The sequence below is a fragment of the Trichomycterus rosablanca genome, chromosome 6 (assembly GCF_030014385.1).
Source record: "Trichomycterus rosablanca isolate fTriRos1 chromosome 6, fTriRos1.hap1, whole genome shotgun sequence".
NCBI classification, from domain to species: domain Eukaryota; kingdom Metazoa; phylum Chordata; class Actinopteri; order Siluriformes; family Trichomycteridae; genus Trichomycterus; species Trichomycterus rosablanca.
In genome coordinates this window covers 47702601-47774689 of record NC_085993.1, presented here as the reverse complement: position 1 = coordinate 47774689, position 72089 = coordinate 47702601, and the positions used below count along the sequence as shown (strand labels likewise).

Sequence of the window (72089 nt, the reverse complement as noted above, 5' to 3'; positions counted from 1 at the left end):
TGTGGATTCGAACCCTGGCTTCCAGCAGTGGTGGGCTAGTGCAATTTACTAGCACAAATCAAGAATATGTGCTTTGTTATTTAACTTAAATTGACAAAAATACTGACCAAATTTATTATTATTATTATTTTGTAAATGCACATTTTAATGCCTGCAACTCAAAAAAACTGGGACAGGGGTAAAAGAGTATGAAAAAAAGTGTATACGTTATTTAAGGTATACTGATTTGAATCGTTCCACAATAAGCAGGTGAACTGGTAAGAGGTGAAGGTATCGTGATTTGGTATGAAAGTAGGATTCTCAAAAAGTTCAGTAGTTACAAGCAAAGATTGGTTGTGGTTAAGCTCTTTTGTGCCAAACGTCAGGGGTAAAAATGTCAACACAAATAAAAGGTACCATATCTACCAATCTACCTCCATCTACCTACACGTAATTATCAAAAGATTCAGGGAATCCAGAGAATTTTGTATAGCTCAAGGCTGGAAACCAATAATAAATGTGTTTGACTGTTTGACATTCAAGTCCTCAGATGACATTGCATAATTAACTGTCCAGCTACTGTAATCATTATAGCCACTTGGGGTTGGAAGTACTTTGAAAAACAATTGTCGCAGCATCAAGAAATGCAACCTGAAACTTTATTGCGCTCGTAAAAAGCCTATATGCAAAAGTGCCAAGTGAATGTTCTTAAAAGACAATAGAAACGTGTGCTGTGGTCAGATGTGTGAAGGAACCATTCATGCAAGACATGTACTGGCATCAAGGCAACGTCTTTCCATGGAAAATCCTTGGTAGTTTCTGAAAGACAATGGCAAACCTCATTAATGCTACGGCAGCATGGTTGCACAGAGTGTGTGTGCTTGACTAGCCGCCTGCAATCCAGATGTGTCTCCTACTGCACCATGCAAAGGAGAATCAGACAATGACGACCACAGACTGTTAAGCAACTGAACAACTCTCAACAAACAAGAATTGGCCACATTTCTCCAGCAATAGTGCAAGAATTAGTATCTTTATTTCCCTAATGAATAAAAAGAGTAATTAATAGGATGAGTGTTAACAGTGGTAATTGTTTTGTGTGTGTTGCAGGCATCAAATTTGAATGATTATATAATGTTTGTTCTAACATACACTAATGCTGTGGTCTGATGAGTCCAACTTTTAAATTGTTATAAACAATAATAAACGTAAAAAATAATAAATGTCATGTTTTCTTGGCCAAAGAGCAACAGGACCTCGCTGATTGCTATCAAAGTTTAAAATCCAGCATGGTCCAGTGTTCCTTAGATTGAAAAGATGGCCAGCGATGGAAGACTTATCTTCAGCCAACAGCCTTAGTGTGGGAAACATTAATCTCCTACCCTGTAGACCTCACTAATCTCCCATCTTTGGCTAGAATTTAAGAAAGCAGAGAATAATACAAAGGACTCGGTCGTCAGTGAAATGTTCTAAATCAAAAACTGATTGCTTTTGTGATACTTTTAAAAAACAGTATGTTCTATTTGACTCCAGTTTCATTGTTACGTCTGAAACAAGTGGTCCATTTTTTTGGAAAGCATTCTTCTTGATGCTGGACAGCCTTCTTTACACAGTACACGCAGCATTAGAGAGAAGTTAGCCACATGTGGCTTTACCCTCGATTTAACCTGTCCAACCTGAAGACATTCTGTACATGCCTTTTATAGAAATTAAGCATGCACTCACAGCACTTGTTTTGCAAACAGCATACGTTTTCAATTACGCCGCCTGTAACCGGTAGGTCAGACATTCCTTCTCATCAGATGTTACCCAGATTTCTCCTGAGAGCAGCTTATCTCAGATGGAGTGTAATTGGGTTCTTTGTTTACGTTGGGTTTTCAGGTCTGGTTGTCAGGTTATTTGAGTGCAAATATGACGCTCAGGTTCAATTATTTTTTTAGGATTTTAACGTCATGTTTTACACATTTTGGTTACATTCATGACAGGAACGGTAGTTACTGGTTACACAAGAATCATCAGTTCAGGTTTTTAATATCAAACACACTCATGGACAATTTAGTATCTCCAGTTCACCTCACTGCATGTCTTTGGACTGCAGGAGGAAACCAGAGCTCCTGGAAACTCACACAGACACGAGGAGAACATGCAAACTCTGCACAGAAAGTGCTACCCACCGTGCCACCAGCGGTAATACAATTTGGATAAATTGTCAATTCATTGCAGGGCAACACACACTCACAGCTAGGGGCAATTTGAAGCAGCCAATCCATTTTTTGCATGTTTTGCAGACACTTGAGGTCTGGGGAGGCAGGAGTACCAGAAGAAAGTCCATGTGATTGAAAGTGTGGGTTAAAACTGAACAGGGTTAAGGGCCTTGCTCAAGGGCCCAACAGTGACTGCACAGCAGAGCCTGGATTTGAACCGACAATCATTCGACTGATAGCCCAGATCTCTACCTGCTAGGCTCCCACTGACACAGACTGTCCCACACTGTCCCATAATTAGGGTTTAAAGGATCCAGCTTGGTACGTAATAGTTGGTCTGCCACTGATGAATTATTTATCTTGCAATAAAGTTTTTAATCAACTGAATTGGGTAATATTTACAGGTTTAAGATAAAAGGAAGGCAGACACCACTCCAGCTTTTATTTGTCCTGTTGTAGTACTGTACAACCAAAATCTGTTATATACAAACAAGCAGCAATTTAACCCTTGTGTGGTGTTCATAGTTTTGTTACTCAGCCAATGTTTGCGGTTCTGGTGGACCCACCACATTATTGTGTTTTTAAATCAATACAGCCATAACTTATTTAACATACAGAATTTCAGAGGTTTACTTTAAGATGTTTACAAGCAATAAAGACAGCATATTTGGTTAACATGTACTATTAACCTATGTTGGATCATGTTTATAAATAACAGTGCCATCTGTTTGTTGTAATAAAATATAAAAAAGGAAAAATCACTATCAAAATATGGCTGAAAAAACATGTTTACTTTGAACAAATCAAAATGAAACAACCTTAAGAAATGTAAAACATTTGTCAGTGTAAGAAACACCAGCCTGAACAGATACAGTATCTATATCAGTCTACACATCAGTCCCATTAAACACAGTCTATTCATATAGCCAACACATGAGGGTCAGCTTTACTGTGTGTGTGTGTGTGTGTGTGTGTGACATACATTCATTTGATGCATTTTGTCTCTCTGAATGTCTGTCTCTGCCTGTCTGTCTGTTTTTATCTATCTGTCTGTCTCTGCCTGTTTGTTTCTCTCTCTGTCTGTCTGTCTTTCTCTCTTTCTGTATCTCTGTCTGTTTCTGTCTGTCTGTCTTTCTGTCTGTCTCTCTGTCTGTCTGGCACTCTGTCTGTCTCTCTTTCATTCACACAGAGACACACACACACTCACAGCAGGACATGTTGTAGTAGGACAGAGTAAAGGGACACACTTTTATACCTGCGGGTCCAGTGGACCCAAACACCACATGTGTAATATAAATGTGTAAGGGGGTGTACAGTGTAAACTCATTAAAAACGTGTTATTTTATATGTTCTTCACACAAAATGAGCCAAAGGCAAAGAGTCTGAGGTTAAGTTAATAATAAATAGCATCATTTTTCTTTTGGTAAACATTGAAAACGGGTCCCACAGACCCAAACACCACACAAGGGTTAAGCAACATAAGGTGTAAACACAGGGTCCAAACATTGAGTTCCAGTGAAATTTTTTGAACTTTCCAACTTTCTGTTTCAGGAACAGAAGCTATGAAGCAGTAAAGCACTTAGCTAAGGCATTGTTTTTAGAAGGACTGGTGTCCGAACCATCTCACATGCACCATGCCTTGGTGAACACTGCATACCGTATCGTATCGAGGTGATAGAAAGATGATGCCATAGCTGAAGAGAAAAGGCAATTAAGGCCACAAATGTGACCATGTTCTCACCAGTCCACGGGAGACTCGGGCTCCAAAGCTCCGAGGACTGGGGTCACTGGATAACACAGTTTTCCTCATTCGCAGGGGACCAGTGATGCGTCTTTTCCCACGCTTAGAGAGCAAGGCACAGTAGAGTCTGTCCCTTGGACCTTGACTCAATGAATCTACTGATCCCCCTGTCCTCTTGTTTGTACATGAGCCCCAAAGGGAGCTGTGCAGGTCGGTACAGCAATACGACACATCATATACACAGTGTCATTGCAAATATGCAACACGGGGGACACTAGATGTCTCAGAGCGTAGTCTAATAAATACGTGTGACAATATTTAAGGTCAGCCAGACTTTATCGAGGGAGTGTTGCTTTCTCTCAGACAGTTTGTACTTATCGGAGTGTATTCTGCTCACAGGAAGTCATCTGAGGTGAAGTTAACCAACAACCCCTGTTTGACTCTTAAGAATGCACTGTACATATTCATGTATATTTTAGTCTTTGTGGCTTTTGGTTTTGAAAATAAAAATTCTGAACGAGTTTAAAGGTTCTCATCATTTATTTCTGGTTGAATTTATACTGCAGAGCACTGAAAGTCTTAACCTTATAAACTTTGCAGACATATCATAAATCTGCAATAAATCATATAGCTGCATTACATAATAAGTCAAGTCCTCATGTTTGTCTCCCAGTTGGTGCTGAACAGTAAATTGGGTCCTGGGGGCCTTAGTTTCTTAGAACATTACCTCCGGCTGCCGTCTGGGAGAAGTTCTGAAGGTTTTCCTTCTGTCTGTCCCAAAGTGTGTTTGCTTTGGGTACTTCACAAAATATGGAGAAGGTGGATTGGCTGTTTTACATTGCCCCTAAGTATAAATGAGTGAATGTCTGTTTTAAGTATTTTACTTAGGTGTATACAGTGCTGTGAAAAAGTATTTGCCCCCCAGTTAACACAGCATCTCAATGGGATTCAATATTTTTCTTTTGAGCCATTCAGTGGTTGACTTGCTTGTGTGGTTCAGATCATTGTACTGCTGCAGAACCCAACTGCACTTGAGCTTTAGGTCACAAACTAATAGACATACATTCTCTTTTAAGATTTTCTGATAAGAGAGCAGAGTTCATGCTTTTATTAATTATGACAAGACATCCAGATCGTGCAGAAGCAAAACAGCCCCAGACTGTCACACTACCACCACTGGCTTTGACTTATATGTTTTTATGATAGAATGTCATGTAAGCTTTACGTCAAATGCAACAGGACCAATGTCTTTCATTCAACTTTTAACTTATCAGTCCATTCAATATTAACCCTTAGGTCTTGAGGTCATCTAGATGTTTTTTTTTTGGCAAATATGAGATGATCCTTTGTGTTCTTTTTGGTCAGCAGTGGTTTGAACCTTGCAGCTCTGCCATGGATGTCATTTTTGCCTAGTGTCTCATTAGGGAATCATGCAAATTACCTTAACTGAGGCAGTTAAGGCCTGGCCACTGAGAGGATTCACCACTTCTCCAAGTTTTTTTTTTTTTTTTTCTATTTGTGAATAATGGCTCTCACTGTGGTTTGATTCACATTACCAGACAGGTTCTATTTACGTGCTGTTTAGATTCAATACATCTGGCAGTAACCATGCCTTGATGTGGCTAGTAAAATTAAATCCAACTGTTAGTTAAACTGGTTACCTGGTTGATTTAGTAGCTAAGGGGGCAATAATGTTTCACATAGGGCAATATATTGCTGAGCAGCATTTTTCCTTTAATAAATATCTTTGTATACAGTGTCTTACACACAACACTTCATCTTACAGCTGCTGCATTCAGCACTCTTGTACAACTGTGAAATATTGTGTTGTGTGTTACTTTTGGTTGAGAATGCACTATTTCGATGAACTAAAAATTATTTGAAATAATTTTTTATTTATTTACTTTAAATATACAATTTCAATATACTAAATACACCAAAATTTTATCTCTCTTGGGGTTTTGATTGTACACTTTCAAATAGGAAAAACAGGGAGCTATCTGGAGCCGAATCCCAGCGACCCTTGATTTATGTCTGTTACTTTGCTGTCCTCTTGTGTCAGATATTGTAATCACAAGAGCAGTTAAAAAGATTAAAGATGAACGATTCACCATAAACACGAGAGAATAGAACAGAATCAGTCTACTGGGTGGGGCATTTTGAGCATATCTGAATATTGTGGGACAGTGTAGCCTAGCGGTTAAGGTACTGGACTAGTAATCAGAATGTCGCTGGTTCAAGTCCAACCACTGCCAGGTTGCTGCTGTTGGGCCCTTGAGCAAGGCCCTTAACCCTCAATTGCTTAGACTGTATACTGCAACTGTAATGTAAGTCACTTTGAATAAAAAGCATCTGCTAAATGGTGTCAATGTAAATCTGCAAGTGAATTAATCTTCTCCTGATGAGATCACATGTTTGAGGATTGGATTTTTGTGCCAACGCTGCACTATACGAAATCCATAAAACCTTTAGTTCAGTAATGAACATTCTCTTTAGACACCATTATATTGTCTTTAATGAGCAAAGCCTGTTCAATCCTTTACAAAGCTCTTAACCAAAATAAAAAATAAAGAGCTTTTTAAAGAACTTTTTATTGGGTCTCACCTGCCAGTCTGAACAATCTGATTCAGTTGAATTCTTTAATTCATTGTGTCTTACCAGAAGTTTGTTTATTGTTTATTATTTATTAGAGTTTTAACGGCATGTTTTACACTTTGGTTACATTCATGACAGGAACGGTAGTTACTCATTACACAAGATTCATCAGTTCACACAAGGTTATATCAAACACAGTCGTGGAGAATCTAGTGTCTCCAATTCACCTCACTTTCATGTCTTTGGACTGAGTAAACCGGAGCACCCGAATGAAACCCATGCTGATACAGGGAGAACATGCAAACTCCACACAGAAAGGACCTGTACGGCCCCACCTGGAAATCAAACCAATGCAAAACAATGGTTGATGTTGCCTAATTAGTACACATGGTTTTCGTATACAGACATCCCAGTTACATGCTTAAAAGTTAACAGAAGATTTAAAATGAAATAAAAAAATTAAATAAAAAGCCTCTGCAATTTTCACTCATGTTCAAGCTTCCTGCCTAAATAAAACTGGTGTCCAAAAAACTAAATAAATAATTAAATAAATACAAATAGTTATTTAGAGAGTAATGTGTCAGGGCAGGGAGCACCAGTACTTCATACATTCAGTACACCTAATACTTACTTTAAAAACAATTATATAAATAAATAAAAAACTACATGAACACAAAATCTAAATCCTGTCTGAACAATATTACCAACAGGTCTGGGCTTGACCAAGATAGATAAATTAAAATTTTCTGTAGTGCAAATACAATATAATCTAATTTCTTTAATTGTTTCTTTTTTATTTTTCTAGTTGGGTCACAAATCTAGAAGTAGATAATAACTTTTCTATAATATTTTTTTTTTTAAAAAGCAAGTCACTGTTTAACTATCTCTCATTTCCAACATGCACCAAACACTACAAATACATCAGCTTTAACAACCACAAAGAGGAAAACCAAGCCTTTAAATTACTCTAGCAATCCAACCACCATAAACATGCACTAAGTGAAGAGCAAATCTTCACCAAACACCACTCACATTCACTGACTTTATTTATACTTACAGCTGATTAGGTTCAAATTGCTCACAGGAGCTTGTAAAGAATGCTAATTATGGTGAGTGGTTTTTGTAACAGTGCCCTCTGGTGGTAAGACATGTTGGTTCATTTTTGTGCAAAGTCTTACTTTTAAAACTTAAATTAAAAGTGAAACTGTATGGCCAAAAGTATGTGGACACCTGATCATAATCTTGCTGACTAATTTATTACAAAGGTACCACTGCAGTTGCAATAGACTTCCACGGGATTTTTGGATTGTTTGTAAAACTGTTATGGTCATTTATTTAGGGCATTTCAAGATCACACACTGGTGTCAGGTACTTTTAAATAGTGCAACCTAGCTGTAGTTGATTATATGTAATAATCACTAACAAAGAATTAGAAAGTTATAACAGTGCAAAATGGTATTATAAACCTTAATATTCCTAATATTCAGTAATCTAAGTAGGTGTAATCCAGCAGATTTACCAAAAACCCCAATAATTCTAAATAAACTCTATGCTTATGTTGCTAGGCCCCACGATGGATTGGTGTCCTGTCTTGGGTGTGGTTTATCAAATAATAAATCACAGAGAAAGAAAATAATAAAGTAAACAAATTTTTATTCAAAAACAGGCAGATAAACATGAAATTGACTTGAACATAAACGTCCCCTTGTGTGGGTTTTACATTACAACTTAAACCACAGTGGGACTGGACTGGTCAGACTGTGGGTATTTCTTTTCCTTCTTTTAAAAAAAATACAGATAGTAATAAATAAATAAACATAAACAATGTCTAATTGTCCAAGTTAAGTCTGACATGCTGTTTTATTCAAATAATTACAATAATCTGTAAATGCTCCCAGTTCCAAACATGATATAGGAACACATTTATTTTACAGAATTTATATCAAAACAGATTTCTTAAGCCAAGGTTTAAACCATTTTGCATACCTTTTGACGATATATTATGTAGGCCAATCTGTTTAATTTTATATGAAACCCATAGGTCCCAAATATGATTTTGTAGACATTTTTTTAACACTGTCTTATTATCCATTAGTTTGCATCAGCAGTTTGGATTCAGAAATGGCAGGACATGTTTGCAGCCCACATCTCTAATACAAATAAAACAAATTCTACGGCACGATGAATAAATTTTTCTGTCCCTGAACATGAACAGGAAATGATTGATGTCATTTTGTAGATTGTAGGTCATGGTAATAAGGGGGCACCCTGTGCCTGAAGTAAACGGAGAAACTGTAATAAGTCATGATGCAACACCATATTTAGGTCAGTTACAAACTACTAGTTGTCAGTGAGTAATTTTATTGCCAGCTTATGTACTGAACTACAAACCTCATTTCCATAAAAAGTTGAGACGTTTCATGATGTTCAATAAAAAGAAGAATCTGAATATTTATATCTTTATATGGCAGTTGTAGCTTAGTTGAGGTACTGGACCAGTGATAGTTTGGCCATGTCGTGTCTGTACTTTTAAGGGCACTTCCTCAGAAATAAAAGAAGGTATATTAGACTGAAAAGATGACTTTACTGCGATGCTAGTGTTTTAAGCTTTAAGTGTGTATGATAGTGTCATAAAGCTATATAATTTACATTTACATTTTTGGCATTTAGCGTACGCTTTTATCCAAAGCAACTTACAATTATGAATAAACACTTAACAACAGGGTTAAGGGCCTTGCTCAGGGGCCCAACAGTGGCAACCTGGTGGTGGTGGGGCTTAAACCGGCAATCTTCCAAATACTAGCCCAGCATGATTAAGTGACAGCTGGACAACAGGCAAAGTTTGTGTGGTCAGTCATTTTGATTTTAATTAATATAAAAATAGTGCTAATGTAATGATCACCATGTGGGTTGGCAATGTTAAAGTCATTATCAAATCCCATTACACAAAAAGCTAACTATTAGTTTATTTATACGAAGCTATAACCTAAAGAGGTGCAGAGCTGTTAATACATTCAGGTCAAACACCACAACTATGCATGAAACTGTAACAAGCTTAAACTACTTTGCTTCCACAATGAAACCACCAGCGAATACAGGTCCTTCTCAAAAAATTAGCATATTGTGATAAAGTTCATTATTTTCCATAATGTAATGATAAAAATTAAACTTTCATATATTTTAGATTCATTGCACACCAACTGAAATATTTCAGGTCTGTTATTGTTTTAATACTGATGATTTTGGCATACAGCTCATGAAAACCCAAAAAAATCTCAAAAAATTAGCATATTTCATCCGACCAATAAAAGAAAAGTGTTTTTAATACAAAAAAAGTCAACCTTCAAATAATTATGTTCAGTTATGCACTCAATACTTGGTCGGGAATCCTTTTGCAGAAATGACTGCTTCAATGCGGCGTGGCATGGAGGCAATCAGCCTGTGGCACTGCTGAGGTGTTATGGAGGCCCAGGATGCTTCGATAGCGGCCTTAAGCTCATCCAGAGTGTTGGGTCTTGTGTCTCTCAACTTTCTCTTCACAATATCCCACAGATTCTCTATGGGGTTCAGGTCAGGAGAGTTGGCAGGCCAATTGAGCACAGTAATACCATGGTCAGTAAACCATTCACCAGTGGTTTTGGCACTGTGAGCAGGTGCCAGGTCGTGCTGAAAAATGAAATCTTCATCTCCATAAAGCTTTTCAGCAGATGGAAGCATGAAGTGCTCCAAAATCTGCATTGACCCTGCCCTTGATAAAACACAGTGGACCAACACCAGCAGCTGACATGGCACCCCAGACCATCACTGACTGTGGGTACTTGACACTGGACTTCAGGCATTTTGGCATTTCCTTCTCCCCAGTCTTCCTCCAGACTCTGGCACCTTGATTTCCGAAAACAGTACTTTGGACCACTGAGCAACAGTCCAGTGCTGCTTCTCTGTAGCCCAGGTCAGGCGCTTCTGCCGCTGTTTCTGGTTCAAAAGTGGCTTGACCTGGGGAATGCGGCACCTGTAGCCCATTTCCTGCACACGCCTGTGCACGGTGGCTCTGGATGTTTCTACTCCAGACTCAGTCCACTGCTTCCGCAGGTCCCCCAAGGTCTGGAATCGGCCCTTCTCCACAATCTTCCTCAGGGTCCGGTCACCTCTTCTCGTTGTGCAGCGTTTTCTGCCACACTTTTTCCTTCCCACAGACTTCCCACTGAGGTGCCTTGATACAGCACTCTGGGAACAGCCTATTCGTTCAGAAATTTCTTTCTGTGTCTTACCCTCTTGCTTGAGGGTGTCAATGATGGCCTTCTGGACAGCAGTCAGGTCGGCAGTCTTACCCATGATTGCAGTTTTGAGTAATGAACCAGGCTGGGAGTTTTTAAAAGCCTCATGAATCTTTTGCAGGTGTTTAGAGTTAATTCGTTGATTCAGATGATTAGGTTAATAGCTCGTTTAGAGAACCTTTTCATGATATGCTAATTTTTTGAGATAGGAATTTTGGGTTTTCATGAGCTGTATGCCAAAATCATCAGTATTAAAACAATAAAAGACCTGAAATATTTCAGTTGGTGTGCAATGAATCTAAAATATATGAAAGTTTAATTTTTATCATTACATTATGGAAAATAATGAACTTTATCACAATATGCTAATTTTTTGAGAAGGACCTGTATATCTTTAAAAAGAGAACAGGCTCCATACCCATGGTATATAATAAATAGACCACTTATATATAAATAAAATCACATTACATTTGTTACCACTGGGAGGCAGTGTTGATCTGCTGATAACAAAATACATTTTTTTTTTTGCACCCTTTAAACAATAATCGCTGTGACAACTGACCTTTCTGCAGAGTAAAGCCACTATTTTGAGCTTGTTATATAATGAGCTGGAGCTATTCTGTAAATAGGTATTTTTATCATAATTATTTTTAGAATCGTTTAAATTACAAATTAAATTTAAGTGCATTTGAGACACTCTAACACTGGTGAGATAACTCTAAGATGTACAGTACAAGTGTGTCCTTCTCAAAGGTAATTTATTTGCAAACGATTCTAAAAATAATTATGATAAAATTACAAGAACATTTACAGACTGGGCTGATGCACATCAAGGTTAAGGAATATACGTTCAGACTGTGATGGTATGAAATATATACTTCAGCCATTGTACGGCACTCCTGAGACTGAGAGGGTTAAAGGCCTTGCTCAATCCTTCGATTGATAACCCAAAGCTCTACCCAGTAGACTACCACATCCCCCATCAATTTTATATAATTTTGTGTGTGCTAAAGCTGAAGTCTATTTACTAATGCAGCTGGACAATGAAGTAAAATGCATTTTTATAAAGTGACCTTGTTATGATATGAAGCAAAAACGTTATGCCCCCAAATCCAGCAGTGTATCTGTTATAATGCAGTTCTGCAAAGGATTCAGTTTTGAGAATATATGAAAGACTAATATTACTGTAAAACCAATGTGTGTGTGTGTATATATATATATTTTTTTTTTTTCACCGAGGGCCACATCAGCATTATGGTGGCCCTCAAAGGGCCGATTGTAACGTATCCTGCTGTGATTGCAGTCACATTGCTGTTTTTCTTGGAGGCTGAATTCTGCATTTATATTGTTCTACTTTACCACAGACACGGCCTCATAACACAAGAGACGCACCGGTTTTTCTTCCTGAAGCACAAACTTGTTTTCACTTTCATAAAATTTCCTCCTTATGCTTAATTTTCTTAATTATCTTCTTGTACATTTTAGGATCATGTGTAAATATGTGTAACATCATCTACTGGCAGGCTGTGTCACTTTGCAGGTCACAAAATCAGCATGCATTTTGAAAGATGCAGTTTATTTAGGATTTTACAGTGTATTTTTAAGACAATCATTCTGTCCTCACTAATAGTTTATCCCCCTTTCTCAGCTAGACAGACAGACAGACAGACAGACAGACAGCTCCCTTCAGAATACAGTCGGTTTATTTGCTCCCCAGCTGTGTGCATCAAAATGAAGTAAAAATACAAACAATAAAAACAATAAAGAACCTAATACAGTAAAAGCACACAGCTGTAGTCAAGTGTTACATCTGGTACAATATGAGATTTAACCAAACGTAAAATAACGAGTTAAAATTGTGTGTAAAGATACTAATTGCTATAGTAACGTAACAACAGTATTTAATTACGGTAAATTTGTAACTAAAACGCTGTGATATACTCACTAAACATTTACTAACAACTGAGGATATAAACGCCACTACTTACAGACGATGCTTGGGTATTATATTGCAATATAATTATTTATATTTATTATTAATGTTTACATTACTGACTACGCTACCCCGCGTTCTTTTGCCGTAAAAGTCACATGGCTTCTTAGCAAAGGTTAAAGTTAGTTGCCATGACTACGATGTCACGGTTGTCTCTTAAAGGCGAAGGAGTCCCGTTAAATTATAAGCGCGTCTCTGTAACGACTCGAACCATCACAACAATCATACAGTCGTTTAAGCTGGAGCGTGTCAAACTACACCATTTTTACTACAAATTTATATATGGAATATTGGAATAATATTGGAATATTTATGTATTGAATATTTATTTGCTTATAAACAACTGTAATTTGCATTACTTACAGGGATACATAAATAAAAGTTTAATGTCAGTAAATACACTTAAAGTTGCACTGTGTTAACGATTCATTTTAGCATTTAGCAGGTTCGCTAACTGCTAGGTTTAAATAAAAATTTTACTTTTGTCTTTGGTAACAAATTGTTCAAATCACTATATAATATTTTAAAATATATTATAATATATAATATAAATATATTAGCATGCTTATAAAAACTGTGTTTTTAAGTTTAATCGGATTTTATTGGTTTAGTTTAGAGAAGATGAAAATGTTAGGTATGCTAGGCTATGCATCAGCTACTTCTTAGTTACATAATGTGAACAACTGTTAGCTAATACATCCTAAATTCTTTTCATATTTAAACTAATTCTTGGAATTCGATTTCTCTGATAAAATCTGCACTCCAGAATATGTGAATATGTGTCTGTCTGTAGTCTAATCTGTTGGAAAATCTCGGTTGGGCCAGACACAGCTTAGAATGAAAGCACATATTAAAGAAATGTAGGTCTTCATGTTTTAATAGTGCCGAATGTTGAATATTAGCAGGATGTCTACTGTACCATCTGGTGCTGAGCTCTTAGCTGATGACATTGAAATATTCACTAATAGTGAGAATGAATTTGAAAAGGTTTAACATGTTATCTTTCTGTTGTGTCTGCTGTGGGCAGGATGAATGTTGTGATTATTTATTTGATTAAGTTATCATTTAAAAGCAGTTTGATTTGATTGTGGTTTACTTCGGTCTGAATGTGGTCTAATCCACAAGCAAAGCCCTGAAAATCACTGCTTCATGTCCTTTATCATGGTTTATTAGTGTAATTGTACTTAAATACATAACTTATTATTATTATTATTATTATTATTATTATTATCATTATTATTATTATTATTATCATCATCATTATTTTATTATCATTATTATTATTGTTTTTGTTATTATTGTTATTATTATTATTGTTATTATTATTATTATTATTATTTTGTTGTTGTGATTATTATTATGATTATTGTTATTATTTTTGTTGTTGTGATTATTATTATTATTATTATTATTATTATTGTTATTATTATTGTTATTATTATTTTTTTTTATATTATGCAGATGACAGTATCTTCCAAGCTTACTCCACTTTCCAAAATGCTTTATAGTACCACAGTACCATAAACAACCTACTGGAACACTGTACTATTGGTGATGACCAGTAGTATAAGTTACTTTGTCTGCTGTCAGTCTGTGGGATAGTCTTAGTATTTAGTGTAATTTCCCCGTTAATATGTATAATTAATCACTTATAATAACGTGTATCTCTCTTGTTTTAATTTTATATTCTCTAAACTGTAGGGTATATTTTACTATATTTTCCTTTAGTTTTCATGTTCTTAATTACTTATCTCTCTTATTTTAATTTCATATTTCTTAAATTGTAGGGTATATTTTACAATATTTTCTTTAAATTTTTCATGTTCTTAATTTTTATCTCTCTTGTTTGAATTTCATGTTCTTAATTGTAACTAAATGTTTGCAAGAAGTCTTTCTGAGGTTCTAGATCTCAGGAATGTTTTAATGCTTTAAATTTTTCCTTAAAGCACTTTGAATTGCCACTGTGTATGGAAGGTGCTATACAAATAAACTTGCCTTGCCTTACTAGCATTGTCCACTGGCAAGTATGTTAGCTTTTGTAGTTTTTTGCATTTTCCCCAATTTTTCTCTCAGTCTAGTCGTATCCAATTATCCGATTGCAATATTATTATTATCATTATAATTATTATTATTATTATTATTATTATTTGTTTTATATAGCAGCAAATGCAGTCATCCAACTCTGCACTCACTGCTTACCAAACATTAAGCCAATTTTGGTTTAAGGAAATAAATTTCACTTCATTTCATTTTCATCAGCTGCTTTATCCTGGTCAGGGTCCACCAGGTCTGGTTTTACCAGAAAACATTGGGCGTGAGGCAGGAATACTTTAAACAGGGTAAAGATCCATTGCAGGGCTTTTATCATTCACCCCTCAGACATGGCCAATGATGTCTTGCTTGGACGATAGCACCACTTTGATTGAGATCAGGATTTTAAGGAAAACATCTTGCTACATTTATTTTCTTATAGACATTCTCATTACTTCCACTACTCTTGATAAACTCTTAATTTAGGATTACCATACCTCACATCTACACCATAGTGGAACAGGTTAAATAGCTGGGTTTTATACCCTGAAAATATTGGTGTTGCCCAACTCACCTGCCATCACCTGTGATTACTGTCTGTGTAAAAGCTTGGTATGTTCTCCCTGTAGCCACATAACCTTTGTCCATATACCTGTGTTTCCTTTAATATGCCCCATGGGTACAATGGCCACTCTAATGGCCACTGGTAGTTGTGAGTCACCAGTCTATCACAGGGCAAACACATTCATACACACACTCTCTCTCACACACACACACACCCCCACACACACACACACACACACACACACACATCCCTAGAGGGACTTTAATATCTCTAATTAACCTGACTGCATGCTTTTGGACTGTGGCAGGAAACCAGAGCTCCTGGAGGAAACCCGCACAGACACGGGGAGAACATGCAAACTCCACACAGAAAGAACCCAGACTGCTCAACCTGTGAATCCAACCAGGACCTTCTTGCTGTGAGGCGACAGTGCTACCCACCAAGCCACCATGCCACCAAAAAAAATAATACTAATTGACTCCATGGTGACTGTATGTTCATACTGTATTCTGTGTTCTGCAACCATTTATCATGTCATCACATTTCAGCTTGTTGTAAAACATCGGGGGTGGCTCGGTGGCTCAGTGGGTAGCACTATTACCCCATAGCAAGAAGGTCCTGGGTTTGATTCCCAGGTGGACCAGTCCAGGTCTTTTCTGTGTGGAGTTTGCATGTTTGCTTCATGTCTGTGGCTGTGTGGGTTTCCTCCAGGAGCTCCGGTTTCCTCCCACAGTCCAAAAACATGCAAGTGAGGTGAATTGGAGATAGAGTATTTGACATTAAACTTGAACTGATGAATCTTATGTAACCAGTAACCTGTCCTTTCATGAATGTAACCAAAGTGTGTAAAACATGATGTTAAAATCCTAATAAATAATAAATAACAATAATTAAACAGTGGTCAGGGTAAAGTATTTGTTAGTCAGTAAATGTGATACCTTTTCTTATCCATTCCATGACAGTAGATCAGTTTTATGATTAATTTTATTCATTTATTGACAATATACAGTTTATCAAATTCTTGCACAATATATTATAAGAACATGCTATTTAAAACATAAATTAGTCCACTAATAATCTTCAAAAGACAAAGTATATATATACATAAAGAAATAAATAATAATTCCAAAAATTGACTTTTGCTTCCAAGAGCATAGTATTAAAATGTAAATAATATTACCAAATATTTATTAAAGTTTTATTATTATTTTTTTGCATATTAAAATTGTGGACAGTATCTGTGTGGGCATGTGGCTGTGCTACAATGTCCTTTCCATAATCTTTATTTTTATCCACATGCTTTCATGAAGTGGGTTGAAATAGGAACGTCTGCTCCCACTCTATTCAGCTACAGTTCGTGAGCTGCCATCTTCCTCTTCTTTCCCAAATTACAGGCCTGCGCTCCCATTTTAGGACCTGCATGGGTGCCAGCTGCCTCCCACACAAAATCCTGGGCTTGTCATCTATCAGAGACAGCTCTCTCAATACTTCATCTCCTTTTTCATGCCTTTCAGAGTGGGTTGTGTTCAAACCTTTTCGGTAGCAGCTTTAGCTTTCTTCTTGGCTAGCTGGCATACCAGGTCACGGAAAGCGCTGGAGCGAAGGAAGCGTGGGTAGCAGTCCTTCTCCATGAGGATGTAGATTCTGTATTGGGCTTGATCAAAGCAGGAGAAGGTAGGGCTTCTCATGTTGGCTTGGGTAATGTCCCGGGTCTCGTGGTCAATGTTGACCTGGTAGAGAATAAAGGGAATTTAATACAAACCTGAACATAAAACCTTAAATCGATCAGAACAGTAATGAGAAGCATTTGTCATTTAACATGACGCTCTAGGCTGATTGGGAAGGGCTGGCTTAAACAAACAAACAAACAAACAAAACATTTATTTAATATCAGGGTTGTGTGCAGGCCAGTGACTTTTATTCACACCAAACTAATGTGCTTACTGGCCTCCCCAAAACCATGTTATTTGCTTTGTATCATTGATATTATCCATCTGTATTTTTTGCAACCTTGTACACTTGTTAGCAATGGGTGTGGCAAAAAAACCCACCTAAACTCAATAATTATCAGTGCTGTCCAGATACTTTTGACCCTATAATGTATGTAGTAACTAGCTGTAATTGTACACTCTCACTGTCCAGTAAACTGTTGTACTATTGATTAGCTTTGTGATAAGATCAATAACAGCATCATGTCATCTGTGCCTATGTAGAATCCTATATAATAATAATGTAATAAGGGTGGCATGGTGGGTAGTGCTGTCACCTTACAGCAAGCACAGCCTAGGCCCTTTCTGTGTGGAGTTTGCATGTTCCCCTGCGTCCGCTTGGGTTTCCTCCGTGTGCTCCGGTTTCCTCCCACAAGTCCAAAGACACACAGTCAGGCCAATTTAGATTCATTCACTAAAACTGTGATGGTTGGTGACCTGTGTGGGTTGTTTCCTGCCTTTCGGCTAATGAATCTGACCCACCGTGAAACAGACCAAGATGATCTGACCAAAATGTTGGTAAAACAAACAATAAATGAATAATGAAAATTAAGTTTTAAAAGTATTAATATTCCCATTAATTGCCCTGACAAATATTAACACTTAAAACAGAATTTAAAAGCTTTTAAATTGTGTGAAAAAAGTGGGTATATAATTTGATGCAAACATTTGGTATACTTTAGATTTTTATACTATTAATATCCTAAAGTTGTTAGATTATTAGATGTTATATTATATTGTTTTATTTAATAACCTAGCATCAGTAAAACCTAACACACTGGATACCTTGTTATAATTTTAATTTGTTATTTATTTATTAATTATTATTATTACTATTTTATTTATTTATTATTATTTTATTTATTTATTTGTTTTTTATGATTATTATTATTCTTTTATTTATTTATTATTATCATTAACATTATTATCATTAACATTATTATTATTATTGAAATTCATTCATTGATTTATTGTCTGATTTACCACCTCTTCATCCTGGTAAGTGTTGCGGTGGGTCAAATTTGTCTAATTCATTTATAAAAGCATTATAGCATCTGTATTGTGTTTAATCTTCTTCTATTGCATACATTTAACAGCTGTATATGTTTGATCTTCAGAGTTTGAATACCACTGGTATAGAAGAATATACACTATTAAACATGAACACTCCTCACCTCTCTTTGAGCTTCACTTCCGATAAACTCGTTGTAAATCCTCTGAGCTTTGGCCTGGAGTTTGGCTGGGCACTTTGTATTTCTATAATCCTTGCAGGCCAGGTAGAATGCGATGTTCTCCTCGCTGTACTCCGATAGCAGAAAAGCTCTGAAAGCGTATAATCCATCTGCCGGAGAAAATAGGGATTAATTGTATAACACACTGCATTAGCTGAGAGCATCACACACTGATCAGACAGCCGTGTACATGCACATCTGTGCACTGCAACCCCATTATCATGATTAAAAAATTATTTTACACCTGTGTGCCCTCTATCTGCCCCATTCAGCCCTAATGACATTAGTAATACACAATGATTTTCATCTCGTGGGCATAATTAGCCCGCAGCTAAACATTTGCTCTGGTACATCTGTTCATTTAGGTCATGTGCATTTCTGCACACTGCACTTACATTTGCTGGATAACAGGTTTTCAAAGGACTCCTTCCACCTCAGGCATTCCTCCAAGGTCAGTCTGCGGAGAAAAAATAACGCATGATGTGCTGAATAAAGTCACCTCATGATTACAAGTGCTCATTGTCCTAACTTACGCAACATACACACTTAATAATAATGTGATACGCTGAATGGAAATGTACCTTGGTTTTCTTAACTTATAGGCGTACCACAGGAGCCTCCAATCATGCTTCTGTAGAAAGCTGCCCACACGTGCTTTTAAGCCTTTAGCCCTGCCAAGTGGAATAAAAAAATATCATTGTCATCCATCTTATATGCATACACACATATACACACATAAATACAAGCTTCCTAGTGGCATATACATGTAAAACATGACAGACATTTGATTTGTTAGAATGACGTCTGTACCTTTCAAGGCAGTTGTTAGGCAGTGCTGCTAGTCCTCTGCACATCGTGTGTCTATAAAATAAGAATATCCTGATAAATGTGATGAGTGCTGATCAGCAGTCTGGTGATGAGGAGGCAAGAGGGGAGTTTATATAACGCAGGAGGCACATCGTCGCCTCTTCTCTCGGCCAATCACAGTGCAGCTTTGAGTCTGCCTCTCAGTCTGACTTTGTGTGAGTGTGTGTGTGTGTGTGTGTGTGTGTGTGTGTGTTACAGGAAAGTCACAATCAAAATGTGAACATGGGGTGGGTGGGCAGAGGTACATTTTGCTTTATAGTCTTTATCAGTTGAATGATGCAGCCAATGATCAGAAAATGAATTATGTAGTATTTTAGAGCTGCAGGATGTTTTGTTCATGCTGTAATGCCAAAATTATTTAACCCCTGTGTAATATTGCTGATCTTAAAGCCTTAAAATGTCTGCATGGCATAAAGTTGGGTAACATTCACTTATTTATTCACTGTCTCTTTTACTACCATTTTATTACCATTTTATATCTGTACAGGGTCATGATGGGATTAATTCAGAGCAGGATGGATAGATAGATAAATAGGTTTAGTATGTATTGTAATAATAACATTATTAATAATAATAATAATAAAGATGTGTAAAATAAATAACTATTCAACTGAAAACTATAACTATTTAAAGACGCTGCTAATAACTATACATATACACCGATCAGCCATAACATTAAAACCACCTCCTTGTTTCTACACTCACTGTCCATTTTATCAGCTCCACTTACCATATAGAAGCACTTTGTAAATCTACAATTACTGACTGTAGTCCATCTGTTTCTCTACATACCTTTTTAACCTGCTTTCGCTCTGTTCTTCAATGGTCAGGACCCCCACAGGACCACCACAGAGCAGGTATTATTTAGGTGGTGGATCATTCTCAGCACTGCAGTGACAATGGTGTTGGTGTGTTAGTGTGTCCACTCACTGTCCACTCTATTAGACACTCCTACCTAGTTGGTCCACTTTGTAGATGTAAAGTCAGAGATGGTCGCTCATCTATTGCTGCTGTTTGAGTTGGTCATCTTCTAGACCTTCATCAGTGGTCACAGGACGCTGCCCACGGGGCGCTGTTGGCTGGATATATTTTTGGGTGGTGGACTATTCTCAGTCCAGCAGTGACAGCAGTGACAGTGAGGTATTTAAAAACTCCAGCAGTGCTGCTGTGTCTGATTCACTCATACCAGCACAACACACACTAACACACCACCACCATGTCAGTGTCACAGCAGTGCTGCAGAGAATGATCCCTAACCCAAATAATATCTGCTCTGTGGTGGTTATGTGGGGGTCCTGACCACTGAAGAACAGCATGAAAAGGGGCTAGCAAAGCATGTAGAGAAACAGATGGACTACAGTCAGTAATTGTAGAACTACAAACTGCTTGTATATGGTAAGTAGAGCTGATAAAATGGACAGTGAGTGCAGAAACAAGGAGGTGGTCATAATTTTATGCCTGATCGGTGTACAGGTAAATAATTGTGCAGATATATAACAGGTCTGAACACCCTGAACAGGTCAACAGGTAGGGCAAATTTAAGTAGGTTCAGCTGGCCTGACTGCATGACTTTGGACTTGTGGGAGGAAACCAGAGCACCCAGCAGAAACCCACACAGACACAGAAAGAAAACAAAAACTGGCTAATAACTAAAAAAAATTGTTTGGATGTGGACATCTGGATTTCTTTTATATAGGAAAAAATAGAGTGGATTAATTGTAATTGGTACGAAATGAAGAATTTGAGTCGTACTGACACAGTCTGGCATTAAAAAGTGGAGACAAATCAAGCAGGCAATATATAAACCTGTTGGAAAAGATGGACATAACAGCTGACATCTGTTGTTTTAAGTGGTGATGTGAATAAAATCAGAAATTAAAAAAAAATATGTGTATATAATCATGTGTTTTCTACGGCAGCACATATACTAAAGAATAATCATATAATTTGTTCTCAGAAGTATTATAATAGGAAACCATGCACAAAAAAAAAATAGTGCTACCCTCTGTTCCATTGATTGAGCTCAAAATTTTGCACTCTATTATTACTGCACTTCAGCCTCAATAAGCTATTTTTTATCTTTATTTTAAAATTCTTGTATGTTTCACCAAATCTTACGGCACTTACTTATGCGTTTTTCTCCCCTTTTCTCCCAATTTAGCATAGTCAAACTGTCTTCCGCTGTTGGGGGATCCCTGATTGCAGTCGAGGTGGGTATATTGCTGCTCGCGCCTCCTCCGACCCACGCGCAGCCCTTAAAGAAACCCTTTCCCACCCATGCACTCTGCACAGGCGCCTCTATCCGCCAATCAGAGTCCTTACACAGCGTTTGAAGAACCCGCCTACATATTATAAAAACTGTAATAAATGTGGCCGTGGCAACCATAAAGTGAACACTTAACAATAAAAGTCCACAACACACACCACTCTTGACCAAGAAGCACAGAAAGGATCTGTTGAAAAGAGCAGAAGGAATTTGAATAGGCATCCAGAGTTACGCAACACTGTTCAATGAAGTGACAAATCAAAAACTGTTGAATTGTTTGGACATACTGACCAGCAATTTGTCTGGCACAGGAAAGGTGAGGCTTCTGACCAGAAGTCAAGCACGAATGTGGGTCAGAAATGATGTAACATTCTTTTTTGCTGCTGCAGCAAGTGGCAATCTTGTTTGTGACTGGCATCATGGATTTACTAAAATCACAATTGTGAAGAAATTGTAACTTGGTGACAATTTCCTGCAAAACAGTGATTCCAAACATGGGATCACTTTTGGAATATCCTGTAGTGACCTTTTTAATCTCCAGATTATCTCCAGAAAACACAAAAGCAATCAAACCACAATAAGCTGGAAGCTTCTGCATAGGACAGATGAGCAAATATTCCAGAAGAGAGGCATCAGGTGCTTACCATTTACCTAAATCACATATGGATTTCTTTAAAATAGGGAAAATAAAGTGGTTTAATTGTAATGGGTACAAAATGAAGTATTTCAGTCATACCGACACAGTCTGGCACTAAAAAAAGTGTAGTCAAATCAAGCACTTTAAAAGTCAGTAGAAAAAGAATGGGTCACAATCAGGCAATATAAAAACCTATTGGGGGAAAATGGGCATAACAGATCTAACATCTAATGTCATGTGAATAAAATCAGAAATTTAGGCATCAAAAGCTTATCATTTACCAAAATCACTTAATAAAGTTTAGCAAAGGGCGCAGCACACCAGCACACGGTTCGAAACTCGGTGTTGCCACCAGTCGGCTGGGCGCCATCTGGCGGGCATAATTGGCAGTGCCTGCAGCAGATACTAATTGGCCACCGTATCTGCAGAGTGGAGGCTGGACTATGTGTGGGTGGGTCTTCATACACTGATTGGCAGAAGAGACGCCTGTGCAGAATGCAGGGGGGGGGGGGGGGGGGGGGTGGATGTTCACTTGTCGGAAGAGGCGTGTACAGCGACATGCTCTCCTCGGATGCAATCGTGTATCTCTCAGCACCGAAGACAAAAATTGAGTGTGCTGAATCAGGAGGAAAATGGGGAGAAAATGCAAAAAGAGTTTAGCAAAGAAAGAGTATGTTCCACCAAGTACTGAGGCCGGTAATAATAGTGCACATGGGCATTTATTAAGATAACTACTGTGTACGCTTTTAAAATGATGTCAACTTGTTTGTCTTTGTCAGAATTGCTTGTATGTATCAATAAATAATTTTTCTCTGTTTACTCAGACTTCTTGTTGTACATTTTAATACACTTCTATACACATCACCAATAATACCTTTTAAGGTAAGAGAGTTGAATATTTTTTATATCCATATACCGTATATACATTGTGAGCTCTATGTACCTTAACCTACAGCTTAATGACAGAGCAATTATGTAATCTGCTTGTCTAGACAGTACAGACAATGTAATTACATTTATTGAGATGTTGTAGATAAGAGCTATTGGAAATCCTATATTTTTCATTGTGAATAAAAACTGTCATTATTAAATATATATATATATATAATATATATATATATATATATATATATATATATATATATATATACACACACACCAATCAGCCATAACATTAAAACCACCTCCTTATTTCTACACTCACTGTCCATTTTATCAGCTCAACTTACCATATAGAAGCACTTTGTAGTTCTACAATTACTGACTGTAGTCCATCTGTTTCTCTACATGCTTTGTTAGCCCCCTTTCATGCTGTTCTTTAATGGTCAGGACCTCCACAGGACCACCACAGATCAGGTATTATTTGGGTGGTGGATCATTCTCAGCACTGCAGTGACACTGACATGGTGGTGGTGTGTTAGTGTGTGTTGTGCTGGTATGAGTGGATAAGACACAGCAGCGTTGCTGGAGTTTACATAATGGGTGGGATTATAATCAGGCATATTAAAAAGCTATTAAATAGCACCATTGCCTCAAAGCAAAAAGGTCCTGGGTTCAATTCCCAAGTGGAACTGTTCGGGTCCTTTCTGTGTAGAGTTTGCATGTTCTCCCCATGTCTGTGTGAGTTTCCTCTGGGTACTCTGGTTTCCTTTCACAGTCTAAAGACATGCAGTTAGGTTAACTAGAGGTACAAAATTGCCCTGTGTGTGTGTGCCTTGTGATGGACTGGTGACCTGTCTAGGGTGGTTCCTAAATTTTGCTCAGTGAGTTGTACCCACTGCGACCCTGAATTGGATAAAGCGGTGGATAAAGCTTAATCTCAACACAAGGCAAGTTTTGTATGGACAAAAACCATCAGATTAAACTTGATTATCTGTAATAGAAGCTATTAAAATGACCTCTGACCCTGTGGGGGATCTGTAATGAAACATACCCATTTCCTTTACACTTTATAAGGCATCGGGAGAGATAATAAAGACATGAGTGGATTTGGACAAGATGCATCAGGGTATGTTGGCCTTGAGGAACTCTTTTATACGCAGTGATGCAGACCTCCCAGGCCTTGCCTGCCCGGAAACTCTTGTTTTGTGAACGATGGAGTTGTTAAAGGGAAAATAATCTTGTTGTTTTCTGTTTCCGAGGCTCCATTTCTTTTCTGTTCTAACATGAACTATATCAGGACAATCCCACTGATCCAGTGTCATGTCGGAATAGAAGTGAACTAAAGTCGCTTCTTCTGTTGACTCTCAGAACGGATGAGAGGGGATCACCTACTGTCTGTACAGCTGGTGGAAATGAGGATGGTGTTCTGAAGTGGATAAGCTGATGAAAAATACAAGATTATTTTTTTATTAGTCTGTGTGGGGAAATACAACATTGTGTCCTTAAATGTCTTTGTCAGTTTAGGATAGTGTAAATCTGGCTTCAATACTATTAAAATGTCAAAGTTGGCCAAGTTGTGTATAGTCAGGTCAGCTTTTTATGATTATAGATGGATGGATGGATAGACAGACAGACAGATAGATAGTAGATAGATGGATAAATAGATAAGTAGATATATATCTAGACAGACAGACAGACAGACAGACAGACAGACAGACAGACAGATAGATAGAGATATAGACAGAAAAAGATGGATAGACAGACAGACAGACAGACAGACATATAGATAAAGACAGACAGACAGATAGATAGATAGATAGATAGATAGATAGATAGATGATAGATAGATAGATAGATAGATAGATAGATAGATAGATAGATAGATAGATAGATAAAGATAGACAGACATATAGATAAAATAGATAGATAAACAGACAGACAAAAAGATAGATTAAGATAGACAGACAGACAGGCAGACAGACAGATAGATAGATAAATGGATAGATAGATGGATGGATAGGTAGATAGATAGACAGACAAACATACATACATACAGACAGACAGACAGACAGACAGATAGATTAGATAGATTGATAGATAGATAGACAGACAGACAGACATACAGATAGATTAGATAGATAGATAGATAGACAGACAGACAGACAGACAGATAAATAGCCCGATTTTTCTTTGTCCATGTGATAATCAACAAACTACAGTTTAGCTTTATGTGCAGATTTTGGAGCAGTGGATCTGATTCAGTGATCCTGTACCTGATCACTTGTATATACTAAGTTTAAAAAATAAAATGTTGTTACTGTACTGATTTAAAACAGTATTTAGATTATGAATTACATGTGAAGTACACTTTTGAAAACACTAGTGAATTCCTTTTAGTAATTTTAGAGATATATTAAGTACTTCAGAAAGCCTTTTTTTATTTTATTCTACTGGGGTTGGTTTGACCTGATAACATCATATGAGAGATCTGAGACTTCTACTAAAAATACAGATTTCAGACAGAATGTTGCTTGTTTAAAGTATTGCCTTCCGAACCCACTATTTCCTGGTCTTGTGAGATTTATGCCTGCAGTTCATTTAGATTTATGATAAAGCTTGAAACTGAATGTTCATTATTGTTATTTTCACCTAACACTAAATAGTTTCACAGAATGTGTATTACTGCATCATTCAGCATTACCTGAATTTATGCTAAATGATATCAATGATTTGATCATTTCATGATTCACACTAAAGTAGAGTGATTTTGTACTTTATTAGCTAAAATAACTTAATATATATAATAAATATAAACTTTCTGTTTTTATATATTTATATTTTTATTGTAATCATTGCTTTTTCATTCTTTTTTGGCACAGCACAGGGTTTTTTATTTTTTTAGTTTTTTTCTGCCGTGTCTCTTGTTACCTAGCAATGTGGAAAGAAAACAGCAGAGTGCTAAGCCCCAGCTCAAGGTCACTGTCTGCTCTAATGCCTGTTAAATGGTGTGAATTAGCAGAGAAAGTGGGTGAGTAAGAACCCGTCCGGGAATCAGCGGCTGAAAGTACCGCTGATCACCAGCACTGTTGTTTTGGGAACCTTGTCCTGTGGTGACGTTTAGCCATAGTGTTATTTACATCCTCTTTCAAACAGAAGTGTTACATAATGCTTTACACATTCTGTACATTAATAATCTTAAACAGTTTTTAAGCATTTTTATTTAGTTTTCATTATTTTAATGTGGGGTGGCATTGTGGTTTGGTGGGTAGCACTGTTGCCTGCTTGAGTGAATGTGTGTGTGTATGTGTATGTACAGTGGGGCCAAAAAGTATTTAGTCAGCCACTGATTGTGCAAGTTCTCCTACTTAGAAAGATGAGAGAGGTCTGTAATTTTCATCATAGGTACACTTCAACTATGAGAGAGAAAATGAGAAAAAGAAATCCAGGAAATCACATTGTAGGATTTTTAAAGAATTTATTTGTAAATTAATAATTTTATTATGTAAAGTATTTGGTCAATAACAAAAATTCAACTCAATACTTTGTAACATAACCTTTGTTGGCAATGACAGAGGTCAAACGTTTCCTGTAAGTCTTCACTAGGTTTGCACACACTGTAGCTGGTATTTTGGCCCATTCCTCCATGCAGATCTCCTCTAGAGCAGTGATGTTTTGGGGATGTCGCTGGGCAACACGGACTCCACAAATTTTCTATGGGGTTGAGGTCTGGAGACTGGCTAGGCCACTCCAGGACCTTGAAATGCTTTTTATGGAGCCACTCCTTCATTGCCCGAGCGGTGTGTTTGGGATCATTGTCATGCTGGAAGACCCAGCCACGTTCCATCTTCAATGCTCTCACTGATGGAAGGAGGTTTTGGCTTAAAATCTCACGATACATGGCCCCGTTCATTCTTCCCTTAACACGGATCAGTCGTCCTGTCCCCTTTGCAGAAATACAACCCCAAAGCATGATGTTTCCACCCCCATGCTTCACAGTAGGTATGGTGTTCTTGGGTTCTTCTTCTTCCTCCAAACACGACGAGTTGAGTTTTTACCAAAAAGTTCCATTTTGGTTTCATCTGACCACATGATATTCTCCCAATCCTCTTCTGGATCATCCATATGCTCTCTGGCAAACTTCAGACGGGCCTGGACATGTACTGGCTTAAGCAGGGGGACACGCCACTGCAGGATTTGAGTCCCTCTCGGCGTAGTGTGTTACTGATGGTAGCCTTTGTTACTTTGGTCCCAGCTCTCTGCAGGTCATTCATCAGGTCCCTCCGTGTAGTTCTGGGATTTTTGCTCACCGTTCTCATGATCATTTTGACCCCACGGGATGAGATCTTGACCCCAAGGGAGATTATCAATGGTCTTGTATGTCTTCCATTTTCTTACAATTGCTCCCACAGTTGATTTATTCACACCAACCTTGCCTATTGTAGATTCACTCTTCCCAGCCTGGTGCAGGTCTACAATTTTTTTCCTGGTGTCCTTCGACAGCTCTTTGGTCTTGGCCATGGTTGAGTTTGGAGTCTGACTGTTTGAGGCTGTGGACAGGTGTCTTTTATACAGATAACGAGGTCAAACAGGTGCCATTAATACAGGTAACGAGTGGAGGACAGAAGAGCTTCTTAAAGAATAAGTTACAGGTCTGTGAGAGCCAGAAATCTTGCTTGTTTGTTATTGACCAAATACTTATTTTCCACCATAATTTACAAAAAAATTCTTTACAAATCCTACAATGTGATTTCCTGAATTTTTTTTTCTCATTTTGTCTCTCATAGTTGAAGTGTACCTATGATGAAAATTACAGACCTCTCTCATCTTTCTAAGTAGGAGAACCTGCACAATCAGTGGCTGACTAAATACTTTTTGACCCCACTGTATGTGTGTGTACAGTACATATGTATGTGTATATATGTGTATGTATGCATGTGTGTGTATGTGTGTATGTGTATTTATGTGTGTGTATGTGTGTGTATGTATGTGTGTATGTATGTGTGTGTACATATGTATGTGTATATATGTGTATGTATGCATGTGTGTGTATGTGTGTGTGTGTATGTGTATTTATTTGTGTGTGTGTGTGTGTCTGTGTATGTACAGTGTATCACAAAAGTGAGTACACCCCTCACATTTCTGCAGATATTTAAGTATATCTTTTCATGGGACAACACTGACAAAATGACACTTTGACACAATGAAAAGTAGTCTGTGTGCAGCTTATATAACAGTGTAAATTTATTCTTCCCTCAAAATAACTCAATATACAGCCATTAATGTCTAAACCACCGGCAACAAAAGTGAGTACACCCCTAAGAGACTACACCCCTAAATGTCCAAATTGAGCACTGCTTGTCATTTTCCCTCCAAAATGTCATGTGACTCGTTAGTGTTACTAGGTCTCAGGTGTGCATAGGGAGCAGGTGTGTTCAATTTAGTAGTACAGCTCTCACACTCTCTCATACTGGTCACTGAAAGTTCCAACATGGCACCTCATGGCAAAGAACTCTCTGAGGATCTTAAAAGACGAATTGTTGCGCGACATGAAGATGGCCAAGGCTACAAGAAGATTGCCAACACCCTGAAACTGAGCTGCAGCACAGTGGCCAAGATCATCCAGCGTTTTAAAAGAGCAGGGTCCACTCAGAACAGACCTCGCATTGGTCGTCCAAAGAAGCTGAGTGCACGTGCTCAGCGTCACATCCAACTGCTGTCTTTGAAAGATAGGCACAGGAGTGCTGTCAGCATTGCTGCAGAGATTGAAAAGGTGGGGGGTCAGCCTGTCAGTGCTCGGACCATACGCCGCACACTACATCAAATTGGTCTGCATGGCCGTCACCCCAGAAGGAAGCCTCTTCTGAGGTCTCTACACAAGAAAGCCCGCAAACAGTTTGCTGAAGACATGTCAACAAAGGACATGGATTACTGGAACCATGTCCTATGGTCTGATGAGACCAAGATTAATTTGTTTGGTTCAGATGGTCTCAAGCATGTGTGGCGGCAATCAGGTGAGGAGTACAAAGATAAGTGTGTCATGCCTACAGTCAAGCATGGTGGTGGGAATGCCATGGTCTGGGGCTGCATCAGTGCAGCAGGTGTTGGGGAGTTACATTTCATTGAGGGACACATGAACTCCAATATGTACTGTGAAATACTGAAGCAGAGCATGATCCCCTCCCTCCGGAAACTGGGTCACAGGGCAGTGTTCCAGCATGATAATGACCCCAAACACACCTCTAAGACGACCACTGCTTTATTGAAGAGGCTGAGGGTAAAGGTGATGGACTGGCCAAGCATGTCTCCAGACCTAAACCCAATAGAACATCTTTGGGGCATCCTCAAGCGGAAGGTGGAGGAGCGCAAAGTCTCGAATATCCGCCAGCTCTGTGATGTCGTCATGGAGGAGTGGAAAAGCATTCCAGTGGCAACCTGTGAAGCTCTGGTAAACTCCATGACCAGGAGAGTTAAGGCAGTTCTGGGAAATAATGGTGGCCACACAAAATATTGACACTTCAGGAACTTTCACTAAGGGGTGTACTCACTTTTGTTGCCGGTGGTTTAGACATTAATGGCTGTATATTGAGTTATTTTGAGGGAAGAATAAATTTACACTGTTATATAAGCTGCACACAGACTACTTTTCATTGTGTCAAAGTGTCATTTTGTCAGTGTTGTCCCATGAAAAGATATACTTAAATATCTGCAGAAATGTGAGGGGTGTACTCACTTTTGTGATACACTGTATGTGTGTGTATGTGCATTTATGTGTGTATGTGCATTTATGTGTTTGTATGTATGAATGCATGTGTGTGTATGTATGCATGTACAGTATCTCACAAATACACCCCTCACATTTCTGCAAATATTTTATTATATCTTTTCATGGGACAACACTATAGAAATTAAACTTGGATATAACTTAGAGTAGTCAGTGTACAGCTTGTATAGCAGTGTAGATTTACTGTCTTCTGAAAATAACTCAACACACAGCCATTAATGTCTAAATAGCTGGCAACATAAGTGAGTACACCCCACAGTGAACATGTCCAAATTGTGCCCAAATGTGTCGTTGTCCCTCACTGGTGTCATGTGTCAAGGTCCCAGGTGTAAATGGGGAGCAGGGCTGGTAAATTTGGTGTTTTGGGTACAATTCTCTCATACTGGCCACTGGATATTCAACATGGCACCTCATGGCAAAGAACTCTCTGAGGATGTGAGAAATAGAATTGTTGCTCTCCACAAAGATGGCCTAGGCTATAAGAAGATTGCTAACACCCTGAAACTGAGCTACAGCACAGTGGCCAAGGTCATACAGCGGTTCTTCAGGACAGGTTCCACTCGAAACAGGCTTCGCCAGGGTCGACCAAAGAAGTTGAGTCCACGTGATAAGCGTCATATCCAGAGATTGGCTTTAAAAAATAGACACATGAGTGCTGCCAGCATTGCTGCAGAGGTTGAAGACATGGGAGGTCAGCCTGTCAGTACTCAGACCATATGCCGCACACTGCATCAACTCGGTCTGCATGGTCGTCATCCCAGAAGGAAGCTGACGCACAAGAAAGCCCACAAACAGTTTGCTGAAGACAAGCAGTACAAGAACATGGATTACTGGAACCATGCCCTGTGGTCTGATGAGACCAAGATAAATTTGTTTGGCTCAGATGGTGTCCAGCATGCAGTGTTGTGCGTGAACGAGTTCAAAAGAACGCGTTCATTGAACACGCTCATTTTTTCGTGAACGTTGATCTGAACGCAACACATTTTTAATAAAGAACTTGAACGTGAATTAGTTCACATTATGTGTCATGAACGGCAGACATCACTGTAAATGAACCTTGGATTTTGTTTTCCATTGAAAACTGAGTGACATCTGTTTTCTCTTTTGAAACGCAACGAGAGAAAGTTCCTCCCTCCTGTATTCTCGCTGGTGCCGCTTAAATCATGTATCACCAGACAGAAATGGTTTTGACATTGTGTGCGCAATGCATTGCGGGCAACGTAGTGTCCGGCTGAGAATAGTTAACATACTGCTAGTTAATAACATACTGGCTTCCGCACGACGTTACCCGTGATGAATTGCAGCAGAGCGGGGTAGGCATAGCAACGCCGCGTAGCAGGCAACGACGAGAGCGCGGAGGGCTGGAGGAGCGAGAGAGAGAGAGAAAGAGAGAGAGAGAGTGACAGACCAATGACGAGAGTGAGAGAAAGCGCTGCAATTTAAAAAAAAAATGGCTAGTGGAAGTGATGGCACGGAGACAGACACCGATTCTCCTTATGAACATTTAAAACAATTTTACACTCTTGCAAACCAAGACCCCGACGGCAAAAATCTTACCTTTCTGTGTAAGATATGTCCACCTGCGCAGCAAAAACAAGTTAGGACATCAACAACGTCCTTCTCGAATTTGAAACGGCGCATTGAGTTAAAACATCCATCCAGTGTGAATGCATATATGCACGCCCTCGAGGGTCATAAGCGAGGAAAGGGAAAAAAGACCCCCTGCCAACCCCAAACGCAAATGACACTGCCAGCAGCCTTCAAGAGGTCCGTGGTGGTGGTCTCACAGGAGCAGGTAGATAAACTGATTATCGACTACATTGTGGAAGATTTACAACCTCTAAGCAAAGTTGAGAAACCCTCGTTCATCAGACTAGTGACAGGTTTGCAACCAACCAGACATGTGCCTTCAAGAAAGCAAGTGCAGGGACTACTGAATAGAGAATTTAAGGAGGTTATCAATAAATTAAAAAGTGAACTTGCCGAGCTTGATTTTGTTTGCACAACAGCTGATTGCTGGTCAGCTGTCAACAATGGATTCATGGGCATTACAGTTCATTGGCTTGACAAACATGATCCATCACTCAGGAAATCAGCTGCACTTGCATACCGTCGTGTCAGGGGGTCACACACATATGATGTACTGGCAAAAGTACTGGCAGAGGTGTACAAGGAATTTAAAATTCAGAACAAAATTGTGTGCACAGTGACAGACAATGCCTCAAATTTTGTTAAGGCATTTAACTGTTTTGGAGAGGGTGTTGCTATTACAGCTGCGGCTGCAGCTGCTGATGAAACAGTGGAAGAGGCTTCTGTCCAGGCAATTGACAGTTTGGATGATGGTGATGGTGATGATGATGATGATGGGCTTGAGCCAGCACCCCTCTCAGCGTTAGAGGATCCCTGCCTCCCCCCTCACAGAAGGTGCATGGCCCACACCTTAAATCTTGTTGCTGCCGACACAAAGAATGTAACTGACAGGCAGTACAACACACTGGCAAGGCCTGTGTTTTCCAAAGCATGCGCTCTGTGGAACAGAGTAAAACGGAGCTCAAAACCTCAGATTTGGTTGAGGAAAAGCTAAAGATTGGCTTTGTCACTCCAAATGACACACGATGGAACTCAATGTTCCTCTCCATGCAGCGCCTGAGTCACATAGCCACATTGACTCCACAGGCCAGCGACCTGATAGCGCCAGGTGATCCAGCTCCTGAATATGACAAGCTGCTTCTGCACACCGTCTGTGATGAGTTCGGCCTTCGGCGGTTTTCCCCACAGGAGATTGATTTCATCCATAACTTTGTCCATCCCTTAGCCGCTGCACTAAACATTCTTCAAGGGGAGAAAAACACATTCCTTGGGTACCTGGTGCCTACAATTGTGCAGCTGAAAAATTACTTGAGAGGGCTGCTGGATGAGAGCTCAAAGCCTACAGCTACAGAAGGTCTGGCTGCATGTCGTCCTCTCATCCAAACCATGATTCAGGCAATCTGCAAAAGATTGGATGACAGGCTTGAAGAAAAAGAGAACATCCTGGCAGCTGTACTACTCCCAATGTTCAAGTTGGACTGGGTGTCGGATGACATTCAGCGCTTGCAGTACAGAGTGATGCTGAAGCAAGAAGTGCAATCTATCTCTGTGGTGGAGTCTGAACAAGCGCAAACCTCTGCAACAGAGAGGAAAAGCAGTGCTTCCTCCTTTTTTAAATTCAGTCGAAGCCCAGCAACAGTCACCAAGTCCGAGGTGGACATGTACCTGGATGCCCCAACTGCTGACAACTTCAATGAGTACACAGGCCTACCCAAGCTGAAAAAGCTGTTTGTTAAGTACAACACAGCAATCCCGTCAAGTGCTCCAGTGGAGAGGCTGTTCAGCACTGGTGGCCAGATATTTAGGCCCAGGAGAAACCGATTGGGAGATACCAACTTCGAAAAACAGTTGGTGTTAAATGCAAACAAAAAACTCTTTGGACTGACCTGAGGGGAGAAAGAAGTATCCAGGGGGTGGGGTTCAGTTTTCAGTTCGCACTAGTGTAACCATGTTCCTGTAGATCATGTCCCCAGCACTGAATTGAAAAGGTCACCAAATACTGTATGAAAGTTGAAGTTACCTACCTAAAGTTGCATAAAGTTCCATCTTACACAAAGTTACATCTTAAAAATCACTGTATCAACCATAAAGATACGCAGTTTCCTTAAAAATAAAGTTTTTTGTGCCTTTGAGTTTTGCCTTCATTACCTTCATTCAAGAGTTTTGCTCATTTCATACACACACATATGTATATATAATATCATATATATCAAATAATATATACATATTTCATATTATATATTCTTTTTTTAATTAAATGCTGGTAGATTTCATTGCACTAAGTATAGAACTGGTCTACCTTGTCTGTACTGCTGCAAGTTTCATCACCTGGTAAGAAACCCACAATTGCAGTGTCATGAGCAAATGTCTACAATGAGCAGTTTCAAAGAACGTATAGTGATTTCTAGCTTGTAGTGTGAAAAAAAGTATTTATTTGAATATCTCACGAAAAAAGTAAAATGAACTGAACTTTGAACTAGTTCAGAATTAAAATTGTGAACTTTGAACGTGAACTGTTCACTTTGAGCATGTATGAACTGAACTTGAACTAGTTCAGAAAAGCTGTGAACTGGCACAACACTGCCAGCATGTGTGGCGGCGCCCTGGTGAGGAGTACCAAGACAACTGTCTCTTGCCTACAGTCAAGCATGGTGGTGGTAGCATCATGGTCTTGGGCTGCATGAGTTCTGCCGGCACTGGGAAGCTGCGGTTCATTGAGGGAAACATGAATTCCAACATGTACTGTGACATTCTGAAGCAGAGCATGATCCCCTCCCTTCGAAAACTGGGCCTCATGGCAGTTTTCCAACAGGATAATGACCCCAAACACAACCTCCAAGATGACAACTGCCTTGCTGAGGAAGCTGAAGGTAAAGGTGATGGACTAAACCCAAAAGATATAATGAAATATTTGCAGAAATGTGAGGGGTGTACTCACTTTTGTGAGATACTGTATGTCTATATATGTGTATGTATGTGTGTGTCTGTGTATGTATGTGTGTGTATTTATACGTGTGTGTATGTATGTATTTGTGTATGTATGTGTATGTATGTATGTTTGTATGTGTGTGTATGTATGTATTTGTGTATGTATGTACTTCATGTATGTGTGTGTATGTTTGTATGTATGTATGTTTGTGTGCGTGTATGTATGTATAGGAAAGAAAAATCATATGTACAATTAAGAAGGATTTTTTAACAATAAATTGCAGGAATTAATTTTAGATTGTTTTAATAAGCACATTGATAGACTGTGAACCAGTCATGGGAATCGTCTCATGTCATAATGAAAAGGACGGAACCTGGTGACCTTTGGAAATTCTGTACAATCCCATTTCTTCCTCTGAGCAATATAAACACTTCACTTCCCAGCAGAACCCAAAGCACACAGCACTCAGTGTCAGCGGCAGAGCACACTGACACATCTGTCAACTGCACACTATAAGGTTGGTGATAGCTGCTAAACAACAAAAATGTGCAACGTACTGGAAAAAAAGGGATTTAAATGTATGTTAATACAGATGTTTTGATGATCATGAGGTGTCTATGCAAAAATTTATTTTTAACCTTTTGTGGCAGGGTATTTGATATAGTGTTATATAGATATAGTGTTATATCTAGTGTGTTCAGTCTGTGTTTTTGTTCTAAGCTATATATTGTGTTTCCATTTGAAAATAAACCATGATAGACAGACAACTTAATGAAACTGGAGCACTGTTGCCTCACAGCGAGAATATCCTGGGTTGAATTCTTAAGTGAAGCTGTCTGGATCCTTTCTGTGTGGAGTTTGCATGTTCTCCCCGTGTCTAAGTGGGTTTCCTCCGGGAGGTCCGGTATAGGCGAATTGGAGATACATAATTGCCTGTACTAATTACAATTCCAAAAACTTGTCCTGTATTTATATTCTCATTATTTGTTTATTGGCTAGTGCCAAACTTTTGCCTACATCGGTCATTCAATTTTGTGGCCCAATATAGTTTTAGGGTGGCAAGGTGGCAAAGCTTGTAAAGAAAAAAGCCACAGCAGTGCGTTGTGTATTTGTAAACAAAGTACTGTCACTGCTGAGAGTAATGATGAATAATGATCCAACCAAAATTTACAAAATTGAAAGCCAACAGCATCCTGTAATCAGAAACTGTCCAATGTCAAAAGACTAGAGAAAAAATTAACACAGTGTGTATGAAATAAGAAAATAGCAATAGTCTCTAACTACACACTTACAGTGAGTGCTAACAGGGTGCGGAGTCGATAAAAATAAGCAGTTTTCAAAAAACCCAACAACACTGCTGCACCTGATACATTAATACCTGTGCAACACAGACATGTCAATACCATATCAGTGTCACTGCAGTGCTGAAGGGGTAGCCTTGTGGGTAGGGGTTTGGGCTGTCAACTGAAAGGTTAAGAATTTGAATCCTAGCTCTGCCATGCAGCCACTGTTGGGCCCTTGAGCAAGGCCCTTAACCCTCTCTGCTCCAGGGGCGTCGTTTGATGGCTGACCCTGCATTCTGACCCCAGCTTCCAAACAAGATGGGATATGCAAATAAAGTTGTAGTGTACATATGGATATGTGTATATGACAAATAAAAGCGTTCTATTAATATATGTGGTACAAGAGAATGTAATAAAGTGTACAGAGCAAGAGATGGGCTACAATCAGTAACTAAATAGTCAAATTGTATATGGTAGGTGTAGCTTATAAAATAAATATTCATTCCTTCATGCATAGTCTGTTTTACCATCGCTTTATCCGATTCAGGTTCGCAATGGGTACGGGTACGACTCACTGGTTGAACGGCAGAAAAAACTCACAGGGCAAACACACTTACACGCACATTCACACAAACACACACACCTAGGGGGACTTCAGTACCTCCAATTAACTGGACTGACTGCATGTTTTTGGACTGTGGGAGGAAATCCAAGGGAACCCTCACCAACCCTCAGACATGAGGAGAACATGCAAACTCCACACAAAAAGAACCTCGACCACTCCACCTGGGAATCAAACCCAGGAACTTCTTGCTGTGAGGCAACAGTGGTATCAACCGAGCCACTATGCCACCCTATAAGAAAGTACTGTATATTTAGTAAGTGTGTACCTTGCCTCATAATCAGATTTTTTTTTTTTAGCTTCATAGCTTCTTTTATACAATAATAAAGACACAGTTTACTTAATTTAGTCTTTAATAGTAAAGTACCAAGTAACATGCCCATTAACAATTAAATACTGACAAACAAATGTATAAACATTTAAAAATGGGGTAATCAGTCATGTGTTTTGGCCAAATAATTAAAAAAAGAATATATAAATAAGAGGAATCACCTTTATATTGTGAATAGACGTTTGAATTCAAACCTAATGTTACTAAATGTTGTATTTAATACTCTGGGTAAAAAACCTGCGCAGTACAGAATATCCAAACAATTCTATAAACATGCTCACTGTTGACCTATACAAACATACATCCACCTATAACTATCAGGCAGAAGATCACGTCTCACATGGTAGTAACATGATTCATTGTTGTCTATACAAGTGCAAACTAGCCTAATAGTTCTACAGTACAATGCATAATCAGAAAACTCAGTATGTATAACAGTAAACATTTGTTCTAACGTCTCAATAAGTTTTAACCATGAAAGTAAAACATCTTGGAGATGATGGTTCATTAGACTGATTTCCTCTGACAGTGCATCTGAGTTCGGTTCAGCAGCTCCTGATAGAATTTTGATCGGAGAAAGCGAGGGTAGGAGTCCTTCTCCATTAGGCTGTAGACCTTGGTTTGGATTTCATTGAGACTGGTGGATGTTGGTTCCAAAAGTTTCTGTTTGGTCTCCTCTCTGGTTCTGAAGTCTATGTTCACCTGGAAAGAATGTTTATGGACTTTAATTAAATGTGCATATATGACAGCCTTTTAACGAGTCCGATTGTATCATGCTTCCTCTCCACCAATGCCGACCCCTGCTCTGATTGAGGAGAACGAAGCTAACCCACGCCCCCTCCGACACTTGGGCAGCAGCCGTATGCATTTTGTCACCTAACACTTTGACGAGTGCAGTGCAGATTAGCTCTGTGTACGGAGAGCCACATCCTGACAGCACTCTTTTCCCGTCTCTGTGCAGGCACCATCAATCAGCCAGCAGAGGTCGTAATTGCATCAGTTATGAGAGAGTCCCTATCCGGCTTAATATCCCACCCCTATCTGAACAACAGGCCAATCGTTGTTCATGTGGAAGGCAGGCAGAGCTGAGATTTGATACAATGTATTCAAGATCCCAGCTCTGGTGTTCCAGCGTGTGTTTTTACTGTTGTGCGACCTGAGCGGCTTCCCATTTTTACCATTAACTGCATGAATTGTATTGGGATGCTTGTTGCCGAGTTCAAGTATTCCAATATAAAACAATGTTCATATTTGAGTTCATATTTGGCAACCCTGTTCATTTCACACTTTCAGAACATTAATTAAGTGTAGTTAATGATATTAATAATTAATGATAATGGTCTTTTGATTGCATGGGCATTAATATTAATTATATTAATATTAATGCCCATGGTTGTGAAATAGTGTGTCCTAATATCTGAAAGTATAATGCACTATAACTCAGTTGTAGCCCAGTGGTTAGGGTACTGGACTAGTAATTGAAAGGTTGCTGGTTCAAGCCCCACCACTGCCAGGTTGCCACTGTTGGGCCCTTAAACAAGGCCCTTAACCCTCAATTGCTTAGATAGTACACTGTCACAGTACTGTAAGTCACTTTGAATAAAAGCGTCTGCTAAATACTGAAAATGTAAATGTATACCTCTTTGGGTGCTTGAACATCAATAAATTCCTTGTAGATCTTGTTGGCTTTGGACACCAGCTTTGCAGGAGATTTGATCTTTTTGTAGTCCTCACAGGCCAACCAGAACTGAATGTTCTCATCACTGAATTCAGTTTTAAGGAAAGCTCTGAATGCTGCCAGGCCATCTGTGGTAAAAATAAATAAATAAATAAAATACAGGTTTTGTTAATAAAATGTTCTATTATTTCTAAACAATAAACAGATGGGGGTAGAAATAAATAATTACATAAATATACCACTGTGCATGAAAAAGCTCTAGTCTGTAACAATGCACCTACATGTGCCAAAGTGATGTATTCCTAATAAAGGGGTCACTAAGATCAAACAGTATTTCTGAAACACAAACACACTATCATGTCATTACCACAGCAGTGTGATTACATTGCTAAAATACTGACTAAAGAATGTACAATGACATGGCTAACTTTAGCATTTACCCATCCAAGACCCCATCATCTCCCTAAATACTGTCAGAAGAAAGAACACATTGTTATATATCAGGGGTGCCCACACTTTTGTGACTTGAGATCTACTATTTAAGTTGACTGGTCACCGCGATCTATTTTTTAAGGTTGCCTTCATCATTTTTTTCTTCATCATCAGCTTTGAAGCTTTTTTTTAAATGTGCTGAATGGTGTCAGCCAGGTTAATGTAGTCTGGACAGTAGCTGCTGATGCCAATTTTCAAGGGTGGACCGATATTTAGAGTTCATTGTTTTCATGTTGAAAAAGGCTGATTCATACAAGTAGGCTGATTCAAAAATGCTGTCAAATAAGTAGCACATACTCTTATGTTTGGATTTTTTTTACTCAGCCAGCAGGTTTCAAAATTATCCAGCAGAGGTGCTTGACTTCATATGAATGTCAGATTAAAATTCCTGTATGTAACATGAATTCTAAATATTCTCCGTCAGCTTCTTCCGGCCGTCTTTGCAGTGTTCTTGCCCGAATCGAACCGTTTTTGGGTTCTTTGTGCTTGGTTGCTCACACATCTTCACAAACAGTGTAGGTTACAAAAGGAAAAATGTAAAAATGGCGCAATCTGGCTACTGATGAATGAAAACTTTCCAGATTTGCAGTGCTTTAGGCGGGCTGAGGTGTATGGTGACAAACTGTGAATTAAAGAAAGAGTGGCCACATTTCATGTCAATCGCTTTGACTTGTTTGAATGAGACGCGATCTACCAGCATGCATTGTGCGATCGACTGGTAGATCGCAATTGAAGTATTGGTCACCCCAGCTAAATACAGTGGACCCTTGACTTACGAATTTAATTGGTTCCAAAGGGCTGTTCTTAAGTCAGAATGTTCGTTAGTTAAACCTATTTTTCCCCAAAGAAATATTATAGTAAATAGAATTTATATGTGCCAGACCTTCCTAACCCCCCCTTACCTAACCTTTCTAATGTCTTAAATGGTCTTTTTTGTTATAAATACAAGTATATTTTGCCTTAATCTTAAATTATAGAATAGACATTACTGTAATAAACAATGATAAACAATAATACACAGTAGTACTGTACTGTACATAAACACACATCACATTTCAGTACAGTACATGTGCTGTACCATACATCATAATAAATGTCCTTCTTTTTCTCTCATATTTCTGTATAATTTCCTACTTTATTTTAATAGTGTTGTATTTTGTAGGTGTAATTGCACAAAAGAAATAATATTTTACTCAGCGACTTCCTTCTTCTCTCTCACTCACTGTCCCCTCTGTCTGATACACAGTGACAGCTACTGGCAGGAGTAATTATACAAGAACTAATGTAATAGTTTTTTGAATTTTATAAAATACAAAGAAAACACCAGAAAAACACCGTCCACTGTCTGAATGTTCACTCACTGTATATATATATATATATATATATATATATATACAGTATATATATATATATATATATATATATATATATATATATATATATAGAGAGAGAGAGAGAGAGAGAGAGAGAGAGAGAGAGAGAGAGAAAGATAGAGAGAGAGAGAGAGAGAGAGAGAGAGAGAGACGGTTGGAGTCAACTTGTTCGTGACATCACGTGTTTCGCGAATGTCTGTTCATAATCCGAAATTTGTTTGAATGTTAAATTGGAGAAGATTGATTGTAACCCGACATTTTCGTTTGGTAAACCGTTCGTAACTCAAGGGTCTACTGTATGTTATTAGTTATATTACGGTCAGTGGCATTTTATCAAAAACACATGTTCATCTACTAAATATTGTTATTATTTAATAAGCCAGTCATGTGGTGTAAGTTGTGTGAAAATCATTTTTAAAAAGTGAGTGAAAATGTGAATTATAACTGAGGTTTGGTTTAGTGTTGGACAGGCTGGTTAAGTATGTCAGACCTTTGTTCCACTATACTGCAGTCATCAAGTTTACCAAATGTTTCAATAAAAATAATTACAATAAATAAAACATGTGTGTTATGTCTGAGAAATGACAGAAACGTGACAACATTAAACTGCAAAACTATATTTATGTATCAGATTTAATGTTTTATGACTATATTGAGAAGGATTACACCAGACAGTACTGTATGGGAAATTCTTCCAAAAGCACATTGTTGTTTTTCTCGTTCGTCCCAAGGACATCATGTCAAAAGGTCATGTTTTGCAACTCGAATTACGGGGGTTTTGTTATTTTCTCCTAGACCTCCTTTATTCAGGGGGTTGTTTGTTTAGTGCCAGTATCCCAGCATGGGGATTGTTGATTAGTTCCTATTATCCATGGTAGGACTGCACCAACATTCAGCAACTCAGTTTTTTTTTTTTTTGTTCTGTTGTCCCAGCATGTGTCTGACAAACACTTACGTAACAGTATCAAATATCAGATAAACGTCTATATAACAAAACATCTTATGTTAATGTGATGTATAAAATATAGGCATGCATGTTTACCTGTTGCATGTTTTTTTTACACGTTTGCACACCTCAACCTCATTAAAACTTCATAATTATTTATACTTTTACCTCATCATCATTTGTACTTTTTATGTGTTTGCTACTTTACACTTCTGGTAAGATGCTTTTGCATTGTACTTTCTCACTGTTCTATTTTATGAAACCTAAAGTACAATATAAATAGCAGTCATGCTATTAAAGATGAAACAAAGAGGTTCAAGTCAATATATTTTAATGAATAGCCTTGACTGGATCAATTTAAGATCTTTTAGCATTGTACTGGTAAAAATATGAAGCTTGCACAGTGTGTTCGAAAACCTAGTGAGCTCTGTACATAGACAGCATTTTATGTCATCCTATGTGTGCTCCCGAGAAGAAGGCTATTCGAATACTTAGAATGCTTAAAATGCTGAGGTGCCTTAAATTTGAACTGTATTTTCACTTAATAATGGAGCATCCATTATTAGAGCTTTGGGCAATCAACCGGAAGATTGGCGGTTCAAATCCAGGCTCAGCTATGCAGCCGCTGTTGGGTCTTTGAGCAAGGCCCTTAACCCTGTCTGCTCCAGGGGCGCCGTACGATGGCTGACCCTGCGCTCTGACCCCAGCTTCCAAACAAGCTGGGATATGTGAAGAAAGAATTTCATTGTACTGTACACCTGTATATGTATATATGACAAATAAAGGATCTTATCTTATCTTATCTTAATCTATCTATCCGATGCCTGAAGGCAATTCCAGCATTCAGTGCGGCACAACTTTTCTCACGAATAAATTACAAATATGGCGATATAAATAAAATAAAATAGATTATCATCAGTTATCAGTGACAATTTAACCATTTTTAGCAGGAGATGTTAGGTAACATGCTACATTGTGCCTCCTTATCCCATTGGTTTGAATAGCATGAGGCTAACTGTGTTAGCCTAGTAAGCAAAAACTGATGTAATTGCTGTCTAAGTAGTGCGTCTAAATAATTTGACTTATAAGTCGATGACCCACAGTGTGTTGTGATCACAAACTGTACAATGTTTTAATAAATAAATAAATAATAATTATAGTAACAATAATAATAATAATAATAATAATAATGATAATGATAATAATAATAATAATAATAATAATAATAATATTAATAATAATAATAATTGCATTAACTACTACAAACTACAAACGCATTTCTAAAAAGTAGCTTTTTATACATTTACATTTTTAGCAGACACTTTTTATCCAAAGCCACTTACAGTACTATGACAGTATACAGTCTAAGCAATTGAGGGTTAAGGGCCTTGCTCAAGGGCCCAACAGCAGCAACCTGGTAGCGGTGGGGCTGGAACCAGTGACACTCTGATTACTAGTCCAGTATCTTAACCACTGGGCTACACCCTGTTATACGAAACTTTCAAACTATAACAGGCGTCTGCACAGACATTATTGTCCAATGTCTGAGAATAAGGGGTAAGTCGAAACAGCCTAGTCATTGGGAGGTGCACTTGTCGGCGCCATCTCGGTGCTGGTCATGAAAATATAAGAGTTGTGTCAAGAATACCAGTTAAAACTGTGCTGAGTCTGGTATGCACATCTGCTGTGGTGACCCCTAACATACAGGAGCAGGCAAAAGACAAAAAAGGAGAAAGAAATAATAGTTATATTTTATATTACGTTAGTTATGTTATGTAGAAAATGCAATACAAATGATTCATTACTACAAACAACAACTGGTATAACTAATAAGTAAGCTATATCAAGCATGGGTACTTAAAATTTGGTTATTAATATTATTATTATTTACTTTCTTTTTTGTTAATTTAATTGATTTTTCATTTATAATATCTATCTTGCACTTCTGGTTAGATACTACTGCATTGTGTTGGCTTTGTACTTGTTTACTCTGCACAATGACAATAAAGTTGAATCTAATCTAATCTAATCTAATAATGTGTTGCCAGTAAAATATAAAAAAAGAACATTTCATAAAACCAAAGGAAAAACATATAATGAAAAGAGAAACAGAAGAAAAAAGAGGTATCCATTGCCTTACTGACTATTCCACAATTGCTCTGACTAATTTCACTTGTTCTCTTTAAACATTTATATGTTTTCTTTTTAGAAATAAACAGTTCCTACAAATGTACACATTCATATTTACTCACAATCCAGAATTTGGATTTTAAATGCATTCTTTTAAATCAAAGCTTTTCCTCATGTTCTTTGAGCAACAATTAAACTGTATACAATGGCAGAGCTGGTAAATGTTCTTTAGAAAATTCAATAGAAGAACAATCAAGAGGCGAGAACAGCAACTGTTTGTACCCTGCCTGCAAAAAGAACAAATAGTCCTATTTGCTGCAGCCACTGTCACACCTCAAATGGCACATCTTCACTCTCCAAAAGAACAGTTCCTTTTAATTTTAAACAAAAATAAATAAATAAAACATTTCATCAAATTAAAAGATAAGTTGCATTTCCACAGTAGTGAAAGGCTTCAGGATGCAAGTTAAGAATCTCTGTGATTGTGATTTAGCATTCATGCAGGGCTATTTCTGCTTCTCTGCTGTGCCACCCCAGTGCCCCAAGCCAAGTGTCAGTAAAAATAACATAGACATGCTTATATAACCGACGCAGACATGCTAAGCAAATTAGATCTGTCGTTTACTGTGTGAGTGACAGTAGCATTATTTCAAATCCATGACTTAGTGTGAAATGAATTAAGAAATGCATCAAGTACACTGACAAGTGCATTTTTTATGCCTGTCTCCATGCACTTCAAGTATGGTCGATTTTAAACCTGTAATTCAAAGCTTAGTCATTTTTGCTGTCAAATAATAGACAAAATATAATATTAGATCTGCATTTAAATTTATATATATATACATTGTTTATATTTTCTCCCCTTTTTCAGCACGTCCAATTGCTTGATTGCGTCATGCTTCCTTTTCACTAATGCCAACCCCCCCTCTGATTTGAGGAGAACGGCGAAGCTAACCCACACTCCCTCCAACATGTGGGCAGCAGCTGTATACATTTTGTCACCCACTCTAGGCGAGTGCATATGTTCAAATCAGGCTTGTGTACGGAGAGACACACCCTGATCCGCACTCTTTCCCCGCCTCTGTGCAGGCACCATCAATCAGCCATCAGAGGTCGTAGTGCATCAGTTACGAGGAGTCCCTATTCGGCTTAATACTCTAACCCCATATGAACAACAGGCTAATCGTTGTTCATGTGGCCACTCAGCCCAGCCGGATGGCAGAGCTGAGATTCGATACGATATATTCGAAATCCCAGCTCTGGTGCGCTAGCACTTTTTTACCACTGCGCCACCTGAGCAGCTTGTATTTTAATTTTAAACTTTACTATTTTACATAAATATACACTGATTTTAATGTGATGCTTGCAAAACATTTCAAAAAAGTTAGAAAATGTGCAATTTAAGACTGGTTAGTTTGGGCTTACTGGTTAGATGATGTTTTGAAACTTTCCTCGAATGAACATGTGAATATGTAACTGTTACCTATTCCAAAAGGAGCATAAATTAAAAGCTTGGTCATTTACCAAGGAGGGGTCAGGGTTTGCCAGTTTCCAAAAACTGCATGAGCTATAGTCCAGCCATTTAGAAACATTTTACCAACACACAAAAATGTGCCAGGTATCTAAGAATTTCGCAATATGAGGTCCTTTATTGAAAGGAGAATTTGAGAATCCAGAGTAATCTTGGTGCATAAAGGGCCAAATAATAATATTGAATGCTTGCGACTTTTGACCACTCAGAAAACACACTGCATTAAAAATGAATATGCCTTTGAAAAAAAAGAAAAAAAAGAAACACTTTACAAAAAACAGTTCTACAAACGCAAATTGTCACTACACAAAGTGCAAATATATATAAACATAATACAAATGGAAATGTGTGCTGTGATCTGATGAATCTACATTTCAAATACTTTTTGGAAATAATTGACATTGTGTTCTCTGGGCACAAGATGAGAAGGACTCAAAATCTCAATTGTTACTAATGCAAATTTTAAAAGCCAGTGTGTGTGTGTGTGTGTGTGTCAGTTGCATGGGTAACATGCACATCTGTGAAGGCACCATTGATGCTGAGGGTTCATACACATTTCACAGTAACACATGTTGTCATTTAAACATCAATTTTTCCTATAATAAATTGAGAGGGTTTGGCACATTTTATACAACCAAGTCAATAATTGGACCTATTATAGGTATTCAGTATATTTGACCCAGCAGGTTTTGTCATATTGCCAGAAAACCCTGCATTGGGATGTATTAAGACACAGTATATTAATTAATATATGTATTATGTATGTTAATATGTTTTATATACACATTACTTACATTTGTTTGACAGAAGAACATCAAAGGAGTCTGCCCATTTTGTCACTTCATCTGTGGATAACCTAGACATTATTTAGAAGAAATTATTTAATACAATTTCACATAATTGTTTCACATTTAATTATTTTACATGACCATATATAAAAGTCTGCTTTTACTTACTTCAGGTATCTTGTGGATCTCTCTGGTCCTGGAGGTAAAAATTCAGAGAAGTCGCTGCAGGAGTCTGATTTATTGGAAAGACAGCCAAGTCTAGTTTTCATGGTTGAAGGTTGATCTAAAACAAATAAAAATATATACAAAGGTCAGTGATGATCAAGAGAAGCAGAACCACATAAACGGATAATATCGAGAGAAGTAATACCTTTATTGTACAACATTTTTTTCTATTTATTTATGCATTTTCTTCCTTTTTCTCTTGATTTAGCATAGCCAATTAGTCTTCCACTGATTGTGTTCGAGGAGGGTATTTGCCTGCCCCACACCCCCTCCGACGTGTGCGCAGTCCCTCGACCCCTTCTTTTTCACCTGTGCCTCGGTGGATTTGCACATGAGGCTTCCCCACTTTGCTTCATTCCTGCACAGCGTTTGAAGACCCCACCCACTTATTAGTCCGGTCTTTTCCCACACAGCAGACTTTATAGCCAATGTTGTGGCAATGTTGGGTAAATTATATACTGAAGATTCTATTGTCAAATCATCCTATCAAAAACATTATTACTTTTTGACCATTATATAAGTTAGGGCGGCACGGTGGCTAAGTGGGTAGCACTGTCGCCTCACAGCAAGAAGGTCCTGGGTTAGATCCCCAGGTGGGGCGGTCCGGCTCCTTTCTGTGTGGAGTTTGCATGTTCTCCCCATGTCTGTGTGGGTTTCCTCCAGGTGCTCCGGTTTCCTCCCACAGTCCAAAAACGTGCAAGTGAGGTGAATTGAAGATACAAAATTGTCCAGGACTGAGTTCAATATAAACTTGTGAACTGATGAATCTTGAGTAATGAGTAACTACCGTTTTCTGTCATGAATGTAACCAAAGTGTAAAACATGACGTTAAAATCCTAATAAACAAACAAACATTATACAAGTTATTTAACAGTTGGCCGCATCTCCACAACTGATATCTAATTAAATACACAAAATAAACTGTCTGTTACTATGATGACTACTTTATTAATCATTTATAAAATTTAAAAAATAAAAATGGCCTCATATAAATGAAAATAAGCAAATATATATATATATATATTTTATAAAAAGCACACACGTGTGGGGCAAATCTACTCAAATCTATTCAGTCATACAGAAAGCCAGCACATGTACTGTGCGTCCATGCAGCAAAATCTAGTCCTAGAGGGGTTCCCAAAAAAATCTAGTGTTAGGATAAATCTTTTGTTCAAAAGGTCCTGAAGAAAGCAGTCGAAGGAAGTCCAGAAAGTACTCTTTAAAACACTTTATTAAGTGTAAAAATAATCTGTGAATATATATCAGAGCTAAGCCGGCCGGCGCTCCTTTTCTCCTGCAGTCTAGACACACCACGTAAGAAAGAGCCCGAATCTTTCTATGCGCCAGTTTTTAAACTCAGCTAGGCTCCTCCTCCTTTACTGCTGGTGGAGCCAATGAAATGTGCTAAAGAGGCCCAGGCTCCGCCCTCTGCCAAGAGATTATGGCAGCCGCCATTTTGAATAGACCATGTGGTCTGGATGTAATACTTCCCATATTAAATGTACGTTTTTATGTTCCGAAAAACCTAACAATCCCCCCTTGGAAGCATCTTAATGCTTTCACAATAACTTTTAACTATAGGTTAGGTGTTTCTAGATCCCAGGAGACAAGGATAGCTGTCAGCAACCCCCCAATTTAACCCCTTCTGACTACATGGCCACTGGGCTGAATTTTATACAATAAAACGTTTCTAAAAATAAAAAGGCTACCAATTAAACTAAAGGAACCGTACCTATCGCAACAGCTCCTAACCCTGAAACAAACAAACAAAAAATAATAAAAACAGGAAATCAAAAATAAAGTAATTTAAAAAATAGGAAATCAAAAAGAGAAGAAAAATAAAATAAACACAATGGGTGCGTAGCTTCCACAGGAAGTCCGTTCAGGTTGTCCTCCACCAGACGGAGCTGCAGATATTCAGAAGGGGCCCATAGCTCCTGTGTCTCTGCATGACTCCTAATGTCTTATGGATTCTCCCCTGTCGGCCTTACCTGTTTCCACAGCAGCACAAACATTTCCTAAAAATAGCAGAGTACCAAACATATATACATTGTAAACAATCCTGAACTAACCCCTTGCGTTTTGTAGCTAAACTATGTGTGTTGCACTTAACTAGTGTTTTCAAAGATGGTCTATGTGTCTGCGAACTATATGTTTATGTTTTTTTTTGTCTCCTAGTCTAACTAAATTCTCCCCCCTCGTCTTGTTCCGCTCCGTTGATTCCGCTGGACTCTTCTTCCACATAGTCGGTTTTGTCGGGCTTTTCTGCTGTGGGTTGTTCCCTGTAGGCAGGTCCAGTTAGTGCCACTTCTGTCCCTTGGAGTGGGTCTTCCAGTCCCCTCAGTGTCTGCCTCTGCCAGTCCTTCCAAGTCTCCTTCCTTCATCACGGTGTGTGATTAGTAGTGCTGGTCCTCTCTCCTCATCTTGTCTGGTCGGTTTTACCTTTAATTAAGCAGAGTTAGTAGCACTTATACTGCTCGAAGTGGGTCTTCCGGCCCACCTTCAAGGGTATCCTCCTCATCATCATCTGCATGCTATCTAGACAAATCAGCCAACACCATCTGGATAACTGGTGGATCCTGCCCCCCTCTGCTTCCTCTACTCACTATATCTATTAAAAAATTTCTATTAATACCCTGATGCACGGGATACCACAACAACAACATATCACTAAAATTACCAATCCTACGCATGCTGACATCACCAAATTTGCAATAACTCCCTTCCATGGCCCAAACATCCCTTCTAGCCACTTAACCCATTCATACACACATACAATCATACAACAGACAAACATATAAGCTACTTACCCAGCCCTCACCGCAGCCACCCCACTCCCAACATCGGGATACACGGCCACGGTGAGCTTAGACACCACTGCCGCAAGGCTTTCTGGGTAAAGCCCGTGCCAGACCCAGTGGCAACGCTACACTGCCTCCTCCCTAATGGTCAACCGTCCCGGTGACCCACTCACCAGCGTCCACTGGGTGGCTCTGTGTCTGGACCGCACCCCATTACACTGCCGAGTCGCTCTTCCACCCACTGCTGGACCGGGCACCCTGCCCCTACAGCCACCTGGGCTAGCGCACTCCGACAGACTGGGCATATTGGCTCACCAAACCATCAGAGCCACCCAAACACCACGATCCCACTTCTGACACCAATGTGGCGCCGGCGAGTAAGGAAGGTTAGCGTCAGGGCCGCAAGTGAGCTGCCTTTGGCAGTTCATTCAGTGTTTTAGCGACAGACACCCATTCATACACACATCCCTTCTGAAAAATGTCCCCTGTTTATCGGTTCTGGTTTGTTGCTCCTGAAACAGGTGTAATTGTCTTTATAAGCTTTGATGTTGGTTGGGGTTGGTTCCTGAGTTAGTGGGTGAGACATGGATAAATTCCCTATGTGTTAAATTAGACATTTTAGACCGCTTTAAACAACCTTTCGAGCAAAATCTGTAACACGTATTAAGACAAAGATAAACTGGTTTTAACGAGACACACCCTAGAACAGAAAATTCCTGCCTAGTCGAAGAATACGAGTATTCTTTTAACATTCACTGGCACAACTCACTCGGTTGTCCAAACACAACTCAGACAAAAGAACGTAAACCTCAGTACAACAACAGTGTCTACTGGAAACAAACAATTACTTCACCACGACCGACAATGGCCCTATGGAAACAAACATATACTTCAGGGCAATCGACAGTGATCCCCTGGAAACAAACAATTACTTCACCGCGACCGACAATGGCCCTATGGAAACAAACATATACTTCAGGGTAATCGACAGTGATCCCCTGGAAACAAACAATTACTTCACAACCCTTCCTGCTATATAAAATTCCACTTCAAACAGTTCAAACTGATCAGAGCAGAAGGTGCACACACATTACATCTAACATTTTCTACACTTATTCTACTTCATCATCGTCGCATGCTAGAGAGCCTTCAAATTTTCTAAATCACATTTTTTCCAATACAAATCACCAATCCACTATTTATTATTTACTCTGCCATACTTAAAATAACAACAGCTCTGCTATATCAACTTCCATCAGTCCTACAAACCCCTGACTTACATTATTTATTCATTCAGATTTTTACCCCAACTTTTGGTCACTGGTACTAACACACCTCCTGCTTCTAACAATACAGACTCCATTTCCCACAATCCAACAGACTCTCACATGACCATCTCCTGCTTCTAGTCAGCCAATCCCTCATGCTCATCATCACCAGCGCTTTGATCCACTTTGGCTTTCTTGAATCACATTAAACTCTACTTAAACAGTTCCATTTAGTTAACTCACTGCAAAGTACTACCAACCTTACTGTAAAATACATTTAAAACCTCTATAAGATGTTACCGAACCCCTCACTTTTTATTATGGAACTCAGATCTTCAGGTGGATGTCTATTAAAACACACTACTGTCCCACACGGTCACGATCAGCTTTCCCTTCCTCTTGTCTGATGATGTCATTACTTTGGCATTCTGTACCTCAGCACCACATATGCCTCTTGAACACTGCTTTACTCAAACATCAGAATGCAACAACAGCCATGACACACATCTGCAAGATCTGGTATTCATAATTTTTTACATCATCTTTGGTACTGCATAAGTGTCCACCATCCTCAGCCAGTACACAGTAGATTAAATATCAGACTTCTCTTTACTCATGCAGGGCCTGCAGTTTATGGCCTCAACCCCCCGCTGGGTTGCTGTGTGTCTGTGAAACCTATGACCTGGGTCTCCAGTCACCCCCCTTCATGTACTTCTCTCCTAACAAGTTATTTTCTTCTCACTATTCCCTCAATCTTTAAATTGCACTCATCTATGATCATGCATAGTATTGCCACAAGGTTTACTGCACCACATTGAACCAATCTAACTTCTTCAATAAACTATATAATATAAAATGAGTGAGTTGACCTGATCAATTAGCTAGAAAAGATTCATCGGATACAACACAAGCATCAAATATTACCAATTACCAATTACCAATTTCCAAAAAATATTACCAATTAAATTGAATCTTACCGGAGTCCGTGTAAGCAATTATATTTAATCTCCTGAGACCCGAGCTTTGATTTTTTCAATGCATTTTTCCTATTCCTTATGTTTTTAACCTTAGTTGGGCGACACGGTGGCTCAGTGGGTAGTACCGTCGCACACTGTCACAGCAAGAAGGTCCCCCCTCCGCGGAGCCCGCATGTTGGTTTTCCCCGGGTGCTCCGGTTTCCTCCCACAGTCCAAAGACATGCCAGCGAGGCGAACCAGAGACACTGAACCGTCCATGTCTGTGCCCGATACAACCTGAATCCCGTGCAATGAGCAACCACCGCTCCTGTCATAAATGTAACCAAAGTGCAAAACATAACGTCAAAATCTTAATAAAGAAGCAAACAAACTTTATTAGTGTTCTAGTACTTTTGCTACCACTAGCTGGCAGACAAAAGTGTCCACTAATGGGGACAATCGATCGAAGTTTAGCAGGTCAAGGAATAAGGCATAACAAAACCAAAATGTAATGTCCTCATATGTGACCGCAGGGTCGCAAAAGATTACCTTCACCAGGCGTCCCTGAATCTGCATGCATATACATACCTGAATCTGCATGCATATCCGTAGGTCTGCCAGTCCAGCTGCCCCAGCACAATGTATCACAGGATTTAATACACAAAGCGGCATATTAAACATAAATTCTTATTCCTGCCATAATACTCCCCCCTTTTTCAAATTTTACAATCAAATCTTGAAAATAAAATATTAAATAAACCTTCTAAATGTGTTTATCCTGTTGGAAAGCACAGAATTTTAAAGTTAGTTCAATCAAAGTCTGGTGTTAGCTGGACCTGTAAAACAAATAATGTCGTTATTGAGCAGTGGAAGGTGTGCAACAGCTTTGTCGGCAGTGTCACCTCTGGCATTGTAAAAAGTGGTAGGATTAAGTACATTACAGCATTTGATAATAATGTTCAATTTTAGAAGTACACTGTAGTATTTATACAATCATTAACTTGATACGTGAGATGTTTTCCTTTCAGTTATAGAACATAATTTGGCAAGATCACTTAGTATAACTACGGATATTTCTGTAGCAAAGACAGAAAGAAAATTCTGCACAAATCCAGAAGGGATCAGAGTCCCTGTCTTGTACAGAAATAGTGGTACCTTCAGGCATTATTTCCAATTTAATTCCAGAGGCAAACAAATGATCACACCTCATAAGATTTATAGGGCTATGAAATCTCACTCTTTACAACTACACAATATTTTAGAAACAGTAACATGTTAGCTTTTACCTTTTACTTGTATTCAGCATTTGTACACAGTGAAAAACACGACCTCACTCAAATAAACATAAGCTTTGACAATATATAATCTAATATATCAACACATGTCTTAATCAGAGGTGGAAAGAAAGCAAAATTACAGTCTGTGAAATGTGCTTTAAAAACTACTGTGTTACAGTAACCAGTGTGATCAGAGCGGTAACACTAAGCACTGGTTTCGTGTATGTATGTGTATTGATCGAATTTGTTTAAAATCATATCACCGCTAATGAAACATTCCCCACTTGCGACATATTGATGTCGAATTATTGCCCAGCATTACCCCACACATTAAAACAAAAAACAATATAACAATCTCTCAATAATACATGCACCAATACACCCAGCAAATCTCCTATCACGACTAACAAGCGCTGTGTTACTCGCCAAAATGGTGGACAGACAGAAAACCACGCTCAGCTCTCTGGTCCAAAATGGCCGCCGAACAAAAGAAACCACGCTGCGCAACCCAGAGCCAAAATGGCGGACAGACAAAGCCACGCTGCGTTCTCAAGAAACAAAATGGCGGATAGACGGGAGACCACGTTGCATTCCCAAGACAAAATGGCGTACAGACAGAAAGCCACGCTGCGTTCTCAAGAAACAAAATGGTGCCGACAACAAAAGAAACCACGTTGCACATCCAGCACACGGTTTCACAGACAAACATACACAGAGACTTACTGACAAACAAAACTCCTGATGTACTGTTTTTCGAACCTGATTTAGAATTTAAAGTAGTCTAATTAACCGAACCCCGCTCCCATAACAGTCAGGTCCGAATTTAGAATAATCTTAATGATCAAATCTAGTTTCCAGCACCAAAAGATTCTTTCAAGATTAAACGGCGCTCCGTTACCGTAACAGACAAGCCCGTATATAGGACAATCTTATAGATCGAATCCCGTTTCCAGCACCGGCAGATTCTTTCAAGATTTCCCACACGAATTTACGAATTCCGCTCCCATAACCGACAAATTCGTTATAATTTAGAACTATCAAATTAATTAAACCCCGCTCCCATAACAGTCAGGCTAATTAAAATGTAGAACAATTCGAATTAGACGAGTCTCGCTCCCATAGCCGACAGACTCCCCTTTCCCTCCAATAGTGTTCCATACACAATGGCGCCCTTAACATTTATTTTAACCGGTTTGGTTCAAATTCAGATATCAGGAAACACACATTTTTTTTTTTTTAGCTCCAACATATATTCACAGTTTTAAACTATGTAATGATACTTTAGTAATTTAATCAGACACTTACGGAATCTGTGATTCACTTTCACACTCAGTACACTAAATAATAAATGCATCTAATATATATACAGAGAACGTCTGTTTACTTTAAGCAGGCGCGCGCCCTGTACTGAGTACAAAAGATATTTTCAGAATTCCTGGTCTTACCTCAGTCAGCTGAATTAATTCTGATGCAATCCTCAGACCTCTTGAACCATCCTCTGCTACCATTTGTTAGGATAAATCTTTTGTTCAAAAGGTCCTGAAGAAAGCAGTCGAAGGAAGTCCAGAAAGTACTCTTTAAAACACTTTATTAAGTGTAAAAATAATCTGTGAATATATATCAGAGCTAAGCCGGCCGGCGCTCCTTTTCTCCTGCAGTCTAGACACACCACGTAAGAAAGAGCCCGAATCTTTCTATGCGCCAGTTTTTAAACTCAGCTAGGCTCCTCCTCCTTTACTGCTGGTGGAGCCAATGAAATGTGCTAAAGAGGCCCAGGCTCCGCCCTCTGCCAAGAGATTATGGCAGCCGCCATTTTGAATAGACCATGTGGTCTGGATGTAATACTTCCCATATTAAATGTACGTTTTTATGTTCCGAAAAACCTAACACTAGTCTCAAAAAGAGCTCCTAAAAAAGACACATTAAGTAATTTGTATTGCACATATAAAAAAATTAAACTTAATTCTGATTAACATTTGTTGTACACCTTTAACAAAAAGATTCTGACTTAATAATGTACAATTGTACTATGCGTGCATTACACATTGTAGAGCTTTAGCTCTCTGGGAGCACTGAGGCGTACATTTTGTGACAAGCAAGTAGCATGTAGGTTGTAGGTTGTCATTTTCATTTGAAATACTGTATATATACATGTGACTTTAAATGGTTACAAGCACTTATAGAGAAATGTATTGTGACTAGAGATGCATGAGTACCGATACTAGTATAGTATATACTAGGGGGGGGCGTGACATTGCGAGATTTTTTTACTTCTAAAACTAAAGCAATTCATTTTTCACCCACGGGAGACAGATTGAATTATTCTCACTGACCACGCTCACACGCACGTTTAATGTTATTTAGTTCCGTCTGAAAAGAAAAACCTTCAAAATAGAGCTAACAGCGAAGATAACCGGTTACAAAAGCAGCGACCGCTGTTATAGGACGTGTGTGTGTCTTTAATACTCTGTTCACAGTGTCGATACAAGTGATTCAGGAGTCGACTCATTTTAAGCGCAGCGTGTTTCTTTTCTCAGTCATCTCTCCGTGTTTACTGTTATAATGAATGATGCGGATGTAAATAAACACCAACTACTACAGAACATTTTGTGTGACTCGCTTACATTATAAAGCTCAGGCTTAATTATACTGGTTATTACCACAGAGCGGGAGCCGACTCAGAGTCGTTTACGTGCTGATATGTGCTGATAGAATCGGCTCAGATGGGATCGGACTGTATTATCCTTTTAAAGTAAATCAGCAGAATCGCATCGCATGTATGATGTGCACAACGTTAATTATGTGCGTTTATTAATGAACGTTTACGTTAGCTTGTCAGAAGCTTTCTCAATGATGTCTGTGCGGTGTTTTTTTATTTTTACAATTAGTGACGGCAACCCAAGCAACTGTTCCACTGCACTATTTTACACTAAAAACTACACTATTCCATAATGCTCCAGATTGCATCATTCTAAATAGGTATCGGTATCGGCGAGTACTAAAACACATGTACTTGTACTCGTACTCGGTTGGGAAAAAATGGTATCGATGCATCCCTAATTGTGACCATCTTAAAATGTTGAATACATTCATTAAATGGCCTAATATATGTGTATACCTGACCTTTTAAACATTATATTTCAAAACCATTACAATTCATTTTAAGAATGTTAATTGAGGTTGGGTTTAGGACTTTGCAGGCCACTGTATTTGCTTAGATCAAACTTAGATCAAGTCTTTTGGCCCTGGCTTTGGACCTACCTTTTTACCTACCTTTAAAAGAGGATCCACCCAAGACCCAAGACAAGTCTGCACAGTAGTGGTAAATTCGGTTCATTTTATGGACTAATCTGAGTCACTCAGTAATGTGATCCGGTTCACTTGAGTCACTTGTACTGACATCTTGATTGCGATTGATTTACTGCTTCCAAATATCACTTGTCTTCTGTACACTCATCTTTTGTAAATAAATCCTTCTAAACCAAATTGCCATGGTAACTTGACCCAGTCAGACAGCCACAGTGGCACCAAAACAAACAGTCAATAAATTACCATGGGGCTATGATACTCCTTAAGTTGTACAGTTTAATAATAATATAACTATATTTTGTAGAAAATATGCTGCATTACTAATCTATACCATAATACATAGTACCGTAATAATAATAATAATAATAATAATAATAATAATAGCATGTGCATAGAATCTGCCACATAATGAACACCAGTGTGTTTAACCGCTTGTTTATTGGAGTATTTAATGTATTTCTTAGATTCACGGACTGAGTGAAGCCGGTTCAGCCAAATCATCTGAGTCCGCGGTGTTTCCAGTGAGTCTGCTCACTCGCCTTGTGTACTTAGCAGTAGCCAGTCAGAGGACTCACAGGATCCGGGTTAGTTGAGACCTCGGACTCGTGATTCCTGATTCAGTATGAAGATTTGATTCATTAACCCGGGTGATTCAGGAACCGCCCAGCTCTACTGCACAGGCAAAGAAGGGTCATGGCTCACATCTGATTATATTAATTAGGGGTGGTGTCCACATATTTAAGGCTATATAATGAAAGAAAATATATAAAGAAAAGGGCTTTCTTGAAACTGTTGCTAAGTTGTGAGCATATAATTTATTTTGTGGTATTGATTTTATTTGCTCGTACACAAAGGGGATGGCAATAAAGTCTCTTCACACTATTAGCTATATAGTGTATATTAGCTAAAGGAATCCCCACAATTAACTATCAAAAGTAGATCAGTTCCTGTAGTGAGTGTAGAATGACCCATCATGGCTTCCTGTGTAATATTGTTTCCTGCTGAGCTTCTACTGCCCACACATAATGTGCTGGAAGCTCTACCTGAGGGAAGCTCAAGGTCAATTCTCTATTCATTCAGATTTATCACCATTTTTAGCTGCTGACCATATATTTCTTGATCTAATGTTTATCAGACGTAGTATCTGGCAATTTAACAAACCTCTTCTGATTATTCAGCATTAAACTAATATGTTGATGCAGTTTTGGTGTCAGCTTGGAGAAAAAAAATGACTCCAGTAATGTTGATATATGAAATGAGTGAGGTATGGACAGCCATTTAAACATCAAAGTTACAGGCCGTAAGTTACTACTCGTAAGATTTGCCACCATTACATTGTACCCACAGGGTCAGTTTTCATGTTTTCTTTGCATTCTCAAAATACTTTTTTGTCATTTTCATCTACCACTTTATCCTGGTCATGGTTGGGGCAGGCCCTATCTTACTGCTTAATTAATACTTAAACCTCAATACTGTAGAGAATTGTTCTAAGACAACAGCTAAAAATTGACTCTTTTTAATCAAATTTTTACCACAATTGTTTCCTTATTTTCTGTAGGTGTTGAGCTTAACTATTACCTAATCATATAACTTACACCGATTAGGCATAACATTATGACTAGTATTGTGTTGGTCCACCTTTTGCTGCCAAAACAGCCCTGACTCATTAGGGGCATGGACTCCACTAGACCCCTGAAAATGTGCTGTGGTATCTGCCACCAAGATGTTAGCAGCAGATCCTTTAACTCCTGTAAGTTGTGAGGTGGAGCCTACATGGATCGGACTTGTTTGTCCAGCACATCCCACAGATGCTCGATTGGATTGAGATCTGGGGAATTTGGAGGTCAAGTCAACACCTCAAACTCGTTGTTGTGCTCCTCAAACCATTCCTGAACCATTTTTGCTTTGTGGCAGGGCGCATTATCCTGCTGAAAGAGGCCACAGCCATCAGGGAATAACGTTTCCATTAAAGGGTTTACATGGGCACCCTGACTGGTCTGTGGCCATGCAGCCCTATACGCAACAAACTGCGACGCCCTGTGTATTCTGACACACTTCTATCAAAACCAGCATTAACTTCTTCAGCAATTTGAGAGAGCTGCAGTTTAGGAGATGCTCTGACCCAGTCGTCTAGCCATCACAATTTGGCCCTTGTCAAACTCGCTCAAATCCTTACACTTTGAGGATAAAATGTTCACTTGCTGCCTAATATATCCCACCTACTAACAGGTGTCTTGATGAAGAGATAATCATTGTTATTCACTTCACCTGTCCGTGGTCATAATGTTATGCCTGGTCGGTATATATCCATCCATCCATCCATCCATCCATCCACCTACCCACCTTCATTGTTACATTTCTAATCAGCCAAATATTGCTCAGTAACATGCTTGTGTTTTTAGCAGATGTAACAGACTACTGTCCTACTGGTAAAGAATAAGTGCTGACTGCTTAACTAATATTTAAACTTTGAAACTGTAGAGCAATATTTTAAATCAGCAGCTATTTTTTTTCCCTTATTTTCTATAGCTGTTAAATTTAACCATGATCTAATCATATAATTTATATCCATCCATCCATCCATCCATCCATCCATCCACCTTCATTGTTAGATTTCTAATCAGCCAAATATTGCTACTTACATGCTTGTGTTTTTAACAGATGTTACAGACTACTGTCATACAGGTGAACAATGGGTGCCAACGGCTTAACTAGTATTTAAACCTCAAAACTGTACAGAAATATTCTAAAGCAACAGCTTAAAATTGACTCATTTTTAATCCAAATATTGCCAAAATTGTTTTCTGTTTTTATATAGGTGTAAAGTGTAACTATTACCTTATCATATGACTTATATCCATCCATCTGTCCATTCATCCATCCATCCACCTTCATTGTTAGATTTCTAATCAGCCATATATTGCTTACTTACATGCTTGTGTGTTTAGCAGATGCAACAGACAGCAGGATTCCTCCACCCTTCCTAAGCAATCGGTTCATAACTGGCTTTAATCCAATCTACTGAGTTCTTGGCACACAGGAAGTCCGAATTCTAAAAACAATGACCTGAATGTGTCACAGTCTGGTTCTAGGCCAAATGGCCGATATGACTAAAGATTCTGCTGAACAGAATAAGTTAGCACCATTCATACTTCTTTTCACTATTAGTCCTTTGAAAACAGTGTTAATTACTTTTGAGGTCAAATGTTTACATACACCATACTTTTTCTTTTTTTTTTACATACATTTCATGCACCAAATATTTTATGTCGGGTAAATTATGGCATGTCATTTATTCCCAAGGAGTTAAACAAGGCTGCATTCTGTTACCGCAACCTGTACACTAAATGTATAATAAGAGAATCAGAAGTGTAGGAAGATAACAGAGGATTCACGGTTGATGGAAGAAAGATGAATTACCTCAATCTGATATGTGGATGACAGCACTCAGAGCAAAAAAATAGGAAAACCTGAAGATAAGATCAAGTAAATACAACAGGCAAGATCACTGTGTTTTGAGAGGACCTTGGACTGCAAAGACCCTCAAGTAGATCCTCAATCAAATTCAACCTAACCACTCACTCAAAGCCCAAATGACTAAATAAAAAGCTCTCTTAATTGAGACACATTATGAGAAGAACCAATTAACTGGAAAAGACAATTGTGCTTAGAAGAGTTAAAGGTAAACGAGAAAAAAGGACAGTCAGCAAAAAGATAGATGGATGCAATTAGAGGAATTATGAACAAACAGACCAGAACAGAGGATGTTCTGGACAAACATTATCCATCTTGTCACCAGTAGACGGAATCAACTTGATGACACTGGATACTTTATTTTGACAAGTAGTCAATTTAAAATAAAAGCTAAAAGGCAAATTTATGTAATGTTTGATTTACTCTGATCACTTTTCAGTATTTGGTATTATACACTTTTACTTGTTTAACCTGACCAAATGCTTAGGGTAGCCTTGTTCAATCATCTCACAAACCCTTTTTTTTGGGGAATTTTAGCACAACCAAACCAAACTGGTGTAATTTACATTTACATTTTCAGCATTAAACAGACACTTGTATCCAAAGCGACCTACAGTACTGTGACAGTATACAGTGTATCACAAAAGTGAGTACACCCCTCACATTTCTGCAAATATTTCATTATATCTTTTCATGGGACAACACTATAGACATGAAACTTGGATATAACTTAGAGTAGTCAGTGTACAACTTGTATAGCAGTGTAGATTTACTGTCTTCTGAAAATAACTCAACACACAGCCATTAATGTCTAAATAGCTGGCAACATAAGTGAGTACACCCCACAGTGAACATGTCCAAATTGTGCCCAAATGTGTCGTTGTCCCTCCCTGGTGTCATGTGTCAAGGTCCCAGGTGTAAATGGGGAGCAGGGCTGTTAAATTTGGTGTTTTGGGTACAATTCTCTCATACTGGCCACTGGATATTCAACATGGCACCTCATGGCAAAGAACTCTCTGAGGATGTGAGAAATAGAATTGTTGCTCTCCACAAAGATGGCCTGGGCTATAAGAAGATTGCTAACACCCTGAAACTGAGCTACAGCATGGTGGCCAAGGTCATACAGCGGTTTTCCAGGACAGGTTCCACTCGGAACAGGCTTCGCCAGGGTCGACCAAAGAAGTTGAGTCCACGTGTTCGGCGTCATATCCAGAGGTTGGCTTTAAAAAATAGACACATGAGTGCTGCCAGCATTGCTGCAGATGTTGAAGACGTGGGAGGTCAGCCTGTCAGTGCTCAGACCATACGCCGCACACTGCATCAACTCGGTCTGCATGGTCGTCATCCCAGAAGGAAGCTGACGCACAAGAAAGCCCGCAAACAGTTTGCTGAAGACAAGCAGTCCAAGAACATGGATTACTGGAATGCCCTGTGGTCTGACGAGACCAAGATAAACTTGTTTGGCTCAGATGGTGTCCAGCATGTGTGGCGGCGCCCTGGTGAGAAGTACCAAGACAACTGTATCTTGCCTACAGTCAAGCATGGTGGTGGTAGCATCATGGTCTTGGGCTGCATGAGTGTTGCTGGCACTGGGGAGCTGCAGTTCATTGAGGGAAACATGAATTCCAACATGTACTGTGACATTCTGAAACAGAGCATGATCCCCTCCCTTCGAAAACAGTTTTCCAACAGGATAACGACCCCAAACACAACCTCCAAGATGACAACTGCCTTGCTGAGGAAGCTGAAGGTAAAGGTGATGGACTAAACCCAATTGAGCACCTGTGGCGCATCCTCAAGTGGAAGGTGGAGGAGTTCAAGGTGTCTAACATCCACCAGCTCCGTGATGTCATCATGGAGGAGTGGAAGAGGATTCCAGTAGCAACCTGTGCAGCTCTGGTGAATTCCATGCCCAGGAGGGTTAAGGCAGTGCTGGATAATAATGGTGGTCACACAAAATATTGACACTTTGGGCACAATTTGGACATATTCACTGTGGGGTGTACTCACTTATGTTGCCAGCTATTTAGACATTATTGGCTGTGTGTTGAGTTATTTTCAGAAGACAGTAAATCTACACTGCTATACAAGTTGTACACTGACTACTCTAAGTTATATCCAAGTTTCATGTCTATAGTGTTGTCCCATGAAAAGATATAATAAAATATTTGCAGAAATGTGAGGGGTGTACTCACTTTTGTGATACACTGTATATTGTCTAAGCAATTGAGGGTTAAGGGCCTTGCTCAAGGGCCCAACAGTGGCAACCTGGCTGTGGTGGGGCTTGAACCAGCGACCTTTCCATTACTAGTCCAGTATCTTAACCACTAGGCTACAACTGCCACATTTAGTTTTTAGTTTATAATTAATTCTAGTTTAGAATTTAGTTTCCCCTTTATCTTAAAAATCAGTTCAGTCCACACATTTTCTGTTAGATTCAGGTCAGGACTTATACCTGGCCACTCCATTGTCCTGATGGAGGTCACATTTGTGACCAAGTTTTAGTGTTACCTGTCTGATGCCTTGTGGTGTTGCATTAGTATTTTTTAAATAATTCCTCTTTATGAAATTATCTAATTTCTGAAGTGCACATGTTGCTTTCCCAACAAAACAGCTCTACAACATGATGCAGCCCCCATGCTTTACAGTTGGGATGATGTGCTTTGAATTAAAAACCTATACTTTTTATGGCAAGATTCTGGTAAAAATGCCTTTTAGTCTACAGTAATGTGCACTTTTTAATGGTACATTTAGACACATTGGTACTTGATGCCCCCAGTTTCTTCACCAGGTCCTGTTTTGTTGCCTTTGCATTCATTTGAACCTTTCAGATCAAAATTTCAAAAATTGCTTCTAAGGTGGAGCCACTTGTGTGGAGGCCCACAATTCTTTTGAGGTCTTGATCGAGTTGATTGATTTTTCTATTATATAGCAAAAATGCACTGGCTGTAAAGGTAGACTACTAAATACAGTCACAGGTGCAATAATTCCCCCTTTTCCAGTTGGCCGATCAAAAGCTTCCAGCCATTACCGCATGAAATCCCTCAGACTGTTTAAGAGACAGTCAATCTAGTGTATGTAAAACCAAGTTAAAATCTGATATAGTGAAATAATGCAATTAACTTTAATCAATTGTTTTAAACCACCTCAAATGTGCACAAAGTAGATGCCCTAACTGATTTGCCAAAAATAAGACAAAATGAAATATGTAGTGCTGTGAAAATTTTGAGTTTAACTTGAGTCTTAACTTAGGCATTTGTTTAACATGTAACATGATCGGCCTCCTAGAAATCCAATAACATCAAAAGCAACACATCAGCTACTCAGTCCACCAGTGGGCCACAATAAAACAGCAGTCCTAAAATCTATTTACATTTCTCTATATTCTTTTCTTTTTTTATAATTTGCTTTTCATTATTATATCCATTGGTGGCTCATTAGGCATGTGACAATTATCATATACTGTTTACTGTATATTCAATGTGTACTAAAAACATCAGGTTTGATTTTTTGGCTAAATGGATGTATTTATTTTGAAATGTTTCCTTTGTTATCGGGTAATACCTCAGTACAACCCAACGTTATTAAGCTTTAACCTCCATACATATTTATTTGTTGTTCTAGAAATCATACATGCAATCTTTCCTTCTTTAAACATGATGAGCAAAATTATTGGCGACTCCTACAAACCTCCAAAAACTGATCGCCTCAGCAGTAGCAGAGCTAACACAGGGTGTCTCATTATTATTACATTCCCTCTTGCCAAAATGTACCTATGAAGTATTAATCAATCCTGTTTGTATAATGTGCACATAGATCATCTCCAGTGAGTTTAGATCTTTTCTCACCTCAGCACTGTGTCAAGTATGACAGAGCCAAAATAAAGCTTGTACAACTATTTTTGGCAGTGCCCTTTCCACATGAGGCCCACCTGTGCAGTGACTGCCACTTCAAATCATATTTTATTAATCTCTGATATATTTAGACATCACAGTGAGTGAATTCTCAATTTCAGAACTGTTTTTATAAGCTTGATAAAATTCACATACCGCACTTGGAAGTGCTTTTCTGTGTATGATTGTTATATTTAACAATTTGAAATACAGTGTGACTGAAATGTGTTCCAATTTATGTTCATGCATTCAATGCGTCAAGGTGTATATATACACTGATCAGACATAACATTAAAACCACCTCCTTGTTTCTACACTTACTGTCCATTTTATCAGCTCCACTTACCATATAGAAGCACTTTGTAGTTCTACAATTACTGACTGTAGTCCATCTGTTTCTCTGCATGCTTTGTTAGCCCCCTTTCATGCTGTTCTTCAATGGTCAGAACCCCCACAGGACCACCACAGAGCAGGTATTATTTAGGTGGTGGATCATTCTCAGCACTGCAGTGACACTGACATTGTGGTGGTGTGTTAGTGTGTGTTGTGCTGGTATAAGTGAATAAGACACAGCAGCGCTGATGGATTTTTAAACACCTCACTGTCACTGCTGGACTGAGAATAGTCCACCAACCAAAAATATCCAGCCAACAGCGCCCTGTGAATAGCGTCCTGTGACCACTGATTAAGGTCTAGAAGATGACCAACTCAAACAGCAGCAACAGATGAGCGATCGTCTCAGACTTTACATCTACAAGGTGGACCAACTAGGAGTGTCTAATAGAGTGGACAGTGAGTGGACATGGTATTTAAAAACTCCATCAGCGCTGCTGTGTCTTATTCACTTATACCAGCACAACACACACTAACACACCACCACCATGTCAGTGTCACTGCAGTGCTGAGAATGATTCACCACCTAAATAATACCTGCTCTGTGGTGGTCCTGGGAGAGCCCTGACCATTGGAGAACAGCATGAAAGGGGGCTAACAAGGCATGCAGAGAAACAGATGGACTACAGTCAGTAATTGTAGAACTACAAAGTGCTTCTATATGGTAAGTGGGGCTGATAAAATGGACAGTGAGTGTAGAAACAAGGAGGTGGTTTTAATGTTATATTTAATGGTAATATATTTAATATTATATTTATTATTATTATTACTATTATTGCTAAATGTAAAATACCTTTTCTGTTGTGCCTCTGTTATAGTCCCTAGGGCCACGTCTGATTATTTATTAATTCATATACCTCACTGTGTCTATCAAAGGCATAAAAATAGAATTCAAAGATTAATTAATGCACATACAGTGTATCACAAAAGTGAGTACACCCCTCACATTTCTGCAAATATTTCATTATATCTTTTCATGGGACAACACTATAGACATGAAACTTGGATATAACTTAGAGTAGTCAGTGTACAACTTGTATAGCAGTGTAGATTTACTGTCTTCTGAAAATAACTCAACACACAGCCATTAATGTCTAAATAGCTGGCAACATAAGTGAGTACACCCCACAGTGAACATGTCCAAATTGTGCCCAAAGTGTCAATATTTTGTGTGACCACCATTATTATCCAGCACTGCCTTAACTCTCCTGGGCATGGAATTCACCAGAGCTGCACAGGTTGCTACTGGAATCCTCTTCCACTCCTCCATGATGACATCACGGAGCTGGTGGATGTTAGACACCTTGAACTTCTCCACCTTCCACTTGAGGATGCGCCACAGGTGCTCAATTGGGTTTAGTCCATCACCTTTACCTTCAGCTTCCTCAGCAAGGCAGTTGTCATCTTGGAGGTTGTGTTTGGGGTCGTTATCCTGTTGGAAAACTGCCATGAGGCCCAGTTTTCGAAGGGAGGGGATCATGCTCTGTTTCAGAATGTCACAGTACATGTTGGAATTCATGTTTCCCTCAATGAACTGCAGCTCCCCAGTGCCAGCAACACTCATGCAGCCCAAGACCATGATGCTTCCACCACCATGCTTGACTGTAGGCAAGATACAGTTGTCTTGGTACTTCTCACCAGGTCGCCGCCACACATGCTGGACACCATCTGAGCCAAACAAGTTTATCTTGGTCTCGTCAGACCACAGGGCATTCCAGTAATCCATGTTCTTGGACTGCTTGTCTTCAGCAAACTGTTTGCTGGCTTTCTTGTGCATCCGCTTCCTTCTGGGATGACGAACATGCAGACCGAGTTGATGCAGTGTGCGGCGTATGGTCTGAGCACTGACAGGCTGACCTCCCACGTCTTCAACCTCTGCAGCAATGCTGGCAGCACTCATGTGTCTATTTTTTAAAGCCAACCTCTGGATATGACGCCGAACACGTGGACTCAACTTCTTTGGTCGACCCTGGCGAAGCCTGTTCCGAGTGGAACCTGTCCTGGAAAACCGCTGTATGACCTTGGCCACCATGCTGTAGCTCAGTTTCAGGGTGTTAGCAATCTTCTTATAGCCCAGGCCATCTTTGTGGAGAGCAACAATTCTATTTCTCACATCCTCAGAGAGTTCTTTGCCATGAGGTGCCATGTTGAATATCCAGTGGCCAGTATGAGAGAATTGTACCCAAAACACCAAATTTAACAGCCCTGCTCCCCATTTACACCTGGGACCTTGACACATGACACCAGGGAGGGACAACGACACATTTGGGCACAATTTGGACATGTTCACTGTGGGGTGTACTCACTTATGTTGCCAGCTATTTAGACATTAATGGCTGTGTGTTGAGTTATTTTCAGAAGACAGTAAATCTACACTGCTATACAAGTTGTACACTGACTACTCTAAGTTATATCCAAGTTTCATGTCTATAGTGTCGTCCCATGAAAAGATATAATGAAATATTTGCAGAAATGTGAGGGGTGTACTCACTTTTGTGATACACTGTACATTAATATTATTTGGGACTGTGCCCCCTAAAATGTTTGTATGAAACCTGTTACTTACTTTAATAATTGAATAATAAGACTAAAGACAGAAAATGTATAAATAATTAAATGAGTTGTTATTATGGCTGTACTCGGGAATAAAGTCTCCCCTGCCAGGATTAAAGGGTGGCATGAGTGGGTTCATCAAAGTCCTTCCTCATCACTGCCACTTCCCCTTATTGACATTTACGAGTCAACAAAGCCCTCTGAGAGATGGGTTTCAGAGAATTGTGCACTTGAATACCCAGAACAAGCAAAACCCTCGTTTTAATATTTTGTTTGCAACCTACACAAAAATTGTCATCATGTGATCATTATGTCAGCAGAATACAGTGTTGTTTTTGCTGTTAAATAAACATCAATATAGTGACATTAACATATAAATGAATAACAATAGCAGGTTGAATTCATAGCAGCACAGATCTGTTGATTCATTGTTTCTGTCATGGCAAATAAAAGGAATCATAGATGACAGCATATGCATTCCTCAGTTTGCAGACACTGCTATATGAAAAACAACAAATCCAACGAGAAGCCGCTACCCACTGCAGCAGCCAGTCAGGTTAATGAATATCGAGTCCTTACCTTAGCTAGTTACTGTCGTGCAGGGTTCAGTGTATCTGATTTCAGATGGACTGAGATGCGTTTTTCGGATGGAGATGCTTGGTTTCTGTTGCTGTGGAAGCACTGCTGCTCTGGCGTTCTGTCTGCTAATGCCCACGTGTAGCAGCTAGCGCTTGGCATATTCATTGGTGTGAAAGCGCAGGGGAGCAGGGAACAGCGAGAGGAGGGAGGCATGAGAGGAGTGGGGTGGAAAGCACAACAACAGGCTCTGAGAGCATGTGGGTCTCTTCAAAAATTCAAAAGGCAAAGTGTCACTGTTGTTTCATGCATTAGTAACTACACTGATCAGCCATGACATTAAAACCACCTCCTTGTTTCTACACACACTGTCCATCTTATCACCATATAGAAGCACTTTGTAGTTCTACAATTACAGACTGTAGTCCATCTGTTTCTCTGCATGCTTTTTTAGCCTGCTTTCACCCTGTTCTTCATTGGTCGGGACCACCACAGAGCAGGTATTATTTAGGTGTTGGATCATTCTCAGCACTGCAGTGACACTGACATGGTGGTGGTGTGTTAGTGTGTGTTGTGCTGGTATGAGTGGATCAGACACAGCAGCGCTGCTGGAGTTTTTAAATACTGTGTCCACTCACTGTCCACTCTATTAGACACTCCTACCTAGTTGGTCCACCTTGTAGATGTAAAGTCAGAGACGATCGCTCATCTATTGCTGCTGTTTGAGTTGTTCATCTTTTAGACCTGTTTTAGAGAAACAGATGGACTACAGTCGGTAATTGTAGAACTACAAAATGTTCTATATGGTAAGTGAAGCTGATTAAATGGACAGTGAGTGTAGAAACAAGGAGGTGGTTTTAAGGTTATGACTGATCAGTGTATAAGCACTCTCTTTTTATCAACGTATAGCTGTTATATATTTGCAGAATGCAGATACACCAATACTGACAGCAGTAATATTGCTAGTAATAATTTGTCATTCCACTCTAAGCATCACTGAATGACCACTGCTATTTGGGGACTTGGTCATTCTCAACGTATAGAGAAGAAACTAATTAAGGGGAATCTCAGAACTGAGCAGTGCATGTATCAGAGATAATAGCGCCTGCTGTGTCATACATAATACAAACAGAAAAGGCTCGACACACACTTTTAATGTTGCCTCCTCAATTCCCCCATGGTGGCACAACCTTAGACAGGGTTCAGAGCGAGGAGGACGTGCTGGCCTCATTCGATAGCTCTTATGAGGATAAAAGTGGCACACTGGCTGCTTAAGACTGTGCCCTGTACTGCACATCACATCTGAGTGGGTAGACTTTGTACTGAGAATTATGGTGCACGTGTACAGCATATTTAAATCAGTGAACAAGGCAAGATTCAAAATACAATGATTTTATTTCATGATTATTATTATTAATAAAAAAAATGTATCCCTGAAATCTTATACAGTAATATGATAATAAAATAATGATAATAATAATAATAAAGAGGGGTACATATTCATTTTGGAGCATTTACTAATGAATCCACATTGTGCATGTGTTACAACAGCATGGCTTTGCAGTAAAAAAAATCTATTAATCTTTATTGCCATATTTTCAGTATACTGTATACACGTCTGACTTATGAGCAGCTGAAGTGTGTCAAGCAAACATAAAAATAACACTTACACAACAAGAGCGATTGGTGTCCTCGGGTCTCAAATGAGTACAAAATATGATGTAACACAGTGGTAAATGTTCAAATGTACCCATCTGAACATGGAACATGTTGCAGCCATTATATATACTATACACTATATTGCCAAAAGTATTCACTCACCCATCCAAATCATTGAATTCAGGTGTTCCAATCACTTCCATGGCCACAGGCATGCAGACTGCTTCTACAAACATTTGTGAAAGAATGGGTCGCTCTCAGGGGCTCAGTGAATTCCAGCGTGGTACCGTGATAGGATGCCACCTGTGCAACAAGTCTTGAAATTTCCTCGCTACTAAATATTCCACAGTCAACTGTCAGTGGTATTATAACAAAGTGGAAGTGATTGGGAACGACAGCAACTCAGCCACGAAGTGCACAGAGTCCTGACCTCAACTCGATAGAACACCTTTGGGATGAATTAGAGCGTAGACTGTGAGCCAGGCCTTCTTGTCCAACATCAGTGTCTGACATCATATTAAACCCTATGGATTAAGAATGGGATGTCACTCAAGTTCATATGCGTGTGAAGGCAGACGAGCCAATACATTTGGCTATATATATATATATATATTTACCAACCAGGCATAACATTAAGTGACAAGTGAATAACACTGATTATCTCTTCATCACGGCACTTGTTAGTGGGTGGGATATATTAGGCAGCAAGTGAACATTTTATCCTCAAACTTGATGTGTTAGAAGCTGGAAAAATGGCCGAGCGTGAGGATTTGAGCAAGTTTGACAAGGGCTAAATTGCGATGGCTAGACGACTGGGTCAGAGCATCTCCAAAACTGCAGCTTTTGTGGGGTGTTCCCGGTCTGCAGTGGTCAGTATTTATCTAGAGTGGTCCAAGGAAGGAACAGTGGTAAACTGGCGACAGGGTCATGGGCGGCCAAGGCTCATTGATGCACGTGGGGAGAGAAGGCTGGCCCTTGTGGTCCGGTCCAACAGACGAGCTACTGTAGCTCAGATTGCTGAAGAAGTTAATGCTGGTTCTGATATAAAGGTGTCAGAATACACAGTGCATCACAGTTTGTTGTATATGGGGCAGCAAAAGGGGGACCAACACAATAATATAATTGGTGTATGTGTGTATTGCACATGTTTTTCAGCAGAATAAAAATACATATAATATTTTCTCTAAGGGTTGGATGCACATTTTGCATATGCATTGAGTGCAGTCAAACTAATCCTATTTAGAGAGGTTGACCCATTGAATAAATGCATGGTGAAGAAGGTTATCTAAGAGAAATAATTTAATATCCCCTTTGTCCTGTGAATGTTGGGTTCTGTACCACTGTACAGGGTACAGGGTATTGTCAGGTACTGCCCTCACCTCCACATCAGAGGCATCATCCACAACAATGAATAGGTGCTTTGGAATCGGGCAGTCTGAGCACTGTGAGTGACATGAGGTGTTTTTATGCTATTTGAATGTTCCCTGGACTTAATGTTCTTTTTGAACAGCTTAGTCAGGGGTAACATTACCTTGTCATTCATCTTCATTCGTCACACTGCCTTATTCTCATCAGTATTTGGACGCATAACCAGCTTTGTAAAAACAAAAAATAGGTCTTATGAGATACCACTCTAAAAGCTAGAGACAGCAGGGGAACAGCAGGGCATTGAAACAAGATCCTATAAACTCTTTAGCAATCAGTCAGGACTATATTTGACCACTCAGAGGAAGGAAGGGAGGCAGGAGAAAAGACGCTTAACCTGGAACATGTTGAGAAGTGTGCAGCACATTATGCCCTCACCTCCCATGCCCTTGCTTCACATAGTGGCTGAAATAAACTGGCACTCATCACTGCTTACTACTGGGGCCTTTACTCTGAACTTCTGACTGAGTCAGGCTGCAGAGAAGACTTCTTTCATTAGACCAGTCGATCAGGTAGGACAACTTGAGGCAATTCTCACTTCCCGAACCTCTAATTCCACCCATTAAGTCTAACCTGATAAATCTAGATCATTCAAAGAGCTCTACTGCAGAAAAGAATAATCACTTAAGAGAAGAGTGTCTATTTTGTGTCAGAAAGGGTCATTTCAGGTCTGGCTACCCTAAGAAACCTAGGAGGGCAGAGAAGGTGGTGAGTCACATCGTTTCCACATCATTGAACATTCACACTTGTTTCATGTAGAGCTCAAGTGGAATAAAAACAGGTTTAATTTTAGAGTTATAATTGATTCAGGAAACTCTTGGTTTCTAAACTTTACCTTTCCACCACTACTTGTTAATCACCCCTGTTAGTTCACATGAATGTCATTTAATGTACCACTCTTGTTTTAGACCTTCCCTGGTTGACATAAATGGAAGGGTTGTCGAACAACTGCATGGACCACTGTCTTCAATTTTAGTGAAACTCTTCCACTGTTGAGGGGACAGACGTGGAAAAGACCGGCATGATTTCCAAATCATACCTTCACCTTGAGGGGGGATTCAGTTAGCTAAATGCCAGCCAACGTTCTCCACATAGAGCTTGGAACTGTTTTACAAAGCACCTTTCCATTGCCATTTATCCACATGCTAGAGTCTGAAATACATCCAGAAAACCCTTCAGCATGTTGAATTTGACCATCTTAGTCCCCAATATCTGCAGGATTCTTCTTCATTGAGAAAAAGGTGGGATCTTTGCCCCTGCATTAATCACAAGGTCTTAATCAATTACCAAGGAAGTTCCACAACCATTCGCCCTTGGTGCCACCTGCACTGGAATAACTGTCTGGTCTTCAGATATTCATGAATCTGGACTTGAGGATTGCACACAACCTAATCTGCAATAAAAAAAGAGATGAATGAAGAATAGCCTTCGCCACCACTAGTAGTTACACGAGTACCTTGTGATGTCGTTTGGGTTGGCCAATGCCCCAGCTGTGTTTTAATCATTTGTCAATGAGATATTCTATGATGTCCTTTACAGGTTTGGCATTGTATACATAGATGATATCCTAATCTATTCCAAGAACCCAGAGGAACACCAACAACGCACCTCAGGAACAGTAGACAGCCCACACTCACCTAGACAATGCCAGCTAGAGGTTTACCTGATTGTTATCGCAGTGAGGCTCTGGTATACTGGTCTGGAGAGAGAGCGTTTGGCTTTTCACAGAAAGCCTCTAACTGGGATCTTAAAAACCTCTAGCTATCTCTTTAAAAACCTCACTTCTCAGTTTATTGGTCCGTTCAATATCCTGCACCAAGTAAATATAATGTATCACCCTCTTTCCATTTGCCTCTTCTTAGGCCTGTAGTCCCTGGCTCCCTACAGGAAGCCATCCACAAAGATACAGGACCCCCAGCCTTCCTGGTATATGGAGATTCTGTTTATGCCACCAAGAGACCATGTTTATGCCATCCCTTCTTAATTCCCACCAAAAAAAGGGGCGGCTTCAATATCTTGTGGATTAGAAGGGATACAGTCTGGAGAAATGCTCCTGGATCTCAGCCCAAGATGTCTAAGACCCCTTCCTTAAGGAAAGTTTCCATCATTGCTGTTCTGATCACCTTGCTCCTAGATCTCATAGACCACCTGCGAGCCTGAGAGCAGATGATCAGGATGGCATTGATGGGGCAGCTCCATCCAATGAGGGTGGAATCTGCCACAATCAGCAATCAACATCATTCACAACACATTCACAACCCAGCGCTTCCAGTCACCTAGGTTCCAGCACATGGAGCGAATGACCACCACTTTCATATTCCACCTGGACCCTTCATTCAGTGCATAGCATTGCATTTGTCAGTGTACTCTTGCTCTGCCATTTTTCTTGTCCAGTGTATCTTAGAAATTAGTGCTCTATTGTTTTTACAGAGTAGTATTTTACTGCTCTAGTATACACCGATCAGCCTTAACATTAAAACCACCTCCTTGTTTCTACACTCACTGTCCATTTTCTCAGCTTCACTTACCATATAGAACATTTTGTAGTTCTA

The 72089-nt window shown here is 39.1% G+C and overlaps 2 protein-coding genes across 2 annotated transcripts; both read right to left on the bottom strand.

The window, feature by feature from the left end:
• Nucleotides 1–16566: 16566 nt before the first annotated feature.
• Nucleotides 16567–19496, bottom strand: rgs16 (regulator of G protein signaling 16). Its single transcript, XM_062997069.1, has 5 exons — nucleotides 19413–19496; nucleotides 19184–19273; nucleotides 18998–19059; nucleotides 18546–18712; nucleotides 16567–17112 (listed from the first exon to the last, which is right to left on the bottom strand). The coding sequence occupies exons 1-5, from the start codon at nucleotides 19454–19456 to the stop codon at nucleotides 16909–16911; spliced, it is 567 nt and encodes a 188-aa protein (XP_062853139.1). The 5' UTR covers nucleotides 19457–19496; the 3' UTR covers nucleotides 16567–16908.
• A 17298-nt stretch (nucleotides 19497–36794) lies between these two features.
• Nucleotides 36795–66620, bottom strand: rgs8 (regulator of G protein signaling 8). Its single transcript, XM_062997986.1, has 5 exons — nucleotides 66457–66620; nucleotides 45897–46011; nucleotides 45735–45796; nucleotides 38430–38596; nucleotides 36795–37492 (listed from the first exon to the last, which is right to left on the bottom strand). The coding sequence occupies exons 2-5, from the start codon at nucleotides 45995–45997 to the stop codon at nucleotides 37298–37300; spliced, it is 525 nt and encodes a 174-aa protein (XP_062854056.1). The 5' UTR covers nucleotides 45998–46011; nucleotides 66457–66620; the 3' UTR covers nucleotides 36795–37297.
• Nucleotides 66621–72089: the final 5469 nt, after the last annotated feature.

Excerpts from the sequence above, each read along its gene's own strand:
- rgs16 (XM_062997069.1), bottom strand. The coding sequence starts at position 19,456 with ATGTGCAGAGGACTAGCAGCACTGCCTAACAACTGCCTTGAAAG. Across the intron at positions 19,274-19,412 it reads CCTAACAACTGCCTTGAAAG|GGCTAAAGGCTTAAAAGCAC; the intron begins GTACAGACGTCA and ends TCCACTTGGCAG. Across the intron at positions 18,713-18,997 it reads AAACCTGTTATCCAGCAAAT|ATGGATTATACGCTTTCAGA; the intron begins GTAAGTGCAGTG and ends TTTCTCCGGCAG.
- rgs8 (XM_062997986.1), bottom strand. The coding sequence starts at position 45,997 with ATGAAAACTAGACTTGGCTGTCTTTCCAATAAATCAGACTCCTGCAGC. Across the intron at positions 45,797-45,896 it reads AGATCCACAAGATACCTGAA|GTTATCCACAGATGAAGTGA; the intron begins GTAAGTAAAAGC and ends AATAATGTCTAG. Across the intron at positions 38,597-45,734 it reads TGTTCTTCTGTCAAACAAAT|ATGGCCTGGCAGCATTCAGA; the intron begins GTAAGTAATGTG and ends TTTTTACCACAG.